This window comes from Mobula hypostoma, chromosome 16 (assembly GCF_963921235.1).
Source record: "Mobula hypostoma chromosome 16, sMobHyp1.1, whole genome shotgun sequence".
In the NCBI taxonomy this organism is placed as follows: domain Eukaryota; kingdom Metazoa; phylum Chordata; class Chondrichthyes; order Myliobatiformes; family Myliobatidae; genus Mobula; species Mobula hypostoma.
The window spans coordinates 23,210,062-23,275,420 of record NC_086112.1 but is presented as its reverse complement, the minus strand read 5'-3'; the positions used below and the strand labels follow the sequence as shown (position 1 = coordinate 23,275,420).

Genomic DNA, 65,359 nt, shown 5'->3' with positions numbered 1-65,359 from the left:
ACGTGTCACTTAACTTGGTGATCTCCGGATATTTTGAATAGTAGTCCACACAAAGCAGATATTCTGCACCATTGTAGTGAAGGAGATCTGTGCCAATCTTCTCCCATGGTCTTCCTGGTAGTGGGTGGGGAAGCAGAGGCTCTCTTGGATTGCTGTTTTTGTTTTCATTACAGACAGCACACTGAATACTCACACAATACATTACACTAAACACAACACATTTGTTAATTTCCCCGTTACAGGGAAGCAGGTTTGTGGGCTCAGTAAGTGGCACTGATTGTGAGTAAGCACATTAATTATGTATTTACAAGTAAACAGTCATACATTCAAACATCTAAGTCAAACAAATACTTACCTAAGCCCTCTAAGTTACAAAACTACGACAGTAAACCTTCAATAACTCAAGCAGGTACTTTGTTAGGTCCCAAGTTACACAACTCCAACAATAAACATTCAACAAACAGGTTCCTATCTAAGCGTGTGTGAGGCAGTGGTGGGGTGCAGCAGTGGAGAAGGCCCAGGCACACACTTTAAATAAGTATTTGCCATGGTGTGTATGTTTAGTGTCCGTTCCGTCCTGCTACTCGGGCGCTCAGTTCAGATAGGTATCTTTAACCGAGTTTAGCTTGAAGGGTTTACCGAATGTTTACTGTCCGTTTTGTCTTGTAAGTAAATAGCTAAACTACTTACTGTTAGTGAGTGTCTTCGGTCTCCACTGACCGACCCTGTGAACCTGATTTCCCACAACAATTGCCACTGTGAGCAGGGTAAGGTGGTTGCACAGAAGATGAGTACCTTTAGAAGGAGTAATAAGAGAGAGAACCCCTTGTGTGAGCAGTGTCAAGTCGCAGGGTGGATGGAACCACAGTGCGGGATCTGGGAGTCTCGGCAACGTACCGGTGGACTATGGGATGCCCGGACAACTTGGACTCCAGCGGGTTGAAAGTGAAACATCACATCATGACCATACTTAATAACGCAGGGTTCCCCAAGGGAAAGTGGAGCCAGCATCTATAGTAAGGCAGCAGCATGAGGTAATCTCACAAAAGGAGAAAGGGGTCAATAGTTAGAGGAATGAGATGGAATTGCTCAGCCAGCAATGTGTTACGAGGGGAGAGGCTAACTGGACAGCACAGACCTGGACCAGGGAGTTAGAGGATAAGAGCACAGAGATGGCGTGTCAGCTCGTGAAGGTGCAGTGGTTAGTCAGGGGCTGCCCGTAGGGCTAAAAGGAAACCCAGCCCCATTAAGGTCCGAGCCCTAAAGTTGCGGGGAGGCAACCCTGACACGAGGATGTGGGATGGGGACATCTGGTTAGATGGTGAGGGTGGAGAAGAGAGGTAAGCAGAGAGCCTCTGGAAACCCACTCGAAGTGAGTGCCCTTCCACCTACACAGCCTCACCAGAACAGGCCAGACTGGTGGCCACGTGCTCCCTGATCCGGCAGGGGGCTGCAGCCCGCAGCTCCTCCAGCCTCCACGGAACAGGGTGAGGAAGAGCAGCAGGCTGGGGGGAGGGCACCTGGGGACAATAACGCAGCGAGTTTCACTGAGCCGACGACCATCAGGGAGTTCTCCCAGCTGGGAAACGTGTTTAGGCAGTAACCAGGCTGCTGCGGATTTGGGTTGTGGAGAGAGCTGAAGGAAATTTACCCAACACAGGTGGCCTGGGGAGAGGGGAGGGTGTCGTCCCACCACACGATCAACAATGCCCCGAGAGTGTAACCTGCTTCCCATGCGGGTGGTGAATTGCTTTAGGGCAGGGCGATAGTGCCAGTGAAGGTTAGGTATCCCTCACTCTTCGAGGGGGAATTTCGGCCCTGAGAAGAGTGGAGCACAGCAGAGGAAGAGACCAGAGCCCTTTGTCGGTGGGCTCCGGTAACAAAGATCTGTCATGACAGTGATATTCCACCGGAGGAGCACAGGTTAACCTCGATCATGGTGGGGTATAAGCTTAAAGGAGCAGCTTACAACCTAAAAGGAGTGGTGTTGCCCTTATTGTGACCAGTGATGGGAGGCACCATAGCTGCTGCCTCGAACTGCTGGGGGGATTAGAGTACGTGGGGGGAGGCCCCTGTAGTTGGGTGTGCAAATTAGATTAGTGACCACAGGGTGGAGAGTCCTGCGTGACCCGTATATCCACTACGTTCACTCCGTGTCCAGGATGAGCACCTGCCCATGATGGCCAGTGTAGTAACAGGGCTATCACAGAGCCAGGAAAATATTGGACAATATCCGTTCCCCACTATGACTGTCCCGGGAACTCCGTGACGGAGGAACTGGCCAGCGAGACGACCACAGCACTCAAGCAATAATAGGTACATTTAATGTCAGAGAAATGTATACAATATACATCCTGAAATTCTTTTTCTTCGCAAACATCCACAAAAACAGACGAGTGCCCCAAAGAATGAATGACAGTTAGTACCCCAAAATCCTCCCCCCAGCTCCCCCCTCCCACGCACAAGCAGCAGTCACCGCCACCGAGCACTGAAACGTACAGCAAAGCATCAACAAATACACAGACTTACAGCACCCCAAAGCCTACTCGTTCACCCAGTAATTCGACATACCACAGGCTCCATCCCACCCTAATAAGGGAAAAAGAGGTGTCCCCGTTTCACAGCAAGAGGGGAGACGTAACAAACAACTCATTAGTTTATGATGTTAAAAGTCTTTTCCCGAGCTCTGCGCCCAGACAGTCAGCACCAGAAAGGCTCAGGTCTCTGGACACACAGCCTACGGAAGCTAACCCGCTGCTCCCGATGTTCCGTGTTCTCCTGCGATGCCTCAGTCAGGGGCACCGGCCTTGAATCAGCCCATCTCCAGAGCCACGAAAATCTGGCAGCCTGAAGATGCACTAGTTTTCCAAGCCATGTCTTTGGAATATCAAAAAGCGGCCGGTCGTGAGGCCCTGAGAGCGGGTCCCATTCCTGCAAAGAACTGAAGTCAGAGTGTAACTCCAGGTCAGGGTCTTCAAAAGAACCTTGAAAAGGAAAAAAAGAGATATCAAAGATAGAAATAGAGCTGTCTCCGAAGATGCAAGCAGAGGAGTGGCCCTTTAGCGCTATGCAGCGGATGCAACGACAGGAGTGTCTGCTGAGATGATGGCTATTTGAATGGTTGCCTTCTGTCACAGGGAAAGGTGGCAATTGTGCTGTTATTGGCCAAGAATGATGCACTTATATTCTTGATGAGTCGGGGAACATCAGTCACCTGTTTGATCACATATGATCGTCAGTGGATAAGATTAAGTAAGTGGGACCAGTTCCATAGCTACTACACTCTGGAGGGAAGCTGGTGGTCTTTTGGGGCATTGGGAGGCTGGTGGACTACTGTAATAACTAGTGGGTTGATAATTGTGTTATGGTTTGTGTGTAGTGTAGTGCGATGTCCGTGGGGGTTATGTTAGCCTGCGGGCTGAGCATCGTGGTGTTGTGGCTTTCAAAGACGGGGACTGACCCATGTAAGGAGCATTGCAGCCTTTTCCACTGGCTTCTGTTTAGCTGATGATGCCATGGTGCCGGCAGGGTTTAAATCTGGCCTGTGTTAACCTTGCGGTATCTTTTCCTCACGGGTCGCTGTGGACCAGAAACAGTAGACAATGGGGGGAGCAACACACATCAAAGTTGCTGGTGAACGCAGCAGGCCAGGCAGCATCTCTAGGAAGAGGTACAGTCGACGTTTCGGACTAACTGAAAGGGAAATAGCAAGAGATTTGAAAGTGGGAGGGGGAGGAGGAGGAGGAGATCTGAAATGATAGGAGAAGACAGGAGGGGGAGGGATGGAGCCAAGAGCTGGACAGGTGATTGGCAAAAGGGATATGAGAGGATCATGGGACAGGAGTCCCAGGGAGAAGGAAAAGGGGGAGGGGGAAGCAAGGGGTATAGTGAGAGGGACAGAGGGAGAAAAAGAGAGAGAAAAAAGTATATAATAATAATAAATAAATAACGGATGGGGTATGAAGGGGAGGTGGGGCATTAATGGAAGTTAGAGAAGTCAATGTTCATGCCATCAGGTTGGAGGCTACCCAGACGGAATATAAGGTGTTGTTCCTCCAACCTGAGTGTGGCTTCATCTTGACAGTAGAGGAGGCCGTGGATAGACATATCAGAATGGGAATGGGACGTGGAATTAAAATGTGTGGCCACTGGGAGATCCTGCTTTCTCTGGCGGACGGAACGTAGGTGTTCAGCGAAACGGTCTCCCAGCCTGCATCGGGTCTCGCCAATATATAGAAGGCCGCATCGGAAGCACCGGACGCAATATATCACCCCAGCCGACTCACAGGTAAAGTGTTGCCTCACCTGGAAGGACTGTCTGGGGCCCTGAATGGTCGTGAGGGAGGAAGTGTAAGGGCATGTGTAGCACTTGTTCCGCTTACAAGGATAAGTGCCAGGAGGGAGATCAGTGGGGAGGGATGGGGGGGATGAATGGACAAGGGAGTCGCGTAGGGAGTGATCCCTGCGGAAAGCACGGTGGGTGGGGGAGAGGGAAAGATGTGCTTGGTGGTGGGATCCTGTTGGAGGTGGCGAAAGTTACGGAGAATTATATGTTGGACCTGGAGGCTGGTGGGGTGGTAGGTGAGGACCAGGGGAACCCTATTCCTAGTGGGGTGGCAGGAGGATGGGGTGAGAGCAGATGTGCGTGAAATGGGAGGAGTGCATCTGAGAGCAGAGTTGATGGTGGAGGAAGGGAATGGGGGAAGGGAGGTTGCTGCAGTGCAGAGGACCCAGGTACAAACTTTAAATAAATACTTGCTACTGCGTGTATGCTTAGTGTTAGTTTTGTCCTGCTATTTTGGGCACTCAGTTTAGATAAGAATCTGTAATCTAGTTTAGGTTGAAGGGTTTACTGAATGTTTAGTGTCTGTTTTGTCTTGTAAATAAATAGCTAACCTATTTACTGTCAGCGTCTTCTGTACCCACTCAGTGAACACACGAACATGATTTCCCACAACATTCCCTTATCTACTCTACTGATCACATCTTCAAAGAACATAGAACATTACAGCACAGTACAGGCCCCTCAGCCCACAATGTTGTGCCAATCTCTTAACCTACTCTAAGGTCAATCTAACCTTAAAAAATATGCCCCCTCATATGATCAATTTCCACAAGTGTCTGGCTATCTACTTGATCTATGCCTTTTATCATGTTGTACACCTCTATCAAGTCGACTCTCATTCCCCTTTACTCCAAAGAGCTCGCTCAACCTACCTTCAGAAGGGATTCATAAGAACTTCAGTAGATGAGACAGAATGTTATCCCTTTCATCAGTCCATGTTAATTCTGCTCAGACTTTTCTAGATGTCCATACATTACACACTACGTTGTTCATTGCAAATCACTGCATTCTGCGTTGGTTAGTCTAAAAGGTCAGTAGTTCCCTGTTTTTTCTCTTCTTTCTTTTTTAATTAGCAGGATCACATTTACGACCCTCTAACCTAAAGTAAGCCATTCTAGAGTGTAAAGAATTTTGAAAAATGACAACCAATACATCCACAGTCTCCACTGGCAATCCTTTCAAGACTCTGGGATTTCAGATTTCCGGAACCTGCAGCATTTTGTGTTTGTGTGGCTGAGAGAACGTGGCCAAGGAAAAGAAATTTTTAAAAGCCATTGTGACAGCTCTTTGCTAGAGTCAAGTTCCTCTTCTGGACTGCAGTCAGGAGGCTTGAAGCCAGCAGTTATCGCCATTCCTCTGAAGCCTGAGAAGTTTTGGACTGTTGATGCAACAGGAAATTGTGCTGATCATTATAATGAGATAAACGCACAAGTAAGCATCAGGTCAAATTGGGTAAAGTACACAGAATGAACTCAGTTGGATGAATTCCAATAGTGGAAGAATCAAGATTATGTGCTGGAATCAGCAAAAAAGAAGTAACAACAGAATTTGACTTTAGGTTGATTGAGCAATTTCCATATGTAAGGAAAATTGATTTTTTGATGTTAACTGGTGCTTTGTATAAGGTTGTCAGACATGAGTCATTGAAAAAATCTTTGTAAGCAGTAAGTTTAATTCCTTTCTAGCATGAGTACTTTAACATAAAAGAAATTCTTCGACATTGACTAAGATGTCTGACCAAGATTTATTTTTTGTATTACCAAAGAATTTGCTGTCTAGTCACATCTAATCAAAGAAACCTGGAAGTCTAGATTTCCTATTGCACTGAAGCAGGTCATTAGCGTCATTGGCCATGATATCTCCCTGCGCAACACGGCTCTTTATGCACACCTGGCAATGTAATGTCTCTCAAGTACCTTGCTCATTCTGCTTTGACTAAATGTTTACACAATCCTCACAAGACACGAATTTCAGACAACTATGGTCCAGTTTTTAAAAAACAAGATTTCCTCAGATCCACCATGTGCTTTCAGCCCAACAATTTGGCCTTATGTTTGTCAGTCCTTCAAACCACATCTTATTGCAAACAGCTTCTCCCTACATTAATGAAACCAGACATTATTGTGTAAGTTTCCATTAGTGACCTCTCTTACTGCGGACAGCATGGTAGTGTAGCAGCTGGCATAACGCTTCATGGCGCCTGCAATCAGTGTTCAAGTCCCACCGGTCTCCCTACGGAGTCTGCATGTTCCTGCCATGACTGCGCGGACTCCCTCCGGGTACTTTGCATTTCTTCCACTTCCAAAGACCTCTGAATTAGTAAGTCGTGAACATGCTATGCTGGCAAGGGAAGCATGAAGACACTTAACGGGCTGTCCCAGCACATATTCGGACTGTGTCGGTCATTGACATAGGCAATACTTTTCACTGTATGCTTCAATGTACGTATGACAAATAAGCCTAATCTGTATCTTTACCTCAACCTGCTTTCATCATCTTCCACCACCATTCAATGCACTCAGGTGAGATTCCACTTTTAAAGATAGCAGAATCAAAGGATATGGGGATAGGGCAGGAACTGAATATTGATTGTGGATGATCAGCCATGATCACCGTGAATGGCAGTGCTGGCTCGAAGGGCCAAATGGCCTACTCCTGCACCTATTGTCTATTGAGACCTTCCCCCAAACTAACTCAACACACTACCTAATGAAAATAACGCTGAGAATTTCAAAGATAGGATGAATTGAACATAACATAAATGCATTCTGATAAGAGAATAAGGCTGCCTCATATGAGATTCTAGATGCCTTTTTTAGCTGAGGTCTGGCTTGTCTCAGAGGTCAACCATCGCAAAGAGCCAGGCCCTGATGGTGCACCTGGTAGGGTACTGAAACTCTGTGCTAACCAACTGGTGGGACTGTTCAAGGATGTCTTCAACCTCTCATTGCTGTGGGCTGGAGGTCCCCACCTGCTTCAAAAGGCCGACAATCGTAACAGTGCCCAAGAAGAGCAGAGTGAGCTGCCTCAATGACTATCACCCCGAGGTACTCACATCTACGGTGATGAAGTGTTTTGAGAGGACATGAACAGAATCAAATCCTGCCTAAACAAGGACCTGCACCCACTGCAATTTGCCAGTCACCACAATAAGTCTACAATGGATACAATCTCACTGGCCCTCGACTCGGCCTTGAATCACCTGGATGAGAGCAAGGCCTATGTCAGGCCGCTGTTTGTTGATTGCAGCTTAGCTTTCAACATCATCATACACTCAGTACTAATCAACAAGCTCCAAAACCTGGGCCTCTGTACCTTCCTCTGCAACTGGATCTTTGACTTCCTCGTCAGGAAACCACAGTTAGTGCAGATCAGAAATAACATCCACTCCTCACCGATAATCAACACTGGCACACCTCAGAGATGTTCTCTCTCTCCACATACATGATTGTGTGCCTAGGCACAGCTCAAACACCATCTATAAATGTGCCGATGGACACAATTGTTGTTGGCAGAATCTCAGATGGTGACAATGAGGTGTACAAGAGTGAGATAGATCAGCTGGTAGAGAGGTGTTGCAACAACACCTTGCACTCAATGTCAATAAGACCAAGGAATTGATTGTGGACTTCAGGAAGGGGAAGTTGAGGGAACACACACCAAACCTCACTGAGGGATCAGCAGTGGAGAGGGTGAGCAGTTTTAAGTTCCTGGGTGTCAATGTGTCTGAAGATCTATCCTGGAACCAACATATTGATGCAACTACTAAGAAGCTCTGAGAGCAGCTATAATTCATTAGGAGCTTGAGGAGACTTCGTATGACACCAAATACATTTTCAAATTGCTACAGATGTACCATGGAGAGCATTCTAACCTCTAACTCACCATCTGGTATAGAGGGGGCCACTGCACAGGATGGAAAAAAGGCTGCAGAAAGTTGCGAACTCAGCCAGCTCCCTCAGAGGCACTAGCCTCCAAGCATCGAAGACACCTTCAAATGGTAGCACCCATCACTGGGGACCCATATCACCCAGGACATGCTCTCTTCTCATTGGCACCATCAAGGAAGAGGTACAGAAGCCTAAAGACACACACTCAATGTTTCAGAAACAGCTTCTTCCCCTCTGCCATTGGATTTCTGAATGGACAATGAACCCATGGACACTGCCTCAATATTGTTCTTTTCCAGGTTTTTTTTGCTCTCCGTTTTCACTCCTTTTTTTTAAATATATTTCTTATCGTACTTTAGTTTTTTTTCAATATTACATATTTCGATGTACAGCTGCCGCAACACAACCACATTTCACAACGTATGGTAAGCTAGTGTTATTAAACCTGATTCTGAATCAGAATCCAACTTTGTAAAAAAAAAATGGGGAAAGGCTTAAGTATAGCTTGTAATGTAAGGCATTACCAATTGTAAACTCACGTTCGCAGGACAGTGAGCACCAGAAAAATGGGTTGGATGATAGTGCATACAGCCACTACTGAAAGTTGCTGCTGTAAACCCCACTTGCCCACAGTCAGCTGGGCAAGATACGGAGGCATTAAATCTCAGTTGGTAGAGAGGAGGCTTGCTCCTCACACAAAACATCGACATCCCGAAGGAGTTTCTGAAATTCAGGGACATTTATAAAGATCAGAATTTTCAAAAAAAACTGATAGAAACACATAAAACACTTAAAGTAAACAATAACGTTAAGCTGGAATGAAATCATTAATAAAAATCATTTGCTTTTTCCCCTGCTTCTGAATCCACAGGGCTTGGAGTCCCTACTGGACAATCAGATCCTATGTCAAGTATCACTTGCCATAGAATATGAGTAAAAATTCCTCAGCAGAACACCAAGGTTCCGTTGTAGGAACATGTAGAGCTTTAGTGACAGAACTTACTGCAGTCACTCAGTAAACCCCAGGTTTGTGACCCCCTTTCTTTCCAGTCCCAAAGAAGGGTCTCGGCCTGAATCATCGCCTGTTTATTCATTTCCTTAGATGCCATGCCGTCTGACCCTGCTGAGTTCCTCCATCATCTTGTGTGTGTTGCTTTGAATTTCCAGCATTGCACGATTTCTCGTGTTTGTGTGTTCAAAACTGCTCAGACAAAAGTGTGAAATTTCTTTGACCAATCGGACCTGCTGACTCCAAATAAGAAGATTTCTCCAGTACCCATGACACAAATACAGGCCGGCCTGTGTATTTCTGATTCTAATTTCAGTGCTGAAGTAAACACTTCCAAATATTAAATAAACATACTTACAAAGATGTCCCTTATTTTCAAAAGTATATTTTTCTATATGCATATGTTTGAAATTTATTTTGTTCTATAATTGATAAAGGTAAAACATTATAAATTTGTTTAGTCCATTTAAATCCCTTGAACTGAGATACTGAAGTAAATTTTGCAAATTGTCATGCAAATAATTTAGAAGCAAAAATTATTTCATAAACTATATTTACATGAGTTTTCTCTTAGTTTATAATCCTAATTCTAACATTATTGTCATATGTTCAACATACTATTGTGAGGTTTGGCCTGATTTAACTGAACAGGTTGGTGGTGGTGGCTCCGTTAGTCTCGTGAGACCATGGATCTGTGCCTGGAAAGTCTTGCTTCAGTCTGTGTTGGTAGAGTAGCGTCTGTTGTGGCTGTAGAGGCCCACACAGGAGTGACAGTCTCGGCTGCAGTGACTGCACTTGAAGGCGCTGTCGTCCAGTGTTGTCTTGGTGCTGTTTTTCCAATGACTGCGCTTTTCTTCAGCAGCAAGCCTCAGCTTCTCTTCTCCTCTTTTTAGACCACTGCGTAGTTCCAGCCTCCAGCGAGAGTGATCGCTTGCGATGTCCTCCCCCCTCGACGTTCATGTTCAGTGACTTCATGTCTCTCTTGCAGACATCTTTGAAATGAAGATGGGGCCGCCCTTGTGCTCTCTTGCCGGAAGCCAGTTCCCCGTACAGCACGTCTTACGGGATCCTCCCATCTGACATGCAGTGTACGTGGCCCAGCCAGCGGAGACGGCGTTGTTGGAGCAGGGTGAAGAGGCTGGGTATCTGGACACAGGCCAGGACCTCATCATGGTGACTCGGTCAGTCCACTTTATGTCCACAGTAGTTCATGCAGGTGGTTTAGCAGGATGTCCTTTGCGCATTTGATGGCCTCTGGTGGAATGCCATCCAATCCTGCTGCCTTCCCAGTGGGCAGGCTGTCGATGGCTTTACTCAGCTCTTCGGCAGTCAGCAATGCATCCAGTTCCTCCATGACAGGCAGGCATTCCACAGCATCTAGCGCGCTGTCCGAGATGCTGTTTTCTCTGGAAAAGAGTTCAGAGTAATGCTCCACCCATCTCTCTATCTGCTTGCCTTTGTCATTGATGGTCTCGCCTGTTATGGTTTTCAATGATGCTGTCTTACTCTGGGTTGGCCCGATGGCTTTCTTGATCCCCTCGTACACTCCACGGATGTTGCCTGTGTCAAATGATGACCGAATGCTTTCGCATAGTTGTAGCCAGTAGTCATTTGCACAGCGTCTGGCTGTTCCCTGGGCCCTGCTTCTTGCTGTCCTTAATGCTTGCAGTGTTGCCTGGGTGAGGTGGCGTTTTTGCTCTAGTAGTGCAACACGCTTTACCTCGATGACAGCAGTGAGCTTACTTGAGCTCACTTCAAACCAGTCCTGTGTTTTGCCCCGTTTCTTCCCGAAGGCCTTGAGTGCAGTGGATAGTGTCCCTGAGGGAGTCCCATCTCTGCTGAGCATCTCCTTCTGGTGGGTCTGCAAGGAGAGCATCCTCCAGTGACTTGATGAACTCCGCTGCTTTGTCTGGGTGTTGTGTCTTACAGGTTAACAAACGGTTTAATGAATCAAGAGCTGGGAATTTTCAAAAGTGACAAACACCAAGTAGAACAATTAAAATGTAGATTTTTATGGCTGAACAGGCTAAAACTAAGCTGAGTCCAGTATAAGTTTGAGTTTAAGGTGGGAGGCTGAAAATTTTATTAAATGGTGCTACAACAACAACCCCTCACTGATCATCGGTAAAACCTAAACTCTGATTGTCGTCTACAGGAGGAAGCTGCCAGAGGTCCATAAACCAGTCGTCATTAGAGGATTGGAGGTGGAGAGGATCAGTAACTTTAAAATCTCTGACGTTATCATCTCAGAAGATCTGTCCTGGGACCAGCGCATAACTGACACCACAAGTAAGTTGACAGAGTAGTTAAGAGAGTGTATAATGAGTTGGCCTACAACTTGTGTTCTCAGTATTATTTATTTATTATTATTACTGTTATTATTTGATTTTTTTTTTGGTAGGTGGCCTGTCAATTACCCGTCAAGCATCATCCTTCTAGAAGGTATAAAATTCAATGTTGTTTGATCCTCGTAGAGATTCTTCCCCCTGGTCTGTCCTGCACATGTGCATGTGGTGAGATAAAATGAGCAAAGGCTCTTCACAATTCCGGGTTTGGTTTCTGAGTGGCTCTGCGGCCACCACGCTGACTTGTCTCTATGACACCTTATTCCACAAGTGCAGTAGTGCAAACTACTCAAAAACACTGGAGTTCTCTACACCTAGAGTTGTGAAGAATGAACTCTGGATGAAGAGGATTCCAAGTACTCACGTGCCCCTAAGAAGGGAAACTCTTCCTTACCTTAATTTTTAAATATTATCCAGCTTTCTCCCACTGAACTAATTTCGGATCCACTTTTGCCTGAATCCTTGTTTTTCTGACCAGCCTCCTATACAACACAGAAGAGCTGCAGCAGGGCAATTGGTTCATGGCATTCCCCTTCCCTTCTGTAACTCGGCAGCTTATTCCCTGTCACACTCCTCTGATTGGTTTTGTTCCCAGCCTGGGGTCCACAGACTGCTCCGTTAATGGTAGGGGTCCATGGCACAGAAAAAGTTTGGCACTTAAGGGAAATTTACAGGTGTCATTGAACATATCAATCACTGTGTGATGTGTTGTGATGTCGGAAGAAACCAGAGCATCTATCAGAAAGCCACAGCCATGAGGAAAACATGTAATCGATAAGTAATCGAGCTTCAAGATGCACACTTGACGTTTTGGGATCAACTCCTTCTGCTCCATTATCAAACTTCTGAATGGTCCATGAACCCATGAACTCTACCCCGCTATTTTTCTCTCTTGTTGCACTATTCTTACTGTAAATTACAGGAATTTTAATGTATTATACAGTACTGCTGCTGCAAAATAACACATTTTGCGACACATCTCGGTGGTAATAAACCTGATTGTGATTCACAAAGTCAGGAAATGACGATTGAGCCCAGATCCTTGGTGTGATGTGCAATGAAACTCCATTGAGGCAAACCCCTTGTGAACATTCATGTAGACTACATCAAACGTAGTACCCTCCGTGACACTAATTAATTTAATTGCTACTGGCCCTGCATGATAACTTTCTGGAGTGTGTCTATATGTCTCCTCAAACCTCCTGATTATCGATATTTACTAGTCTCTCAACTTAAAAAACACAGTTCTTGCCGCTCAAGTCTGCCTGGGTATGTTTCAGCAGGTGCTATTTCTCATTCCTCCCCTTCTGCAGGCTACGCTACAGGCTTGTCTCTTACACGTTTCTCTCATATGTTTGAGAAAAATTATATTACCTCTTTCACTGGAGAGTACAGGTCTTGCCTTGGCATGCTCTTTGACTTTAACACATCATTAATCTGAGGACAGATATACATGCTGAAGAATATCTGCACCTAACAGTGACATCACTTGGTACCTGCATAAACTTGAGAATATGTCTCCTTTCAAAGACTCAAATATTCCACTCTATTACTGATGGCACAATGGTCTCTTCCTCACACAAATTTTCAAAACCAGTTCATTTGCATTTTTGGAAAGAATATCCAGGTGCAAGGAAATGGGACAAGGAGGACAAAATCTTCAGTGAATGAAGCTAAGGGAAGACACCCTTGTGACACTCTCTCTGATTGTGTGTTTCTCCAAAAGTTCATTTTAGTTTTTTAAGATGTAGTCTTTGTCCAGTAGCAGCAATTATACCTGCTTCGATATAACAAATAATTCTCGCTTCCATTCATCACTAATTAATTAGGCTGTGTATAGTGCAGTTAATATTGTACATTATTTGCTCAAAACCCTATCAAGAGATTTTGTTCCAGTTAAAAATTATTGATCTAAATGTTAACTTAGTTTGTTTCCCTACTTTTGCACAACCACACCCCACCCATCACCCCCCACCACCCACCCCACCCCACAGGTGTTGCCTCCTGGGTGTTTCAAACCATTCCTGTTCTCTCTTTCAGATAGAAACAGAGAAACATAGAAAACCTACAGCACAATACGGGCCCTTGGACCCACAATGCTGTGCCGAACATGTCCTCACCCTTTAGAAATTACCTAGGTTTACCCATAACCCTCTATTTTTCTAAGCTCCATGTACCTGTCCAGGAGTCTCTTAAATGACCCTATCATATCTGCCTCCACCACCATCGCCAGCAGCCCATTCCACGCACTCACCACTCTCTGCACAAAAAACATATCCCTGTATTTCTGTAGCTACTTCCAAGCACCTTAAGACTGTGCCCTCTCATGCTAACTATTTCAGCCCTGGATAAAAGCCTCTGACTATCCACACGATCAATGCCTCTCATCATCTTATACACCTCTATAAGGTCACGTCTCATCCTCCATTGCTCCAAGGATAAAAGGCCGAGTTCACTCAACCTATTCTCATAAGGCATGCTCCCCAATCCAGGCAACATCCTTGTAAATGTCCTCTGCACCCTTTCCATGGTTTCCACATCCTTCCTGTAGTGAGGTGACCAGAACTGGGGTCTGAACAGGGTCCTATATGGCTGCAACATTACCTCTCAGCTCTTGAACTCAATCCCACGGTTGATGAAGGCCAATGCATCGTATGCCTTCTTAACCACAGAGTCAACCTGCGCAGCAGCTTTGAATGTCCAATGAACTCGGAACCTAAGATCCCTCTGATCCTCCACACTGCCAAGAGTCTTACCATTAATACTATATTCTGCCATCATATTTGACCTACCAAAATAAACCACCTCACACTTATCTGGGTTGAACTCCATCTGCCACTTCTCAGCCCAGTTTTGCATCCTATCGATGTCCTGCTGTAACCTCTGACGGCCCTCCACACTATCTACAACACCCCCAACCTTTGTGTCATCAGCAAATTTACTAACCCATCCCTCCACTTCCTCATCCAGGTCATCTATAAAAACCATGAAGAGTAGGGGTCTCAAAACAGATCCCTGAGGCACACCACTGGTCACCGACCTTCAAGCAGAATATGACCCGTCTACAACCATCCTTTGCCTTCCGTGAGCAAGCCAGTTCTGGATCTACAAAGCAGGGTCCCCTTGGATCCCATGCCTCCTTACTTTCTCAATAAGCCTTGCATGGGGTACCTTATCAATTGCCTTTCTGAAATCCATATACACTACATCTACTGCTCTACCTCCATCAATGTGTTTAGTCACATCCTCAAAAAATTCAATTAGGCTCGTAAGGCACGACCTGCCTTTGACAAAGCCATGCTGACTATTCCTAATCATATTATGCCTCTCCAAATGTTCATAAATCCTGCCTCTCAGGATCTTCTCCATCATCTTACCAACTACTGAAGAAAGACTCACTGGTCTATAATTTCCTGGGCTAGCTCTACTCCCTTTCTTGAATAAGGGAACAACATCTGCAGCCCTTCAATCCTCCAGAACCTCTCACGTCCCCATTGATGATGCAAAGATCATCGCCAGAGGCTCAGCAATCTCCTCCTTCGCCTCTCATAGTATCCTGCGGTACATCTTGTCCAGTCCTGGTGACTTATCCATCTTGATGCTTTCCAAATACTCTAGCACAACTACTTCCTTAATATCTATAGGCTCAAGCTTTTCAGTCCACTGCAAGTCATCCCTACAATCGCCAAGATCCTTTTCCATAGTGAATATTGAAGCAAAGTATTCATTAAGTACCTCTGCTATCTCCTCCGGTTCCATACACACTTTTCCGCTGTCACACTTGATTGGTCCTGTTCTCTCATGTCTTATCCTCTTGCTATTCATATACATTTAGAATGCCTTGGGGTTTTTCTTAATCCTGTCCGCCAAGGCCTTCTCATAGCCCCTTCTGGCTCTCCTAATTTCATTCTTAAGTTCCTTCCCGCTAGCCTTATAATTTTCTGCATCTCTAACATTACCTAGTTTCTTGAACCTTTCGTAAGCTTTTCTTTTCTTCTTGACTAGATTTACAACAGCCTTTGTACACCACGGTTCCTGAGACATCCTTTCCCTGCCTCATTGGAACGTACCTATACAGAATTCCACGCAAATATCCCCTGAACATTTGCCACATTTCTTCCATACGTTTCCCTGAGAACATCTGTTTCCAATTTAGGCTTCTAAGTTCCTGACTGATAGCCTCATATTTCCCCTTATTCCAATTAAATGCTTTCCTAACTTGTCTGTCCCTGTCCCTCTCCAAAGGTATGGTAAAGGACATAGAATTGTGATTACTATCTCCAAAATGTTTTCCCACTGAGAGATCTGACACTATAATAATAACAGGGTTGTTGTGGTGGGAGATTTTAATTTCCCAAATATTGATTGGCATCTCCCTAGAGTGAGGGGTTTAGATGGGGTAGTGTTTGTTAGTTCTGTTCATGAAGGTTTCTGGACACAATATGTAGATAAGCCTACAAGAGGAGAGGCTGTACTTGATCTGGTATTGGGAAATTAACCTGGTCAGGTGTCAGGTGTCAGGTGTCAGGTGTCAGGTGTCAGGCAGGAATCTGGAAGCATAAATTGGGAACAGATGTTCTCAGGGAAACGTATGGAAGAAATGTGGCAAATGTTCAGGGGATATTTGCGTGGGGTTCTGCATAGGTACGTTCCAATGAGACAGGGAAAGGATGGTAGGGTACAGTAACTGTGGTGTACAAAGGCTGTTGTAAATCTAGTCAAAAAGAAAAGAAGAGCTTATGCAAGGTTCGAAAAACTAGATAACGATAGATATAAGGCTAGCAAAAAGGAGCTTAAGAAAGAAATAAGGAGAGACAGAGGAGGCTTTGAGAAGGCTTTGGCAGACAGGGTTAAGGAAAACCCCAAGGCATTCTACAAGTATGTGGAGAGCAAGAGGATAAGACGTGAGAGAATAGGACCAATTAAGTGTGACAGCAAAAAAAGTGTGTATGGAACCGGAGGAGATAGAAGAGGTACTTAATGAGTACTTTGCTTCAGTATTCACAACGGAAAAGGATCTTGATTGTAGGGATGACTTGCAGTGGACTGAAAAGCTTGAGCATGTAGATATTAAGGAATAGGATGTGTTGGAGCTTTTGGAAAGCATCAAGTTGGGTAAGTCACCGGGACTGGGCAGGATGTACCCCAGGCTACTGTGGGAAGTGAGGGAGGGGATTGCTGAGCATCTGGCAATGATCTTTGCATCATCAATGAGGACGAGAGAGATCTGGGAGGTTTGGAGGGTTGTGGATATTGTTCCCTTATTCAAGAAAGGGAGTAGAGATAGCAAAGGAAGTTATAGACCAGTGAGTCTTACTTCAGTGGTTGGTAAGTTGATGGAGAAGATCCTGAGAGGCAGGATTTATGAATGTCTGGAGAGACATAATATGATTAGGAATAGTCAGCATTGCTTTGTCAAAGGCAGGTTGTGCCTTACAAGCCTGATTGAATTTTTTGAGGATGTGACCAAACACAGTGATGAAGGTACAGCCGTAGATGTAGTGTATATGGATTTCAGCAAGGCATTTGATAAGGTACCCCATGCATTGATAGGATGTGAGACTGGGCTGAGAAGTGGCAGATGGAGTTCAACCCAGATAAGTGTGAGGTGGTTCATTTTGGTAGGTCAAATATGATAGCAGAATATAGCATTAATGGTAAGATTATTGGCATGTGGAGGATCAGAGGAATCTTGGGGTCCCAGTCTATATGACACTCAAAGCTGCTATGCAGGTTGACCCTGTGTTTAAGAAGGCATACGGTGCATTGGCTTCATCAACCATGAGATTGAGTTTAAAAGGCGAGAGGTGATGTTGCAGTTATATAGGACCCTGGTCGGACCCCACTTGGAGTACTGTGCTCGATTTTGGTCACCTCACTACAGGAAGGACGGGGAAACCATAGAATGGGTACAGAGGAGATTTACAAGGATGCTGCCTGGATTGGGGAGCATGCCTTATGAGAATAGGTTGAGTGAACTCTGCCTCTTCTCCTTGGAGTGACGGAGGATGAGAGGTGACCTGATAGAGGTGTACAAGATAATGAGAGGCATTGATCATGTGGATAGTCAGAGACTTTTCCCCAGGGCTGAAATGGCTAGCACAAGAGGGCATAGTTTTAAGGTGCTTGAAAGTAGGTACAGATGTCAGGGGTAAGTTTTTTACACGAAGAGTGGCGAGTGCGTGCAATGGGCTACTGGCAGTGGTGGTGGAGGCAGATGCGATAGGGTCTTTTAAGAGGCTCCTAGATAGGTACATGGAGCTTAGAAAAATAGAAGGCTATGGGTAAGCCTAGGTAGTTCTAAGGTAAGAATATGTTCAACGCAGCTTTGTGGGCCGAAGGGCCTGTATTGTGCTGTAGGTTTTCTATGTTTCTATGTTACCTGACCAGGTTCATTTCCCAATACCAGATCAAGTACAGCCTCTCCTCTTGTAGGCATATCTACATATTGTGTCAAGAAACCTTCCTGAACACACCTAACAAACTCCACCCCATCTAAACCCCTCAGTCTAGGATCATGCCAATTGATATTTGGGAAATTCAAATCTCCCACCACAACAACCCTGTTATTATTAAACGTTTCCAGAACCTGTCTCCCTGTCTGCTCCTGGATGTCCCAGTTACTATTGGGCAGTCTATTAAAAACACCCAGTAGAGTTATTGACCCCATTCTGTTCCTAACTTCCATCCACAGAGACTCCGTAGACAATCCCTCCATGTCTTCCTCCTTTTCTGCATCCATGACACTATCTCTGATCAACCGTGCCACGCCCCCACCTCTTTTGCCTCTTCCCTGTCCTTTCTGACGTCTACCCTGTCCTTTCTGAAACGTCTAAAGCCTGGCACTTGAAGTAACCATTCCTGCCCCTGAGCCATCAAAGTCTCTGTAATGGCCATAACATCATAGCACTGATCCATGCTCTAAGCTCATCTGCTTTGTTCATAATACTCCTTGCATTAGAATCGACACATCTCAAACCATCGGTCTGAGTGCGTCCCTTCTCTATCACCTGCCTATTCTCCCTCGCGCACTGTCTCCAAGCTTTCTCTATTTGTGAGCCAATTGACTCTTCTTCCGTCTCTTCAGTTCAGTTCCCACCCTCCAGCAATTCTAGTTTAAACTCTCCCCAAAAGCCTTTGCAAACCTCCCCGCCAGGATATTGGTCCCCCTTGGATTCAAGTGCAACCCATCCTTTTTGTACAGGTCACACCTGCCCCAAAAGAGGTCCCAATGATCTGGAAATCTGAATCCCTGCCTCCTGCCCCAATCCCTCAGCCACACATTTATCCTCCACCTCAATCTATTCCTATACTCTCTGTCATGTGGCACAGGCAGTAATCCAGGGATTACTACCTTTGTGGTCCTGCTTCTCAACTTCCTTCCTAACTTCCCGTAGTCTGTTTTCAGGACCTCCTCCCTTTTCCTACCTATGTTGTTGGTACCAATACATACCATTACCTCTGGATGTTCACCTTTCCACTTCAGGACATCGCGGACGTGATCAGAAACATCCCATACCCTGGCACCTGGGAGGCAAACCACAATCTGTGTTTCTTTCCTGCGTCCACAGAATCACCTGTCTGACCCTCTAACTATAGAGTCCCCTATCACTGTTGCTATCCTCTTCCTTTCCTTACCCTTCTGAGCCACAGGGCCAGACTCTGTGCCAGAGGCCCGGCCACTGTTGCTTCCCCCAGGTAGGCTGTCCCCCGCAACAGTACTCAAGCAGGAATACTTATTATTAAGGGGGACAGCCACAGGGGCACTTTCTAGTTTCTGACTCCTTCCCTTCCCTCTCCTGACTGTTACCCATTTATCTGACTCCCGAGGCCTTGGTGTTACTACCTGCCTATAGCTCCTTTCTATCACCTCCTCACTTTCCCTGACCAGTCGAAGGTCATCGAGCTGCATCTCCAGTTCCCTAACCTGGTCCCTAAGGAGCTGCAGTTCGACACATCTGGCACAGATGTGGCCATCCAGGAGGCTGGGAGTCTCCAGGACTTCCCACATCTGACACTGAACACAGAACACCGGGCACAGATATTGACCATCTGCACAGTTTTACTTTCCCATGGCATTACCAAGTATGCAGTTTTGACAAACTGTTGTGCCTGTATTTAAGAAGGACTGCAAGGGGACAAGCCAGAGAACTACAGGGTGCAGTGGTGGGATAATTAAAAGGTAGGGAAAAGATTCAAAGATTAGCTTTATTTGTCGTATAATAAAATTTGTTGGGACCACTATTTCTTCACGTTATATGTCAATGACATGGATAATGGAATTGATGGCTTTGTGGCCAAGTTTGTGAATGATACAAAGATAGGTGGAAGGGCAGGTAGTTCTAAGGGAACAGAGAGGCTACAGAAGGACTTGACACATTAGGCCAATAGTCAAAGAGATGGCAGATGGAATACAGTGTTGGGAAGTGTATGATCATGCACATTGGTAGAAGAAATAAAAGTGCAGACTATTTTCTAAATGGAGAGAAAATTCAAAATTTTGGGGTGCAAAGAAACTTGGGAGTCCTCGTGCAAGTCCTCCCTGAAGGTTAATTTGCAGGTTGAGTCAGTGGGGAGGAAGGCAAATGCAATGTTAGCTTTCATTTCAAGAGGACTAGAATATAAAAGCAAGGATGTAATGTTGAGACTTTATAAACACTGGCGAGGCCTCACTTGGAGTATTGTGAGCAGTTTCAGGCCCCTTATCTAAGAAAGGACGTGTTGACATTGGAGAGTGTTCAAAGGAGGTTCACGAAAATGACTCTGGGATTGAAAGACGTCTTCTCACTGGAATTCAGAAGAATGAGGGGTGACCTCATTGAGACCTATCGGATGTTGGAAGGCCTCAGAGTGGATGTGGAGAGGATGCTTCCAATGGTGAGAGAATCTAAAACCAGAGGATTCCGCCTGATAATAGAGGAGTGTCCTTTTAGGACAACAATGAGGAGGTATTTCTTTAGTCACAGAGTGATGAGTCAGTAGAATTTGTTGCTACATGTGTCTGTGGGGGCCAAGTCATTGGGTATATTTAAGGTAGAGGTTGACGAATTGTTGATTGGTCAGGGCATGAAGGGATATGAAAAGAGGTGTGGATGATGCAGAACTAACGTCCCTGCACCATACCTACACACACCCGGAGAGGCCCGGATCATTGTTAGGATGTTGTTTGTGGACTTTCCAGTGCATTTAACACCGTGCAGCCCCATCTCGTGGGACACAGACTGCAGAAAATGAAAGTAAACTCCCACCTCATACTCCTCATCCTCTCCTTCCTCACAGACAGACATCAAACAGTGAGGTATAATGGTTAGCACCAACAGGCAAATATCAACTGGAGCACCACGGGGCTCAGTTATCTCACCAGTCCTGTTCACGCTGTACACAGACGTCTGCAGAAGCTCACAGCCAGGCATGCAGTACATCAAGTACTCAGATGACACATCCATCATCGACACTACCAACTCTGATGACTGTATCAGTGAGGAAATGAATAGATCTGTCAGATGGTGCTGAAACAACTATCTGGACCTGAACCCCAATAAAACCAAGGAAATGGTAGTGGACATTAGAACAGTACACTGTCCCAAACCTGGAAATAAGTGGCCAGTTGATAAAGCGTATTGGAGAATACAAGTACCCTGGCACAACTGTAGGTAACAAAATCACCTTTGAGACCAATGATACTCTCCAAGTGCCAACTATGGTTATTTTTACTTAGGAAGATGTGGAAACTTCAGGTCCAGCCATCAATTCTCCAGACATTTTATAAATGCTTCATTGAATCAGTAGTAACCCACAACATCACGGCATGGTTTGGAGAAGTGAGCTTTATCGATCTCAGCCCACTCAACAGAATTGTCAGAGTAAGCAGCAAAGTCATTGGCCAGGAACAAGAATCACTCCACAGCATCCACAAGAGACGGACAATAAATAAGGCTCAACAAATAGCAGAGGACATCACACATACACTTCACACACACTGCACTCTCATGCCGTCTGGATGCTGCTACAGGTCCCTGCACACCAGCACCAGAAGAGCCTTTTGTCCAGTTTTGTGCCTTCCTCCATTTGCCTCCTCAACACCCAATTTTGAATATATAGTATGCTTAGCAACTTTGACTGTAAAAAGAGTCCGTTTTATTATGTGTACTTGTATTTTAAATTACGTGCATTAATTTTTATAGTTATCCTCTATTGTGAGTATTCTATATTGTTAACTATATGTAGTGCGGTGTTGTGTAGCTTAAGTTCTGTGAGGTTCTCCTTACCACTGCACAAACAAAGTTCCTCACCGAAAATAAAGTGAATTGAATTGAAATGTGGGGTGGGGGCTGTGAGGGAAAATTGATCAGCCATGATAAAATGGTGGAGACTCAATGGGCCAAATGGCCTAATTCTGCTCCTATATCTATGTGATCGGGCTGAGAAGGGGGTGAATAGTTAGTTTGCAGATGACACCAAAATTGGTGGTGTACTGTACAGTGAAGAAGATTAGAAGAAACCATAGAAAAACTACAGCACAGAAACAGGCCTTTTGGCCCTTCTTGGCTGTGCCAAACCATTTTCTGCCTAGTCCCCCTGACCTGCACACGGATCATATCCCTCCATACACCTCCCATCCATGTATCTGTCCAATTTATTCCTAAATGTAAAAAAGAACCCGCATTTACCACCTCGTCTGGCAGCTCATTCCATACTCCCGCCACTCTCTGTGTGAAGAAGCCCCCCCTAATGTTCCCTTTAAACTTTTCCCCCCTCACCCTTAACCCATGTCCTCTGGTTTTTTTCTCCCCTTGCCTCAGTGGAAAAAGCCTGCTTGCATTCACTCTATCTATACCCATCATAATTTTATATACCTCTATCAAATCTCCCCTCATTCTTCTACGCTCCAGGGAATAAAGTCCTAACTATTCAACCTTTCTCTGTAACTGAGTTTCTCAAGTCCCGGCAACGTCCTTGTAAACCTTCTCTGCACTCTTTCAACCTTATTAATATCCTTCCTGTAATTTGGTGACCAAAACTGAACACAATACTCCAGATTCGGCCTCACCAATGCCTTATACAACCTCATCATAACATTCCAGCTCTTATACTCAATACTTTGATTAATAAAGGCCAATGTACTAAAAGCTCTCTTCACAACCCTACCTACCTGTGACGCCACTTGTAGGGAATTTTGTATCTGTATTCCCAGATCCCTCTGTTCTACTGCACTCCTCAGTGCCTTACCATTTACCCTGTATGTTCTACCTTGGTTTGTCCTTCCAACGTGCAATACCTCACACTTGTCTGTATTAAATTCCATCTGCCAATGTCCAAGGTTACAACAAAGTCAACCAGGAAAAGGAAAGGCAGGTGGAATTTAACTGAGAAGGTGCTAAGTGGAGCATTTTGGAAAGCTAAAACAGGCCAGGAGTGTTGTTGAACAGAGAGACCCAAGGATATGGTATATAGCTCCCTGAAAATGGCAACACAAACAGACGAATTGGTTAATACAATGTAAGTCATGCTGCCTTCATCAATTGGGGCACTTGTGGTTGCCAGACTACAGGAAGAGTGTGATTAAACTAGAGTGGGTGCAGAAAAGATTCACAAGGCTGTCGTGGGAACTGCAGGCTTGAGTTTAGAGGAGAGATTGGATAGGCTTGAAGGTTTTCCCCTGGAGCAAAGGGACCTGAGAAGCAAGTTTTACGGAAAGCGATACAAACTACCAGAGAAAGTGGTAGAACTGGGTACAGTTGGATAGATTAAAAGACATTTAGACAGGCTCATAGATGGGAAGGATTTAGAGGCTTATGGGCAAATTGCACCAGGAAGACACCTTGGTCGGCCTAGAATAATCTACTTTATGGCTCTATGTCTGTATAAAAAGAGCAAAGTTAGGGAAGTGCGGTGTGCGGAGATTACATCATTACAGCCCTAGCCTTTAACTGGTTACGTAAGTAATAACTATTCCGTTGGATTAAAGGAATTTCTATGTCCTCCCCCCCCCCCACAAAGAGCCTACGTGGAATTAGGGGTTTTCGGCTGTGCCTATAAAATAATGATCAGATCAAATTTAAAAGTTCGCTGTCACACATACCGTGGATCGAAAATATGCCGTCTTCCGGACTTCTTTTAAAAAGCAGGAGTGTGTCAATGTTCTTTTCAGTTCTCAGTGGTCTTGGAGGCAAATAAAGACGCTTTAATGAGGTACTGCATTGGGACTTTTGTTTCGGTGTTGGAGTTGATCATTTAATAACATATCTTAACCTGCACAAATTCCTGAATAATCCGTCCAACCGCAAAAGCAATTGTTAGGATCTCCCTGCATAAAGGAACATTAATAACGTGTGTGTTTTTTTTTTAACTGCTTTTTGGGTTCGTGTCTGAAATGTGGCTCCGCCACTTTACATAACATAGGCTACACGAAACGCAGTCTGTCTCCGCCAATGAGTCAACACAGCAGAATCCAGACAGCAGCCTCGCAACCTACCCTGCTGGAGCCTCGCGCCGCCTGATTGACAGCGAACGCCACTTCGTACCTCGCCCTTCAAGGCTAGCAACATTCCAAAATAGAATCCAAGTGACGTCAGCGGGCCAATTGAAGGCGGAGATAGGCTGGGCTGGGGAGTTAAGTTAGGTTGAACGGCGGCATGTTTCGTTTTCTGCGGCCTGATTGGGTGTTTTCCCCAGACTGGAGGAGTTCGAGTTGATTATTAATGCAGAGTAAGCAGTCTCGCTTTGCAGCAGTATCACTACCACCACTGAAGCTCTGGATTAAAGCCAGCAAGATTCAGAATTAGCTCATTGTTCAATACAGTCCAACTACGGGCACTGGGGTAGACAGTAAACCAGAATTTTTGGGAGCTTTTCAAAAGCTGAGTGTACTTCATTTTTGGACTTGAGTAATTACTGCACATTTGGGAAAAAAATGCTCCCTATTTGGGAGCTGCATGCAGATCTGTATGTAGACCGAAGCTGGAGTGGGGCAGAGGGCTTTGTCTGTAAGTATTGTACCACAAAGCAATCTGTTCTGCAGTTCAGTCTTTAAAAATTATATTTAAGAAAATCGATTTAGTTTCTGTTTGACCAGCGTAAATGACTAGCGTGATAAGTGCTGTGCAATGCATACAAGTATTCTTTTGTTCTTTTAGTCTTGCAAACACTCTTTGAATCTAATATTACAATTTTTTCCCCCATTTAGCCTTTGCAGACGTGTTTTAAGACGGGTGAATTATACACAGATCTTGTCTGAAAATGAGAGCTAATTTTCTTAGGATATAGATGTTTAAAGTCATGAGGTTAACGATGTGCTTGAAAACAGTGTTCCGTACATTGCAAACAATTCTATATTTTTTAAATTGACTGTTCTTTCCCTTTTTATAGCTTGTTCCACCTTAGGAACTGAGGTGAGCTGCCCGACGTCCCGCCTCTGCCAGAAAAGCATGCAGATAAGGGTAAGGTTTGACCGTTTCTGACAAAAATGTGCAGCAATCATTTGGTAGATCGTGGTTAATAAATCACCAAAAGGAGTAAAATGCTTATTTGCACACTGCTGTAAACCAGTGCTTTCTGCTTGTTCGCCTTCGTGGAAAATACAAGCGGTTAGTCGCGTTCACTAACTACAATTTAATGCATCATTCATGCAGATTTTTGATTTTAATTGTCCGGGCTCCTTCGGCAACTAAGAAAGTAAATTCATATAAAGAGATGAAGCAAAACCTGCAATCAATTTCTCTTTCCAGATGTCCTTCTATTCCTTTAGAAAATATGCATTTTTTTCATTATAGCGAATATATTGCAGTTTTCCAAACGATATTCCAAAATGACCTAATGGGTAAAGTGCTTTCCCATTGGGTCATTTTGTAATAATTCATCCAACGTCTCCATATGATTAGAGAAACAGCATAGATCTTTGACTTGAATATGAATTCCTTATGCAGTATTTGGTTTCAGTGGTGCTAATCACTTGTGTTATATATTCCTTTTTTTTAAGTGGTGAAACATCCCATTGTATTACGCCGAGGCGATGTTTTAAAAAAATTGCCACTGAGTCAGAACGGGAGATTAGGGCGTATAGCCAAAAGCTTGGTCAGAGGTGAATTGTAAGAAGTGTAATGTGTATGAGAGGGACATTTAACAAGGAAAATCTGGAGCTTAATGGTGAACAGTTAAAATTGGCAACATGGAAGGAGCCACAATCGAATCTTGAGAGCTTAATTGCTCAGCATGTATGTCAAGAAAAGAGCTATTTGTCCCCACTAATCTGTGTTAGTGTTTATATTTCACACGGATCCCTTCCATTGTGTCTATTTTATCTCAACTGTGGGGCATAAAGATTCTCTTCTGAAATTTTCTTGACTTGCTATATTAGCCTTTAATTTTCTTTCTTATTACTTTATCCAATAAGTGTTATCATTGCAATAAAGTTCTTTAACCATCTGTGATTAATCAATATTAAATTATTTTTAAACTTTTGGCTCACCAACTTAGGGTAAATGAGGTCTTATGACTGACTAAATATGAAATTAAAATATTTGCTGTAGCTCACTGATTTTTTTCTGTGTCCTTGCACAAACTCTGAATTCATCATGCCTATTTTTGTTCATATTTACTTCACTATTGTCAAAAACTAAAGGTGTGTCTCTACGAAATCAAGTCATTCAAGTTTACAACTTGCAAATCCAGTTGCAAATAGGGTCACTGTTAAGAATGAACAGTGACAACCACAACAGCAACTTGTATTCATCTATCAGTTGAAGGTAATGAAGATGTTGGCTAACGATTTTGCTTGGGGATGCAGGGAGAAAGATGTGGATGATTTTTGAATTTTGTAAGGGTTTTGGACATAAAGATTATTTGTGCTAAAAGCATTAGTGTGTTGGAAATTTAATGACAGTTTTCTGACTGCTATATTGCAATTGGGTCAGCTTTCCTGTGGGGGAAACTCTTTGGGATAGGTGGGCTGACTGGCCATTAAGAGCCACTTTGCCAAGTGTGTGGGACTTCTAACTCGATACACATGTATTCTTGAAACTTGGCAGGGGCAATTAAAATGAGACTACAAAAAGGGATGAAGAATTATAAATATTCCAACCTCACAGCTGTCTTTCTGAGTCACATTGAAAACTTTTAATGGGTGCTAATTTGTGGGGGGGGGGGGAAGCTTCAAAGAAGATGACAGAATTTGAATTTTGTAGAGCTTGCAAAGTGTAGTGGTGCCCACATGCACTGTACATTATAGCTGTCTATGACCACACCACTGTGGTGCTGCCACTGCTATGATGAGTACACAATGCTGAAACCTCAGGGACAGCGGTAGCATGCTCCTCATGGACTTGAATCTACCAGACTGGTGAAGGCCAAGCTGGCCACAAAGGCCCTATATCTAAACAACTGTGTCACAGGAACTCAGTCAGGCACCATTAGATCAGGTGGCTGTAGATATCTGAAACAGTATCTGCTCTTTGCAGGACCTGACTTTCACATGTGGCCACCACTGGCTATCATGGTAACTGCAACCCTCAACCTCTGTCTTAGAACCTTCTAAGACTTTGCTGGAGAAAATACGTAGTGTCTTGCAGTTGGCTGCTCAAAAATGTTAGACGATAGTTATGATGCTTTGTTTGACAAGTGGCAAAGTTTTCTACCTGAGTGAACCTGAACTCATTTTTGTGGCTCTCACTGCCTCCTAGATGTAGCTGTCTTTGGTTGCCTGCATGTGTCGGGCAAAGTGCCCCTGAATCATTCACAGATGCTTATGGAAATCAGGGCATCTCATTCTATCAATGTACCCCAGTCTGCAATCACAGGAAAATGGATGATTTCCAAGCAATCTTTGTTCTCTAGCATCCATCCTTCCATACCTCTAAATAGGTTTGCTATCTAGCAGTGCAGAGGGCAGAGGTATCCCCTTTTCATTTGAATTTTAAAATAAAGTTGATTATACCTGTGAGGAGCCCAAATGATTGAGTTCTGAAGTGATTCAGTAAAAGCCATATGTACTTAGCAGCTCTGGAGCCACCTTTCAATATGTACTGAAATGGTCTCCAGAGAAGTGGTCATCTTAGCCTGGCTCAGGGTCAAATGGAATGGGACCCATTCTCGGGATTCCATGACTGGCCATTATTCGACATGCCAAGAGTTTGGTCTGAGTGTCTCGATCGTGTTCGGAAGCCTAAGAGGTGGGCGGATCGAGGGTCGGTGTCACGGCAGGAGACTCGTGTGTCGTCGGGGAGGCTGGAAAACCTTATGCTGTGGGCCCGAAGACCTGAGGTCTTTACGATCTTTCGACACAGAGCTCAAAAAACGTGACGAAAGGGACTTTTAACATTGTAACCCAGCGGGTTGTGGTTATGTCTCCCGCTCGCTGTGAAAATGGGGGACACCTCCCTCTCCCTTGCCAGGGGAGAGAGAACCTGTGGTTTGTCAAATGTCAGATGAAATGCAAAGCCTTTGGGGTAAATTTGGTCTGCGTCTTTGCTATCACTTGGCTCATGCTTGTGCTCGGTAGCGGGTGCGCTTTTTGTTTTGCTGGTGGGGGGACTTTGGGGTTCTTGCGTTTAGCTGTCATTTATTCTTTGGGGCACTTCTCTGTTTTTGTGAATGTTCGCGAAGAAAAACCATTTCAGGATGTATATTGTATACATTTCACTGATATTAAATTTAACCTTTGAACCAGACGGTAGAACTTGTTGATGCTGTGATGTCCAGATTGCCACCACTATCACCTACTCAAACAGTTCCACAGAAACTGCTGTGCCTAATTTGCATACCTTTCACTGCCTCTTCATTCAATTAAAAAAAACTCTACAATCTCTGCCAAATCAAAATGTTTGCATGTATTTTGTGCAAACCCAAAGAAGTAAAACTAACTTATTGCATAAACCATCTCTGCAAATACTACAGTATGATTACAGATTTTTACTGTACTCCATTCAGGAATGCAAACAGTAGTTTTGCCAGCGAATGATGCTGCGGGGATTGATAGATAGCTTGTAGTAGATTCTTTCTCTGATTGTTGCGGAACTCCTGGTCTAGAAACCACAATCACCAGATTTTAATTGCATTAACAGCACTATGTATCATCCTAATGTTACTTGGAAAAAAGTTGGAAACATCTACTGTTGAGATTACATCTTCAGTTATGAGACTTGTAGAATTCCATTGAGGCTTTCTCCATGTAACATCATAGTGTAAATGGTGCTACACTCTTGTCCATTATAATTCTTATAGCCAGAAGCATTTAGCTTAGTAGCTGCAACCTCAGAAGCTAACTCTTTACAGGACTAATGCGGTAATGCCTTTTCTGTTATAGGACAATATTGTAATGCTGGGAATATTACTACTTAGCCCAGTGAAGAATAGGCCCCAGGGAAGTTTTATTGTGTGTAAGTGAACTATGAAGAATCTCCAACATTTCATGACAAGTTTATTTGGGATGCTTCTCTAAAGTATGAAGTGCAACCCATAAAATCTGCACTCTGGGGGAAAAAATCCCCAGGCCTATTCCTTTGGGCTGAAGGAAAATAGATGAAGTTTTCTCTGCTCAAATATGGAACTTTGGCAACCTTCTTAATTTAGCAGTGAGCAGGAGATCATGTGTTGGGGTAGAGATTAGTAGTGGCAGCTAGGAATGAGGCTGAGTGACAGTGATGTGAACCTGCCCAAGCATAGTAGTCTAGGTACATTAGTAAATCTGTATTTGAGGTTGCAAGAGGTACTGGATCCTTGTGAAGACAAATGTTGAGGAGAACAGTTCTGTGAGTGGCCAATGTCTATTTGGAACCGCCTTCTCCCTGTGTTAGTTGTTAACTGTCTGAATGACCATCTTTGGATCCTTACAGCTAGCCAGTGTGTTTTTTAATCCATTCTAATGTAGGATGTAAGAAGCTGTTGTGTTGAATGAATAGGAAACATTCATGGACTGCAAACATGAAGAAGAGCTGCTATTTTATAAAGATGGGAATGATGTGAGTGATTGTTGTTGACAATATTGAGGAATTCCCTAGAGGTGGAGATCTGTTCTCGCAAAGGAAGTTGGAATATAGAGTAATGTGGAAAGATTAAGTTGTTTTGGGGAGTGGGATTTGCAAAGATACAGTCTCAGAACATAATTAAATCTCTTCTGATTGGTATTGGTCTATTATTGCCACATGTACCAAGATGCAGTGAAACACTTGTCATGTATACAGTTCTTGCAGATTAAATCATTGCACAGTGCTTTGAGCTCAAATAAGGTAAAATAATAACAATGCAGAATAAAGTGTAAAAAGCTACCAAAAATGTGTAGTGTAGGTTGTGACGAGAATACACATAGATAAGATGTTAGCTGTCCTGTGTGATCAGCAGTTGGTCTAAGGAACACAATGAAACAGCATCTGGAGATGTGTAATGAAGGGACGGGAGAGAGAGAGCTGTCTGGAGCGGCTCCCCCTTTGAACCCTGAACTGTTTGAAGTGATGGACAGGCGATACCCCAGCAGGGGGATAAAAAGGGACCGGTTCGCTAAGGTAGGCACACACGACACCCGAGGTAACGAGACCCTGGAAGCGGTGCGCCTCTCACGAGTCGGTGGGAAGTATCGGACAACGCACAGGGTGGAAAGGTACGATCAGCGGGAACCCGGTGTGTGTCCGCCCTTGCTTGGGTGCCGGGTTCACTGCAGAGGATCGACCGCATCTGGAGGAGGGGTCACAGTTGGTGACCTCAGGTGACATCACCAAGGACCCGCCCAAAAGCTGCTTGTGAGCAATTATCGCCGGTCTGTGAGTGGAAGCCGTTTCTGAATGATCAGTCATTCCCATTCGTGTTCTTTCTCTCTCTCCCCCTCCCCCTCCCCCTCCCCCTCTCTCTTCCCCCCCCACGTTGTCCATCGCCATGGCAACGATGACTGCGAACTGAACTAAATTGGACTGAACTGTCATTTACCCCTAGACAACGATAGAGCTTGATTGATGCTGTTATCTTAATTCTGTGCACGTGTGTTTATCATTGCTGAACTGTTGCATTTATTATCCTTTCGATTACTGTGTTGCTTGTTTCTTTAATAAAACTTTCTTAGTTCTAGTAATCCAGACTCCAACTGAGTGATCCATTTCTGCTGGTTTGGCAACCCAGTTACGGGGTACGTAACAAGGTAAATGACAAAGTGCAAGATCTCAACAAGGTAGATTGTGAGGCCAAGAATCTATCTGATTATACAAGAAGTCCGCTGGAGAGTCTGATAAGTGGGATAGAATTGTCCTTGAGCCTGGTATATGCACTTTTAGGGGTTTGTACCTTCTGCCTGATGGGAAAGGGGAGAGGAGAGAATATCCATGGTGGGAGGGGTCTTTGTTTATGCAGCTGCCTTAATGAGGCAGTGAAAGTGTAGATAGAATCCATAAAGGGAAGATTGGTTCCTGTAATGTTTTGAGCTGTATCCATAATTTTCTGTGGCTCCTTGTGTTCATGTACAGAGCTGTTGCCATACCAAGCTGTTGTGCATCCAGACTGTATGAAAAATTATTGATTTAAAAAAATAGGTAAGATACAATGGGGACATGCCAGATCTCTTTAGCCTCCTGAGAAAGTAGAGGTATTGGTAAGCTTTCTCAGCTTTCTTAGCCATGACATCAACATGATTAGACCAAGGCAGGATATTAGTGATGTTCACACCTAGGAACCTGAAGCTCTCAACCCTCTCAATATCAACACCATTTGTGTAGACTGTAATGAGGTTCACAGTGACACTGTATCCCAGAATAACTCTGCAACATAGGTTGCTGATGGACAATGTTACAGAGGACATGCGTTGACTGTTACAGAGGCGTTAGAGTCAATTGAACACCAAGGTTGCAAGAAGTCAAGTTCAATCTGGTGATATTTGTATCCACCACTGTGGGAAACTGGTGGGTCAGCAAGATTTTAGAGGTTGAAACTTAAAATGGTTATTTTAGACTTAATTGGTTAAGAAAATTTATTCGGCAGTTGTAAAAGTAACCCAGATTTGGTAGGTGGCACTGCATCCAAGTATTTTGAAGAGGGAGGTGGTGTTGGGGATGTGCTTGCAATTTTTTTTCAGAAGCAGAGAGGTTGTACTTTTGTGGAGACTGCAGATACTGATATCTAGAGCAACATACAGAGTGTAGGAGAAACTCAAGTCGAGCAGCATCTATGGAGGGAATGCACAGCCAAAGTTTCAGGTCACTGCCATTCATCTGAACTGAAAGATAGAGGGGAGATATCCAGAATTTTTAAAAAAAAGTGGAGGGGAAGAGGTGGAGCAGGAGTTGCAGGCCACAGTTTGATCTAGGTCAGATAGGGTGTTGGGCAGGTGGGGAGTGGAAATGGTTTCAAAAGCTGGGAGGTGATGGATAGAATCGAGAAAGGGTTGAAGATGATGGAATCTGATGGGAGAGTAAGGTGGAGCTTGGAATCAGAGGAGGGAGGTGGGAGGGTCAGATGGGAGCCAGTGGGAGGATGGGTAGGTGGAAAGGGTGTAGAAGGGGAAAGAGGCAGGGTGGACCAGGATGAGAGAGGACAGGATCAACATCCGTGCCAGTAGAGGGAGCAGCAGATAGGACTCATGGCTAAAATAATGTTAAGTCTCATAGGCGGGGAATTGGGAGAGTAAAAGCAAAGTTTTCGAATGTGGTAACTCTGGAATGTAATTTGGCACAGTGGGAATGGTAAGGATAAACCAACAGGCTGCTGAACAGATGTTAAGTAAAAAAAAAGCCTGTTCAGCAGCACCTCAAACATGTGAATGGGAATAAGATGGAATGGGGAAATTGATACAAAGATGCATTTGGCTGTGGAACAAAGAAACTGGCGCTTGGCTTTCATCTCCAAGTTGATTCTGGAGTGATGAGTAATTTTGGGAGAACTGAGGCCTGATCATATTTAAATCAATCCTGTCTAATCATGGATCATAAATTAGCTATGCAGCTGATATACTTATAGCCTGAACTTTATCGTAAGTAATTTTAGATGGTATATAGAGCCTTTTTCCCCCTCAATGCGTAACATCTTTGGAAAAGGGCACATTGTGTAAATTATTTAGGAAAATTTAGATTCATTTTAGAGTAGGTTAAAATGTCAGCACAACATCATGAGCTAAAGGACCTGTACTGTGCTGTTTTTGCAAAGTAAACAATGATAACAGATTAAAACCTCCTTTTAGGTGTTTGTTTACTGTTGTGCTTAAAATTATGCAGTGTTTTCCAGTTAATTGGGACATATCAGGACCAGCACATTTTGGCCTAATTATGCAGCTGCCCCAATTAGCTGGAGTTTCATGGAAATAGTTAAAAGGTATATATAAAAAAAGTTAAACTGCCATTCAACTGAGTAACAGTTTATGTATTTAAATGAAATACAGAGCAAGTTAGAATGCCACCAATACCCCTACAATACTATAAAACTGTGTTATTTCCTAATAATTGAGTGGAGGAACTCACTGCTGTTTCTTTCGATTGTAAATGAACAAAACAAGCACAGACATTTATTGCAGATGATTGATTGCCTTCATACAATGTTTTAGACGATTGCATCCTCCAAATCTTCATTTTCATTGTAACATTCAAGATGATTGTCAATACCTTCATAATTCCTAATTTGTTGAGTAGTGAAGACTGGTTCATTCTCATTTCTGGCATCATCAAGCCTGAGTGCTTGAAACCGCAGCGAGCAAAACAGTTCCGACTTGTCTTGCTGCCTATTTCTCACCAACTATCAGTGAGGAAAAATCACTGCTTTTTGAACAGAACCATACACAACAGACGCTATTTTAAAAAAAAAGACTGATGTCTCTTAAACAGTGTATTGTCTAAGGGTCATGCAAGTCCACGTGACAGATGCATGTTAGAAACTGCTCAGCAACAGTTTCCTGTTCTAATTAAGTGGCATAGTGTCCCAAATAAATGGGAGTCCCGGTTAACCAATAGCCTAATTAACCAGAATCCACGGTATTTGTTGCATTGTATAGCAGCAGTTGGTAAAATGTAAGTTTAAGAGTTTGAAATGGATGTTGTTTCTCTATTATGATTTGAATGTACTTAAATCCCGCATGCCAAGCTGTGTGGGTCCTAATGCTCTTCCCTTGGACAACATCGGTGGCATGGAGAGGGGAGACTTGCAGCATGGGCAACTGCTGGTCTTCCATACAACCTTGCCCAGGCCAGCGTCCTGGAAACCTTCCAAGGCGCAAATTCATGGTCTCATGAGACTAACGGATGCCTATAAATCCTGCATTGTAGACTATCCTTTACCACTCTTCTCATTTGTATGAAGTTAAAATATTAACCAGCCATCAACAAGCAAATTATTTTTCCATGCTTCTACGTTATGTAAAACACGCCTACATATCTGCAAATACATTTCATGCTAGTTTAGAAGGACATGTGGTTTTCTTCTCTGAACAAGATTAAACCAATTGGATATTTATGGCAAATAAAAATTAGAATTGCTTTAGTCCATGATTATACATTAAAAGACCAGTAATATAGCTGCTGTAATACAATTAGTTGACTTCTCTTTGTATTCATGAGTCATGCAAGTTCTTTTGGAAAATCCGGAGGATAGAATAAATTAGGCTGGTGCACCTCCTTCCTGCCTCCACGAGAGAAATACAAGTCAGCAGGATTTTATTCTGGTGGCATAGATGGATGTAATTGGCAAACAAGACCGAGGTTTGCCAAACTCTATTTTACCATTGTTTTTATACTTCCAAGTGTGCAATGAAGTTGCAATAAAAATGGTTTTGATGTTTTGTAAAATTAATTTGTATTCTGTTCAGGATTAATGATTTTTCATAATTATAGAAACATAGAAAAACCTACAGCACAATACAGGCCCTTTGGCCCACAAAGTTGTGCCAAACATGTCCCTACCTTAGAATTTCTGTACCTACTCCCCAGCACCTTAAATCTGTGTCTTCTTGTGGCAACCATTACAGCCCTAGGGAAAAAGCCTCTGACTATCCACACGATCAATCATCTCAACATCTTATACACCTCTATCAGGTCACCTCTCATCCTCCATCGCTCCAAGAAAAAAAGGACGAGTTCACTCAACCTGTTTTCATAAGGCATGCTCCCCAATCCAGGCAACACCCTTGTAAATCTCCTCTGCACCCTTCCTATGGTTTCCACATCCTTCCTGTAGTGAGGCGACCAGAACTGAGCACAGTACTCCAAGTGGGGTCTGACCAGGGTCCTATATAGCTGTAACATTACCTCTCGGCTCCTAAATTCAATTAGACGATTGATGAAGGCCAATGCACCGTATGCCTTCTTAACCACAGAGTCAACCTGTGCAGCTGCCTTGAGCGTCCTATGGACACGGACCCCAAGATCCCTCTGATCCTCCACACTGCCAAGAGTCTTACCATTAATACTATATTCTGCCATCATATTTGACCTACCAAAATGAACCACTTCACACTTGCCTGGGTTGAACTCCATCTGCCGCTTCTCAGCCCAGTTTTGCATCCTATCGATGTCCCGCTGTAACCTCTGACAGCCATCCACACTGTCCACAACACCTCCAACCTTTGTGTCATTAGCAAACTTACTAACTCATCCCTCCACTTCCTCATCCAGGTCATTTATAAAAATCATGAAGAGTAAGGGTCTCAGAACAGATCCCTGAGGCACACCACTGGTCACCGACCTTCATGCAGAATATGACCCGTCTACAACCACTCTTTGCCTTCTGTGGGCAAGCCAGTTCTGGATCCACAAAGCAATGTCCCCTTGGATCCCATCCCTCCTTACTTTCTCAATAAGCCTTGCATGGGGTATCTTATCAAATGCCTTGCTGAAATCCATATACACTACATCTACTGCTCTACCTTCATCAATATTTAGTCACATCCTCAAATAAATAAATAAATAAAAATAATAATAATTCAATCAGGCTTATAAGACACAACCTGCCCTTGACAAAGCCATGCTGACTATTCCTAATCATATTATGTCTCTCCAGACATTCATAAATCCTGCCTCTCAGGATCTTCTCCATCAACTTACCAACCACTGAAGTAAGACTCACTGGCCTATAACTTCCTGGGCTATCTCTATACCCTTCCTTGAATAAGGGGACAACATCCACAACCCTCCAATCCTCTAGAACCTCTCCCGTTCCCATTAATGATGCAAAGATCATCACCAGAGCCTCAGCATTCTCCTCCCTCGCCTCCCACAGTAGCCTGGGGTACATCTCATCCGGTCCCGGTGTATCCAACTTGAACTTTCAAGTTGAAAACTTAAGTATAATGGTTCCAACATTCCTCATGCAAAAATGAAAATGGTAATGAAGATCCCTTGATGCTGTATAGCTTTCTATCATTGATGAACCATTTTTGATGTGTAGAAATGTAGAAACGAGTTGCCTGTCTAGTAGATTATGGAGTGTTTTTTTAATGATGTAAGTGGAGCTAAGACACTGGGCTAATTTCCTTCTCCTCATAAGACTACAGAATCCTTTGTATCTAACTTTTTTTTTCCCTTGCATTCTATTAGGGATTCTAAGGAATTTCTAATAGAAAATATGCCATTGACCTTGAGGGAAATTAAAACAGAAAAGGCTGTGTGACATCTGGAACAATTGAAAGCACGAATGCTTGTTTTTGAGACCTCACCTTGAATATTCAACAGAGCTCAAGGTCTTCATCTTAGTTGCATCTACAGAAGCCAGCGTAAGCATGCTGTAGCAAATGGAGTTGGTTGATGCATTAAGTATTTTTTAACATGCTGAAATATTTTGGGTTCAAAGACATGAAATTTTGGAAAATTACTCAAGATGAAAGGAACTTGTTCATTTTAAACCTGTAGTTTAAATATTGTTTTCCAGTCCTCAAAAGCAATCCAACAGAATCTCATCTACATTAATTAGTTCACCATCAAGATGCATAACAACATTTCCTATCCCAATAGCATTTATTACCAGAAAGCAAAGGACGAAGCAGTTCAAACTGTCAAGTGTATTCCACTATTTAGCAAAATAGTGAATGATCCACATTGACTACATCCATCAGCTTTGGTTCTATATTGCCCAGTATTCTTGGCTAGCTAAAATTTCTCTCTCAATTTAAAATGATTAACTGCTTTTTGACGGAAACTGTTCCAGATTTTTATATTCCTTTGCTAGAAAAATATGTATTTCTTAAGTTCACTTTGAAAGAGCTAGGCTTTGATCAATTGTTAGGTCTTTGTATGATAAAGGCTTGTACTAAATGTTCCAATGAAAAATCCAGATTGTGATCATTTGTTCTTCTGTGTGCTTGCTGTACAGTTTAATTCAGTATTTCAATTTATTAAATGTGAGCTAATTTAACCAAGCTTTCTATTACATTGGCAAGCACAACTTGGGGCATTCACCATAACTGTGAAGGTCAAATTGCTTCCTTTCACCTATTTGTATTATACATGGTATCAGGCCCTTTGGCCTATCTCATCCATTCTGCCTGTGTTGTCCAGTAGTTGGACAGTCCTCTCGCTTTGATGTCAACTAGCGTTTGTTAATTCTATGGGGAAAAATAAGGCTTAAGCTGCTTTGCAGCTCTGTGCCATTTGGCATTGCTGATCATATCTTAGGACAAAACTAATAGGGGTAAGTTTTTTTTTGTGATCCTAAAAGATGCTTCCATTTGGGTATCTATCGTGGAAAATTATGGACATTCTCCTTTTGTTCTGGAAATTTGGGTGAACGGGTGAACAGTCCCCAAGATTGGGTCTTGAGATTACTTTGGTGGGGCCATTGTGGTGAGACAGCCAGCAAAAGATCCACCTGACCACTGTGAGTATGGATGAAAGATGGGAACCAGATATAAGAGGGCACTGAAAAGAGTGGGATGCTTTGTCTGCAGGGGTGCAAGTGAATGCTAGTGATTAGGGAAGAGATGTCATTTTCGAAATGTGACTTGTATTTGGGCAATATTTCAATAAGTTGTTGGTAACCTGCAGATTAACTGTATAGTTTTCCTTGGGTTAGATTGCTGTTCGAAAGCAAATCGGCCTATCAGTAGGAACCTCCCATATTAAAATATGATGCAAGTGGCCTAATATCAGTTCAGGGAAATTGGTCATTGCAAGAACATCTGTTTCAACAGAGATGTGAATTAACTGTCTGCCAAAGCTGGGATTCAGAAGGCCAGTTAACTTCTGAAAAATGGATGCTGAGCATCCAAATTTATAATCTGTCCTGTTTTCCTCAGATAAATGCCTAATATAAATGCCACAAAACTGAATACTTGGTCAGATTTTCCACAGTGTTCTCTTGAAGGACACATGCCTTTTTATGATCTGATCTGCACTGAAAATGTGACTAACTTTAATGTTACTTCACACACTAAACTATAATCGATGTAAATTTTAAAACCACCTCATATGAAAGGCGCCAGAACAAATGGTACTTAAAATAATATCATTGTGTAGACTTGGAGTACAATAAATGTGAGAATATTCCACTAATTCTTTTCTGAATGTGAGAAGCTCATTTCTAATCTAACTCAACATTTAGGTAAACCGAACAGAGCATTTACATTTTTGGCTCTAAACCAGATTGAAGACCTGCATATAAATGTTCCCTTCCACCTACAGCCTGAAACCATTTCCCAGGATGCTTCGTTATATTGGATGGAATCGCGTCTGTTCTTGTACTTGTCCTTGTTTGACCTCTGAAACTGATACCGTCATTTGAAAGGAGTGTTTTGCAAGGAAAAAATATTTTGCCTCTAAAAGAAATGAGGATAGGCCAAGTGTAATACATCATGGTTTCTTGCACAATATTTTATATAACATATGAACTGAAAATAATATTTTTATAGGTTTAGATTATCTGAGGAAAATGTGAAGGTATTGGGTTTTTTAATATTTGAGAAGCTTGTTTTTACTGCCTATCAAGGTTTTGGCAGTTTTTTTTTAAAGCAATGCAGTTGACACTCATTGAAATATTTAATTCTGTAAATCTGCCTAAATGCCAAGCTGCCAAATATATTTTGGATAAACTAAAATGGTGCAGAAGCTTAGCTACATCTGAAAAGTAGCACTTTGTTGGCCTGCTGTGCACAATCCCCATGAAGGTTAATTTGAGGGGTGCTCACAATTCAGTAGCCCAGAAGGCAAAATGTGCCTGTGAAACATCCGGTAATACAATTTTAAGATCTGTCTTGCACCTGGCTCTGTAACCTCCTCAAGGCTTACAACTGTCAAAACTCTATATTAGTCTGTATGTGGTCTCACAAATACTCTGTATCTGAAGCATAACCACCTACTTTTGAATTACTTTCCACCTTATGAGACTGGACCCACAGTACAACTTGTGATAGTTTGCCTTTGATTATATGCTGGAACCACACATCAGTGCCATCACAAAGAAAGCACAACAACACCTCTACTGTCTTAGAAGTTTGCATTGATGCAATATGTCATATAAAACTCTGACAAAGTTGTATAGTTGCCAAGTGGAGAATATCCTGACTGGTTGCATCATGGCTTATTATGGAAGCACCAATGCCCATGAACCAAAAAGCTTACAATAACTGGTGGACACAGCCCACTCCATCAACGGCAAAACCTTCTCCATCACTGAGCACAACTACAAGGAGTGCTGCCACAAGAAAGCAGCATTCATTGTCTAGTACCCCCACCATCCAGGCCAGTCTCTCTTCTCACTGCTGCCATTGGGAAGTTAGTTCAGGAGGCTTGGATCCCACGTCACTAGGTTCAGGAATGGTTATTACACTTCAACCATTAGGCTCCTGAACCAGCGTGAATAACTTCACTCACATCGACACTGAACTGATTCCATAACCTACGGACTCACTTTCAAGGACTCCACAATTTGTGTTCTCAGTATTATTTTCCTTTTTTTTAATCTGCACATTGTCCGTTTCAGTCTTTGTGTGTAGTTTTTCATTGATTCTATTGCATTTCTTTGTTAAACTGTGAATACCTGCAAGAAACAATCTCAAGATAGTGTATGGTGACATTTACGTACTTTGATAAATTTACTTTGAAATAGTGCCACCTACATTCTTACCTCCACCTTCCTGACCTAACTGCACACAAAATAAGCTTGTGCATGTAAATTGCTTAGACCAACCTGATTCTCTTTAGCCTCCTTCTAAAACCCTCCACTGCTGGGCTCCTTGTCTGATCGTCATCCTAGGGCAGGGTTCCCAAACTTTTTTTTTAATGCGTGGACCTCTACCATTAACCAAGTGGTCTGTGGGTCTCGGGGTGGGAACCCCTCACTGTTCTAGGCTGAAATTTAATTTCCCCCCGGTAAGCACTGATAAAGTTGAAGCTGAAGTTTCATCGTTAACTCTACATTTCTAGTTATTCCATTTTCTCACGGACCTGTCAACCATCCCAGGCTGAATTGCATTATGCACAAACCTGGCACAGTATAAACCCCAGGTTAGGAGTCTGACTCTGCAACCTTAAATGTTGACACTGTTCCCCATAATGAATGAGAGATTTGGAGAAGATGGTTCAAAGAATCAAAAGTTTCAATGAATCATTTTATTATCGAAGTATGTATGCTGAATAAAACTGAGATGTCTTCTCCAGGATAGCCAAAAGTACAGAAAAACCATAAAGTCGTTGAAAGAAAGACATCGGTCTCCCTCTGCACGAACAGGAAAATAAAACAAAAGCTCACAAACCTTAAGCACCCCAACCGTTCCCTCACACAAAACTAACAGATCAACCCATGTGGAGAAACAACAAGAACATCAAACCCCAAAGCCCCAGCCCGCCAGTTGCTAACAAGAAAGAGTGGGCGAGAGCATGAAGAAAGAACACAGAACTGAAAGAGGCCAATATGAACTACAATCCGATCCATAAATCTCAGAATTTCAATAGCATCTCTGAGAGAATCGGGGCCCAGCAGCCCCATCCGAGGGAAGTGACTCAAAGCAGCGGCCCCTCCAGGGAAAAATCCCTGGAAACGTGACCTCAAGCTACCTGTTTATATGCCAACGTGACTGTGTAGAGAACTATTACTACTGCAGATCCTCTCTGACTTCAATTCTTTGTGCATTTGTATCTCAATTTCAGATTAGGCAACAATGCACGACACTAGTGATATTATTTCAACCAAAGTTTTACTGCTGTAGTACTCACTAGCAACTGCAGTCCTCACCTTTACTACACTGTCTCTATGCTTCGTCAAGCAAAATACTGCCCTTCGTATTTTTACTTCTTCAGGCTTGGAGATAAGTGGTGGAATGGCTGCAGCAATTTTCTGGAATGAACTTCTAATATAACAATAATAGTTTATTTTTCTCAAGAATGACTTGTATTGATAGAGTTTTGCTTGTTTAAATTTTCTGTGCAAATGCTGATAAACCAGCTTGATATGTAATTTAAACAGGAAGTTATCCATATTGTGTTTAAATTTATTCTCAGGGATGTGAATGTTCCTGGTTGGTCCAAAGTTTTCTGTCAATCCTTAGCTGACCCTGAACTAAGAAACTTGATACGTAAGCATTTCAAAAGCCAGTTACAAGTAAGCCCATGGATATGTATTTAGGCCCGATGGGAGAAGACAGCAGAGTTCCTTCCCTGATGCACGCTAATGAACAGGTGGATTTTTACACCGATCTAAGAGTTTAATGGTCACCACGCACTTTATTCAGACTTGAATTTGTAATCTCTAACTGCTGTGGTGAGATTCAAATTTGCATCTTTGTTCAAGTCTATCAGGAACACTCTTTGCAGGTGCGGCTTATTTTCCATATGCTAAGTTTGTACCACTCCAGTGAGCTAAACAGTCGCTGTTTGCACTTGTATCAAAACACTTGCTGAATGCCTTTCCTGCTAAATGAGATAATGGGGCATTTCCTAATGGAATTTTTCTTGGCATTTCTATATTTTGGATCCATTAAGATTGTTTCATGAGTTAATTTTGACTACACATGAAAAGACAATGCATACAAAGTACTATATTTCCAAATTAATGAGGAGATGTACTTTATGACTTTTATTATTTCTTCAAGCATAACAATGTTTTAAGGTATTGGGTGCCACTTGGTGAAAACTATTATTGTTTAGATTAGTATCTTCTCCACTTGTGAATTTGTTTTTTTTTGCCAGTTTTGTCGAAAAGACCTAAATAGAAAATCAGAACTACTGGTAGATGCACAAGATGAGGTTGGAGATGCTGCGATAATGGTGTCTCAGACGCCGTATAAAATGAAGTGTGCGATGTTTAATGGAATTATTTACTTGAAAGAAAGGATTCTTATCTCTTCCAAATGTGAATTGTTTTAATTTGCCTATATTGACGTTTTCAGTATTCCTGGATTATTTTTAAAAATATTGTTGCTTCATGTTATCCTCTCTCTAAAAATGAATGTTTAAATCTGATAAAATCTGAACATGAGATGTTTATTACTTCTCAGTGTTCCAAAATTTGTATATTGTGCTAAAATGTGTATATTATTAAATTTTATCATTATGTGTATTAACTGTTCTTTCCAGTTGTGGAACATGTCAGTTTTTTTGCTTTTTGCTATTATTTTGCTCCTTCAATAATACACTTGCCCTTTTCTCAGGACTGGCAATGTTTTGACCTGGTGTCACCCATCACATCTGGAGACTGCTGAAGAGCAGCCACGAGGATGGAAGTGTTCTCTTGGTAAGAAATCTAAGGGTGAACAATTGTAGTTGTCGTTTTTTTGGATGTGCCATTTAATTAGCTGTGTTTTGTTCGGATATTGCCAAACAAGGCAGTCCCCAGTGTAAAAGAGCTATGACCTAGAGATCTGAGTAATTACAGGCTGCAGATAAATGCAATTTTAAAAAAAATCTGAGACAAGAGACAATTAATGCTGGAATCTGAAGCAAAAAGACAAATTACTGGAGGAATTCTACGGGGCAGGCAGCATTTGTGGAGGGAAATGGATAGTGACATTTTGGGTCTGTTTCCTTCCATAGGTTTTTTTTGCTAAAATAATTGATTTCAATTTCATTTGGCAAAACTTATAAGTTTAGTTGACACATCAGTTAACTGAATTAAGTTAGTTGTGCTTAAATTCATTTGCACAAATGAACATTGTAGTAAGATGCTTTCTTGTATACTTCCATGTATTCTTGTGGTAGATCAGAAATTCAGCAGTTCTCTTCATTTACAAGACTAATTTTGGGTGATTGTGTAAAAACATCAGTTGCCAATGGTATCTTTTTTCATTTATTAGTTTTGTTAATCAAAAGAGGAATTCAATATACCATATATCTCTCAAAGACTAACAAGTCATTTTGAGAGTTTTCTGATAACATCATTCATGAAGGTGTTGGCGCGTGGCCAAGTGGTTAAGGCATCGGTCTAGTGATCCGAAGGTCGCTAGTTCGAGCCTCAGCTGAGGCAGTGTGTTGTGTCCTTGAGCAAGGCACTTAACCACACATTGCTCTGTGATGACACCGGTGCCAAGCTGTATCAGCCCTAGTGCCCTTCCCTTGGACAACATTGGTGGCGTGGAGAGAGGAGACTTGCAGCATGGGCAACTGCTGGTCTTCCATACAACCTTGCCCAGGCCTGTGCCCTGGAAACCTTCCAAGGCACAAATCCATGGTCTCACGAGACTAACATGCCTAACTCATGAAGGTATTTGGACATAAACTGAAGTGGATCAGTAATTGACACAATTTCATTGTCCCAATAAAATAAAATAAATAAACCTATTCCATTTTCTGCTGTGCACTGAGTTGGTGATATACCCTGGAAGTTCATTGCCAGGGGCTTGCCCAGCACTTGCAGCAGCACAAAGGAAAATGTTACTGCTAAACCAGACCAGAATGTCTCAGGATGGGAGATCAAAAACAACCATTTTTTAAAAATCTGTATAATTTATTTTAACTTTATATGACCACAACTTGTTTCGGGGAAGAGAATTTTATTATGTGCGTCTTTAATTGACTTCCCAAAAACATTTTGTTTCCACAAATCATTGAAATCTGTACACGTGTGCAGATTTTTATTCTGTGTGTTATCCATTGAAATCTGACTATTACAATGGGTGCTATTGAGGACAAGGTTTCCTCAGCTACAATTCCCTAAACAAGCTCATGTTTATCTTTCTGGTATTGAAACCTAGTACTATACCAGTGTAAAAAGTTGTACTTTCCATTTGAGGAATCAAATATGAAATGGAAGCATATGGGATTTAAAATCCTTTTTTTTTTCAATTTTTTTAATTGATTTAAAAGAATAAGGATAATTACAAACCAGAGGGGGATCCTTTTAAACTGAACATGTTTTTGCAGCTGGAAGAGACTGCACAATTCCTTTTAGATGTTAGCTCAGATTGGATTGTTATATATTAGCTACAACCCCAAAACTTTGTTTTATTATTTATTTAGCGATGCACCACTATATACTGCTAAACACAGCATTTCACTAACCACTCCACTGTGACGCCCGTGATTATTGAAGTAGGCACATTTTCACTACAATTTGTACTTTTCCTGCAGAGATTATCATTAGATGGTCAGTTATTATAAGAGAATAGAATAATTCTGTTAATTCAGAAAAGCGTCAAACATTTGGAAATCATTCAATGAAATTGTTTCCCAATTAACACTCATTCCCTTCAAGATGACCCCAGGTTATATCGATGATGTTGTGTCCCACAACATCCTAGGATGTATCTCAGCATCTTAAGCTGTGGCACAGCTAGTGACATCCAGGAATAGTCTGGGTAACAACCAAGAACGGGTTGGTGATCACTGGAGAGACGGTTGACAGCTCAGAAAGACGGCAACCCAACCTGCATTTTCTGAGAAGACAGGCTTACCGATGTATACCCCCTGGGGAGCCGGAGAAGGGTGAGGAGGAGAGCACCCCACTGGGACGGACCCAAGAATGTCGACCTGTGTGAACGGATAATCGATTAAGAGTGTGAGATGCATTTGTAGCAGGGTCAGTAAGAACATGCGTGGTCTAAAAATGCATCAGACCAAAATGAAGCACCTGGAGCAGGAGAGGGCAACACAATGTAGAGGATTCATTCCTGGTGAGACGCAGGAGGATACCAGCCCAGAGTCACCCCTTAGTGCCCAGCACCTCCAAGTGCCAAAAACTCCCAGAGTAGCAGAACACCAGCAGGTTAAATGGCCTCCAGCAAGCCATCGGGGGAGGGGGGAGGGGCTGACTGCAGTTTGAGGAAGACATAATGCATATCACTGAGGCAATAGCCAAGGGAAATGTTGACAGATGATTCTAGATCATGTCAACTATCATTGCACTACTGAGAGATTTGGCTTAGTGGAGAAGAAAGCCATGAAAGCCCCCTACATGATGAACTGTAGGGCAGCCTAAATACACAATCTGTGTCAAGTGCTCTAGTCCCTGCCTAAGCAGTATTGGGGAGGGGGGTCACAAGTGAAGAAGAGAAACTGCCACTAATTGAGCTCCGTAACATTCCTAGAAGTATGCTTATGATACTGAGTAAGGCAGAAGGGCATAGAAGACTTGGGGGAGGGGGGAGGGGTGGTGGGAGACAAAAAATAAGCTGCCTTTATCGCGAGCCCCCATGGATTCACCACATAGCTGCTAGGATAGAATCATAGTGGGTACCGTGCGTGCTCCAAACAAGAGATGGATCTCTACCTTCAGAACTCCCTCAGTGACTCGGAGGGAGTGAGAGCTAAGAGACCACAGTACCCCTAGTAAATTCTCCCCCCTCCTGCAGTTGAGTTCAATGGCAAGGAGATCCTGGAAGTAGTGAGAGCAGCCAGAGCTAGGTCTGCCCCTGGTCCCGGTGGAGTACCCTACAAGGGGTACAGGCACTGCCCTAAGCTCCTCCAGCTGCTTTGGTTAAGGTAATCTGGCGTAGGGGAAAGGTAATGGGCCAGCGGAGTGTGCAGAGGGAATCTGGATCCCCAAAAAAGAAATCCACATACTATTATTATACCCCGAGGGGTCTGAAACGACCCTGGTGCCGTGGCACACAGGGCAACCAATGGCGAAAGAGCTGCAGCTTGCTTCAAACAGGCCAATCGATGACCAGCATGATAGAAGTGGCTTTCGACCGACAAGTAAGCTAACCCTCACGTGGCACCTACAGAGGTGGGGTGTAGAGACTTTACTGGCTGCTTGCTTGGCAGAACCTCCTCTCCCCTTGGCATGACAGGGGCTACAAAGAAAAGAGGCATCAGGACCGTCACAGAGGCTGCTGAGCGAGCCTCAAAATGGCTATCGATCAAGAGGTGTGACCCATGGATCAGTGCTGCTGGGACACAATCCAGGGCCTGATCAATGCCGGTTGGGGTCGCCTGGGCAACAGTGTCTGATGTTGAAAGACCCGAAACACCCAGTGACTCCAGGTTACATCACTGATGACATGCCCCAACACATCCTAAGATGTATCTCAGTATCACCGCCTTTACTCAACAGTGTAAATAGTGAAACCCATTTTGGCTGGTTTAAAGTCACTCCTGAAAGCTCTTCAGTAAAGAATTAACCAAACAATGGTGTTTTTGTACATTTCCCTAATCCTTTTTTTTTGGGGGGGGGAAGAAAAGGACAATAAATCCATTAAGATAGCTTGAAACTAAAGAAAATTGGAGCAGTTTTTGAATTTCCCATAAACTCAGTAAGTTACTCTTTTGAGTTTTCCTTTCTCTAGTCCCCTCCCCCAGCGCAGCATCATACATGAAGTTATTTTTCATTGGCTGAGGGAGGTGGATACACTCTGCTACGATGGGATAGACGCTGTTACTGTTTTCCAAAGGCCGGGCAGTGCACAGCTTCCTACACTGAATTCAGCATAGCGAGCAGGGACGGTTAGCATCCAGTACATTGTCCTAAACGTTTGAAAGGGAAGAATTTGTTCTGATTTTAATGATTAAAATAAAAAAATACTTATTGCTGTGACAGAAGGCCACACCAGGAGAGCTTCAGTGTCTTGTAACTACTGTGTGCAAGATGCATGCAAGTACCTCCATTATCTTGAACCATTATTTCACTGACTCACTCCCTTACTTCGCAACTCCAGTACGAAATGGATATTTGTTCCTAGTATTGAATGCTGAGGAGCCTGTACATAAAAACCGTCCACACTGGAAATGAAGCCAGGGTCCGATTTCAGGATGGTTGAGAGCTGAAATGTGGCTCGATTTAAGAGTATGGTGAGGATGGGGAAGGTTGGAAAGCCAAGGTCTGAAGCCTCTGACTTTGACCACTGTCTACCAATTTATATGAAAGATCAACTTTAATCACCATATATATTTGCATAGATTAAGAATGAAGCTTTCCTTTGTTGGAAAATGGAAGCAAAATTGTCAGGAAATTTTGAGAATCCTGCCTCCATTTACAGCTTGGAAGCATTACAAATTTCTCAGATTAATGAATATATGAGATCAACTTAAAATATATTTTTGTGACTGTACTTTACTGATACCTTATGTGCCTCGTGCTGTGTATGACTGTATTGCACCTTGGCCCCAGAGTAATGCCATTTTATTTGGCTATATTCATGTACGGTTGAATGACAATTGAACTTTAATTCTCTATTTTCTGACATTCAGACCATCCAGTACACAGCCAACTATAATTGGTGTGGTCTGTCCTTAAATCTTTGAAGTGATTTAACGTGACATCTATCATTCTACACATCCAGAAGTCTTTCAGTCCAAGAGAGCTCAGTGATTCAAAGTACAGCTCCTGCTGTTATTTTAACAAAAAGGATTGTAAAGTTTCAGAAGGAAGCTGGCTCGGCTCCACAGGATTTTGCTAATGGGAACTATTGCAAAAAATTATGGTGCTGTGCCAGGATACAAGCTGGGAGATTGATTGGGATACAATTGTAATTTTTTTCTTGGCACAGCTGCTTTTTTTTAACCTATTGTAGGTAAAGATTTGCAACAGGCCAAGTTATTTCATCACAAAAGATCACCGAGCTAAACCACAGAGAATGTAGCATACATTGTTAACTTTAGCATGGATTACTTTTCTAAACTTGAAGATTTCTTTTCAACTTGTTATTAAAAGATAGTCAATATTCTGGAATAGCAGGTACTAGGAAAGCATTGACAAGAAGTTTGGGAAGTGTTGTCAAATAGTGCCTCAGCATTAGTGTTTTAGCGTGAGTCACTGAGTCTTCCTGAGGGATGTTGTTTCACCAAAAGAAATCTAACATGCTCTCACACAAGACATTTTTATAATCATTGGGAAAGTTTCCCCGTAATCAACATTCTGGAGTATTTTGACTGGATCAACACGGAAACAGACAGAGCCCAACCATTATACACAGCCAGGACGAACCAGTCAGCTGTCTAGCACACCGTTCCTTACCTGTACAGTATTTCATTTCAGGCAGCATGTTAGCATAGCAGTTAGTGTAACAATATTCCTTCTCCAACCCTTGACCTTCCCCATCTACCTAGCTTCACCTATCACATTCTAGATAGCCTCTTTCCTTCTCCCCTCCCCCCCACCCAATTTTTAAATTCTGGCCTCTTCCCCTACCTTCTCAGTCCTGAAAATGGATCTTGGTCCAAAATGCTGACTACTGTATCTGTTCATTTCCATAGATGCTGCTTGACCTGCTGAGTTCCTTTAGCAGTTTTGTGTGTTGTTTTGGATTTCCAGCATCTACAGACTGACTTGTGTTAAAACACCAGCAACCCAGGTTTAATTCTGCCCCTGTCTATAAGGAGTTTGTACGTTCTCTCCGTGATCATGTGGGTTTCCTTTGCGTGCTCCAGTTTCCTCCCACATTTCAGAGACGTATGGGTCAGTAGGTTAATGAATTGCATGGATAAAATTAGGCAAGGTGAGCTCATTGGGCCAGAAGTGCCTGTGGCTGTGCTGTATCTCTAAATAAAACAAACAAAAAAATCACTACCTGTGTTGTTCATCACCACTTTACCTTCCAGCTTGTTGCCTAGGGACAAGGGCAGCATGCATATTGGAAATCCAGTTTCTTGACAAGTCACACACCTTCCTGATTGGAAGATCGAACACCATTCCTTTCTGATGACTGGCTGGGTCGGGATGGAAACCAGTATCTAACAGGGCAGTGGCAGGACCTTCAACTTGTTCACTACCAAGATGGAATATCCTTAAGACTGGCTTGTTAAAGACAATTAGAAATGGACAGTAAATGCAAGGGCTGCCATTTACAAATCTCTTCCTGCCATTAAGTGCTGAGATATGAACAAAGGAGAACAGAGGATTCCTAGCGCTCACAAAACGCTGGAGGAACTCCTCAAGTCAGGCAGCATCTATGGAGAGGAATAAAAGGTCAATGTTTCGAGCCAAGACCCTTCATCAGGGTCTGATGATAGATGTTGCCTGACCTGCTGAATTCCTCCAGCATTTTGTGTGTGTTACTCTGGATTTCCACCATCTGCAGAATCTCTTATGTTTATATAGAGGATTCCTAAAACACTTCAGAGGGAATAAGCAAAATTATGACAGATAAATTAGCTCAACCAATGAAAGGCGAACTCTCAAGTTTTTTTTAAAAAAGAGACATGCAATTAATAAAGTAGTTATGTGATGTGAGACATTTGAGGATAAAAATAATAGCACTAACTAATTCCTAAATGGAGGAACACTTGGTGCTCAGAAATAACAAGAATTTGTTTGGTACCATTGACAGGTTACTGGATGAACAATAAAACTTAAAGGGGTACGACATTCTGTATGAGGAAACAAAAAGAAATATGAATCACTGATTTACACTACAGAGATTGAGATGAAGGCTGAGAGGCTGATAGAATGTTAGAAATGAAGGAAGTCAACAGCCACAAGGTTGATGTAGAAAAGTGGCACGGAGGTTAAAACAAAAGTCAGCAATGATTTCATTGAATAATGGAGCAGGTACAAGGGTTTCAACGGCTCATTTTATCTCTTATTTCTTGGTTACTTTGGCTTATGAAAGCAGATTTTTTTATTAGTTCTAAATTAAAGATCTTAAGAAATAATGAAGTCACTGGCACTGACAAATTAGACTGTAGCACCAGAACAGGCCCTTCGGCCGATTTAGTCTGTGCCAAACTGTTGTTCTGCCTAGTCCCATTGACCTGCACTTGGAACTTAGCCATCCATTCCCCCTCCCACCCATGTACTTGTCCAGACTTAATTTAAATATTGCAATTGAACCCACATCTATCACTTCCACTATCAGCTCATTCCATATTCACGTCACCCTCTGCATGGAGAAAGGTCCCCCGAAGTTTCCCTGAATTATTTCACCTTTAACCTATGACCTCTAATTCTCACCTCACCCAACCTCTCTAGAAAAAGTCTGTGGATGCTGGAAATCCAGAGTAACCCACATAAAATACTGGAGGAACCTGGGTCAAACAGCATCTATGGAAAGGAATAAAAGATTCTATCAGTCTGAGACGCCTTATTAGGGTCTGCTTGCATCTACCCTATTTGTTTCCTCTCATGATTTGTAATTCCTGTTATCAAATCTCTCATTCTCCTACGCACCAGGGGAATAAAAGTCCTAGCCTATTCTATCTTTCCTTATTGGATAATTTGTGCATTTTCTATGTTGTGGTGACTCTGAAAGTAAAATTTAATCTTCAAGAAATACTGTGTTTTTGAGTCCTGTTTTTAATATCTTAGTATAAAAATCTTTTAAGAAGTTATGCTGTTCATTATGTAGTATTATATTTTCATTACAGGAGATACTTCCTACCATCCACCAGGAAAAGAAATGGTTTCAAGATGGGGAACAATAAAACTGAAGTCTTGCTTGTGACTCCTCCAATGGATGCAGATTTATATTTTGCTGAAAGAAGATGGAGTCCCTCTTTTCTTTCAATCATTTTCCTTCCATGTGCTTTGACTTGGTGTATGGGTCTTGATGAGGTGGCACAGCTTATAAGTTTGGTTTTGTTTATTTTTTTAACTTTTAGATTAAACATATTGAGGGGACTCTGAACCTGACTGATATATCATGGATAATATTACAACAAACAGCAGTTTTACCAAACTGGAACACTAATATGTACAAACTGTGAACAACAAAGCAACCAATACAGGTGGGCCTTCAGGCCTTGTCGTACCATGCAACATATTGTCTTCCATTATTACATTGGAAGTGCATAACCAAAGAATTTCAACTTCTACATGTCACTTTCTCATCATTAATAAATAGCATACAAAGGCTGAGAGTCCCTTACATTTTATTTCTATGTATTAAGCTTGTTAGTTCATAACATGTCTGAAATCTTCAATTGCCTATGTAACCTCATATTTTAGCTCTGTAAATTTTATGTATAGAAATACTGTAATAGTACGTAATGCATTGTTTCCTTGTGGTAACTGATAGAGGTGCTGCCACGGGATATGAGACACTGATGAATGGTGCTATTTTGGATTTTAAACATGCTCCTTGGCAAGGTAGCTCTGATGGATTTTGTTTTTTTTTTATTTTTATTTTCTGTTCTGAGAGCATATTGATGCTTTTCTGATTGCTTTCATTTTTGGACTCGAGTGACTTGCTTCTGAATGTTTGGTGGCTTTCATTTTGGATTTATTAGGATAGGAGCAGTACCTGTTGAATGGAGAGTTGAATTTCAGCATACTTGACGCATGACAGTGCCTGAGAGAAAAAGGGGACAATTACAGCATTGCAATCTTACCTTTTTTAAATTGCTTTCTCCCTTTAAGCACTTCTTTAATAGCTCTAAGAAATCTTAAATCTTTTTTTAAAATACTCAACTGTGAGTTGAGATAGGCACTTTGATGTTTTGAACAATGCCATTAATAGAGGAAGTCTACTAAACATGATAAAATAAGTTGTAGTATCACAGTAACATCAAAATTGGGTAATTGAAAATAGTAAAGTGATTGAGTCAAAAACTAGCGCACATCCATGAAATATAATATTTTCTCTGACTACTTGCTGTTGGAAGGTCTTTTGACATCAAATGGGTGGTGGAAAAGATTGCCAAAGTAGGAGACAGAGAACCTAATCACTTTATTTTTGGAAGGTCGTTTCCCTGTTGGAACAATTTAATAAATTGGAGACAATATTTTTCACAGTTATCACTAAGCACCAAGTCAACCTTGTCTAAGTGTAAACAAGGCCGCATTAATCTCTGATACTCTTACACTTCTGCGGGTAAACAATTATAGTTTCAAAGGACATGTAAAAATTAATTTATAGAAATCTTTTGACCTTGTAATATTTGTAAACTCAAAGGATTAAGCAGTCAGTTTAATTTAACATGAATCTAATTAATTGAGTATCTTACCGTGGAACAAATGATACAGTGTTCTTCTGATTTTATTTTCGGTTAAAGAAGCTAGACTTAATTTTTGATCAAGAACAAAAAAAAGCAAAATATTTATTATGAACAGGGGAAAAAGTAGAATGAAAAGGATGTTTGCTATTTTGTGTTTGCTCCCTTTTAAACTAAACCATATAGTACCACCAAATATGAGATGCTGCTGTGTTAGATATGGTCTGAAAGCCCACCTTAAGAAATATTTTGATGCCTCTTTAGCTGTTCCTTCCATTCAAGCCTTCCTGCTTGTTCTAGACTATTCCAGTTTCTGACTGTTAAATGCTGATGCATGTAATCATTATTTACTGTGTTTAAACATTATTTGATTAGAGGTTGTGTAACTAGCAAAGTAAGTCTTTACTAGCATTTTGCATATGTATAAAGGTTAGGCTTTATGATAAAAGTACATGTTTTGCTGAAAATGTGCTCTTCAAATGTTTTACTGTAATATCACATATACCCAGTGTATCACTATTTTGTGCTTACTTTAGTAGAATTCAATAAATATTCATCACAATTGTGTTTATTTTAGTGAAAAGTGTAATTATTTCTTTATATTTACAAATAATGTGCCTTGTGGACCAAGTAAGATCAACTGACTTGCACTAATTAGTTCCACAATCCTTGGGGCTTATATGTGCTGTGCATCCAGATGTCTGTGCAGGTGTTGTAGTGGTATCCACACCTAGACTTTGGAACAAGAGGTTCTGGGTTCAAATCCGGCTGGTTCCTTGCACACTTTCCATCCGTGCTGGGTGTAGCGTCGAGCTAGCAACTTGACCTCGTAAAACAGGCAAGCACCAAAGAAATGGCGAGGTTGCCACCTGCTGCGCCAAAGAAGACGCGGGGAGGAAATATACAACTAGATATACAGCTAAACACCTAAGGCTCTTTCTGGTTAGTACTGCTAACTAACCAGTATGTCCGATAGGGGTGCTATCTTTGATTTTTAGAGACAGAATTAGGATAGAAATGAACTACTTAGCCCAATTTGTTCATGCCAATTAAGGTGCCTACCTGACACTTATCTACATTGAGCCCATATTCTAAACCCTTCTTTTCCATGGACTGGCTAAATGTCATTTAAACATGTTAATTATAGCATCTCCACCATTTCTTCTAGCAGCATCACAACTACTCTCTGCCTGTGGGGGGAGAAACAAACATGCCTCTCAGCTGCCCCTTAAATTTCCTCCCTCCCCACCCCAACCTTCTCATTGTCCCTGGTCAAAGTTGAGAGAGGTAAATAGAAATCGATGAAGGATGATGTCTTGAAATGGAAGGTGCCAACAAATGGAACCTATTGTGGTTCTGGAAGGCTAGGAGAGTGGAAGCACATTTGCTGTACTGGTTAAACCAAGATGATGAGTTCCTTGCCTTAGGATATAGGAAACCATCATCACCACTTGCACTGTATGAGTAGCAGGTAAAATGAAGAGATTGGGATAAAATCTGAATGGGAAGCTGGATGGAAGGAAACCGTACCAAGATGCCTCAGTGATAATGAAGTTGTAGGAAAACAAATAACCAGTCTGTACTTCGCAAACACAAATATAAGAAAAACAAAATCCTGAATGCACCTAGTAGGTCAAACAATGTCTGTCAAGGGAGAAGCAGAGGTGAGATTTCAGGCTTCCAACTTCTGCAGTTTCATACTAATGGTGATAATGATGAGGCTGCCTAGTTTCAGTGTTTGTCAAATGAAGGTCAAATATTGCACAGGGCACCAGGCTAAACCTTCTACTCTCATTTTTAGAGTCTCGGGCCTTTTCATGTCCATTTGGTAGAGCAAAGGGGGTCTTAACATCTCAGCTAAATGTCTGCATCTGCAGCAATGCAGAATTCCATTAAAGCAGCAGGTTTGATTGTTTTGGCTCAATTAATAAGACTAGAACCTTTTAACTTTCTAGCTCTGACAACACTATCCACTAGGCAATGGCTGACTAATACTTGCAATGGATCGTTGGAAGAAAATGGTACATTGTGAAGATTGAAAGCAAACTTTGAAGCACAGATGCAGTTAATAAACTACTGGGAAAGATAGAGCTCTACACGCACACACAAAGGTAGGTGTAGCTAGGATGCTTCCCAACAGCTTTCATTTGGAAACAAGTGAAGGAGGATTGCATATCTGTGGTGAAACCAACATTTTAGAACAGAGATTATAGTGTGGTACAGAATGTTCAGCCCATAATGTTGTTTAACCTACTCTGAGTTACTACTCTAACCCTTCCCTCCTGCATAGTCCTCCATTTTCTATCAACCATGTGTCTGTCTAAGAGTTTCTTAAATGCCCCTAATATATCTGATTCTACCACCACTCTTGGCAGTACGGTCCACTCACCACCCACTCTCTGTGTATGGAACTTACCTGTGACATCCCCCCCATACTTTCCTCCACCCATTTTAAAATTATGCCCCTGTCAATAGCCATTTCTACCCTGGGGAAGAGTCTCTGGCTACCCACTGGATTTATGTCTCATCATTTTGTACACCTCTATCAAGTCACTTCTCAATCTCCCTCGCTCCAAAGAGAAAAGATCTAGCTTGCTTAAGCTATTTTCATAAGACATGTTTTCTAATCCAGGCAGAATCCTGGTAAATCTTCTCTGCACCCTCTCGAAAGCGTCTACATCATTCCTACGATGAGACGACTGGAACTGAACACAATATTCCAAGTGTGGTCTAACCAGACTTTTATAGAATTGCAACATTACCTCACAGCTCTTGATTTTAAAGCAGAAAATGTTAAAAGTGATTGAAGTATTTGAAGAGTTATGAATAAAAATGTTTATTTTACAAGTACTGGAGAATGAAAGTGTTAAGAATTGGATCCATTGGGCCAGAACAGGCTGAGAGTGAATGTCCCTGGGCAATTCTGTTTGTAAATCTTGAGAATGACAAAGAAATTGGATGATGTCTACAAAGTTGAGACTATGGACGAAAGATTCAGAGGAGATGAGGTCAGTTATAGTTTGGTAAAATAAATTTAATGTTCAATGGTGGTATCTTAGAAACTGATGTCAGAGAGCTGATTTCAGGTTCTACACACAGTCCCAGGCAAAACACGCAAACTCCTTCGATGAGTTTACTCACGCGGCAGGAATTAAGCGTGGATCTTTCAGCTGGCACTGTAAAGCAATGTGCTAATCACTATGTTACTGTGCTGACCAGTACCATATGGCTGAGCTCTCTATCTCCTTCCAGTACTCCAACCTGTAGGTCCACAATAGTGATATTATCTGCAAACTTGTAAATGGAGTTGAAGCAGAATCTGGTCATGCAGTCATGAGTATACAGGGAGTAGAGCAGGGTGCTGAGTAGACAACCTTGCGGAGCAGCAGTTTTGAGAATAATTACTGCCTATCCTTAGTGATTGACATCTGTCAGTTAGGAAGTCAAAGGGGCAGTTGAAGAGGAAGGTGTTGATTTCCCGGTTCTAGGAGTCTGGTGATGAGATTGCTTGGAATTTTAGTTTTGTAGGTGGAGCTGCAGCCAGCAAACAATAGTTGAACATAGGTGTCTTTATTCTCCAGCTGCTCCAGAGATAGGGTAGACGTGGAAAATGCATCCACTGTAGATCTGTTTCAGCAGTAGGTGAACTGTGGTGTTGTCTGAGAAGCTGGAGGTAATGTGTGCTATGACCAGCCTCTCAAAGAATGTCATGATGTTGGATGTCAGGGCCATTAAAGCATGTTGCTTTGCTTTTCTTAGGTATTGGTATGAGAGCTGTCTTCTTAAAGCAGGTGGAAACATTCAGATTTATGTAGGAAGAAGTTAAAAATGCTTGCAAAGACCCCTGCCAGTTGATGTACACAGGATCTAAGGACACTGCCAGGGACACCATCCAGGACAGATGCTTTCTATGAGTTCACTCTCTGGAAGACTGAGTTTGCACCTGCAATGGTGACCGTGGGTCTAGTGCACTGAAGACTATCGGGGTGGATGGCAACGTGCCAATCAGTTCTGTTCAAATGTCTTAATAGGTTATAGAGATCAAAGGGATATGTGCAAGTGGAACTAGAATTCTGAGGATGGGAAGAATCACCAAGCTGGGGACCAACTCAGGGCAAAAGAAATAGATATGAAAGGCATCATGCTGATTTCAAAATCTATCAAGATAATATCATGTAGGTTGAAACTGACATCATTCTTTAATTCTTAGAATCAAACAGAATTATGGAATATGCCATATTCTCCCCTTTCCCAGCTGCAGCTTCATTCTGATCTACATACCTTTTTGTAAAATATATATTTCCTTAGTTGCCAGTTACATAACTAATACTAATGATAATATTCAGATGAGTTACCCAAGCCTATAAACTCCAAACCACTTTGAAGTTACACTAAAACACAAGCAATAGATGACAGCGAGTCTCGTACTTGCATTAATTGTCAATCTATCACTATCTAATGAAAGCCAATATTTAATAATTGCGATGAAATTCATATTGAATGTGACAGATTTTAACAGGGAAATGATTATCAAAATGGATCCTCTATAGTTCAGTTGTTTTGGATAACATGAGAATTCCTTGCAGGAAGTCCATTGACTCTAGGCTAATTCTTGTTGAAACAAATTTTATTCCCTCTTTTTGTTACATGGAATGTGAAATAGGAGCAAACAGAAACTCAAAAGAAGAAAAAAACTCAATGTTGCAAATATGAAGTAAGTTAAAAATAATTTATTAATCTGCCTTGAGAATTCAGAAATAGGATTGACTATTCCACATTGTAAGAAGGTTCATCATTTGATCAGACTGGGCAGTGAACAGCAATCACTGAAGACTCATTGTCTATAGATCACTAATGACAAACCTGTCATTTACTTCCAACCTCAATGAAGCCAAAGTCAAAGTAAATTTATTATCTAAGTATGTTTATGTCACCATATACTCATTTTCTTGCCAGCATTTACAGGAAAATAAGCAAATATATTTTTTGCTAATAATTTCAGTCTTTACTGCATGGTGGCACAAGCTGTAGTTACTTTGTCTTGCGTGTGGAGCATACAGCAAAGATCCTCCAAATGTTTTCAAATCCTATAAAAATATAAAATATCAACTGCCAGCTCTTAGGTTATCAGTCTAGAATTATTTCTGTGCTGCTTTTACTGGGGTCATCATTTTAGGGAATAGGGGATAGCCTTTGCCACACAGAAATCATCTACTCATGTTCATACCACAGCAACAGAACATACACTTGTATCTTTGTACACCATGCTCAGCTACAAAGGAGCCTTAGCTTGTGAATGAATAACTACTGAGTTTTACTGTAAGAATTAAAATGCTTGTCAACTCCATTGTATAATCCATGCATGTTAATCTGATGATATTAATGATACAAATCTTAATTCAAGCCTATCTGAGGTTACAAGACAGAAGATTGACACTATTGATTTGAAAATTATAAGGATGAATTATATACATAAACTAATACGAGATAAATCCTTTGAAGCAATAAAGGTTTAGTAACTGAGTATATTGCCAACAGCTATAATATTCATATATTAAATCACAAATTTTCTTATCTGGATTGACATTCCATTCAGTGGTTTCAGCTAGAAAATGTATTTTGTTGTCTTAAGGCAAATTGTGCAGAAGAAGAAGTTTGGTCAAATTCCATGATCCATTATTCAACCATTAAGACCAATCAAGTTAATCAACAAACATCATTGTCCGTCAGCTATGAATATGTGCAAGCATTTATGGCATTTTTGGAACTTTGAGATGTTAAATTACTGCATAAATCTTCTTAATAATCCACAGTTCATTTATTTTGTTTTTTTAAAGATATACAGCATGTTAACAGGCCCTTCTAGCCTAAAGCCAATTACAATTACACCCATGTGACCAATTAATCTACTAACCCGTACATCTTTGGAATGCAGGAAGAAACCTGAGCACCCGCAGGAAACATACACAGCCGCAGGGATAATGTACAAACTCTTTACAGACAGCAATGGAATTGATTATAGTCCATTTGTGTTCTATTTTGCTGAGAAAGTCACTGAGTCTCCATACAGACTCAACTCAACACACTCTAAATGTACAGTATACGTGAATGCATTTACATTGCAAGTTACGTATTGGATTCAGTGCCCACACTATGATTTCCTCTAAGTTGAAGAATCCCAACACAGGTTGGATGACCATTTTGTAGAGCATTTCCACAAAAGCTACCCTGAGCTTTCAATTGCCTATCACTTTAATTCTCCACCCTACTCCTGCTTTGACCTTTGTTCAGCCTCTTAAATTTTGTGGTGCCCAATGTAAACCTGAGGGACTGTAACAGCCCTTAGGATTCGATGTTAAAGTTAATTTCAGATGATCAACTGCTTTCTTCTCCCATCTTTCCACAGATAAAGCTGCATCTTTCATCCATGATTTGTCTCTTTTGTCTTCCATTTCTAAACACTAGCTGGACAATCAGCCATGATTGAATTGTGCAGCGGATCAAGCTCAGAGGATAAATGGTCTATCCCTATTCTCTAAGTTTCTATGTTTCTCTATCCCTCAATATCAAGCTGGATTATCAACCTGGATTTTTGAGCTCAACTAGTTGAACTTGTATACCATTTTCCAACTCAGAGTCATACAAAAATACTTCACAGAAACAGGCTCTTTGACCCATCTCGTCTGTGCGCAGGGTGAGAATATCTCAAAATGAGTAACACCTGGCATTGTGAGAATTTGTGCATGTAAAATGTTGCACATGGATGACTAATACACACCGAGAGATCAACTTGCCTGCCACTGTAAAAATCAGTATTGCGTTCAGAGGCTGCGATGTGCCCGGTCAGGTACAAATCCTCACGCTTGCAATGAACTTCACTGTCACAATACAGAAGGCCACAAAGCAATGCATCAGAGTGGGAGTGAGATGTGATATTAAAGTGGCAGACAACAGAAAGCTCAGGGCCGCCACATTCAAATAGATTCAGTTGAGACTAGGAAAAACGAGCAGAATCTAAAGTCCATACGAAGGTCTCCTCTCAAAATCTCGGTTGTCCCTCCACTGCCTGACTTTTTGAGTTTAGCCAGCAGCTTGCTTTTTGCTCCAGATTCCAAAGTCTGTATTATTTTGTGTTAGCTTCTGAAATGTCCAGGAGAAGCTGTTCGGGGATGTGATGGAAAAAGATACAGGAAAAGTAGAACATAGCATCACCCATTTTTTCCTACACAAATCCTGATGCTGAAGTGAAATTTCATTTGCATTGTTATTATAATAGATCACATTTTCTTTGAATTCCATTTTCTAGGTGGGAATTGGTGGATCCAATTGGTTTAACAGAGGAAGAGCTGAAAGAGATACCATACACCAAAGTAGAGTAGGTTCATTCAGCTATTATACCCTGATGTACTTGCTTTTCTTTTTCTGTGCTTTATTTTATGTTATGGATCGTTACAAACAGGCATAATTATGTTGTCCAAACAATTTTGATCAGAAGATGATTTTACAATGTGTTTAATATTGGATTCATAACATTTTGTTTCATTGAAGTCATTATGTTTACTAAACCTCAAGGTCTTTTCTGATTAGTAATTGAGATTTGATCTTTCTGATATCATCTTCTTAAAACGCACCTGAAATTAGATATTAAATGAATTATAAAGAAAAATCAAAAAGCATGGTGCTTTGGAAAATTAAGATGCAAAATGAAGTGTACTGGTTGCTATAGAGGTGAGCAAAACTAAATAAATCATTCAATTATTGAAAGCAAACGCTTGCTTCGTTTACTTGCAATTGGTGATATTCAAATGAACATAAATTACGTGTTCCCAAGATGTCCTAATTATGGGAATTCTGTCCTCATTTTAGTGGCTGTGTTTGTCCAGATGGAGTTAATTAAAGCTCATTTTCAGGCCACATGCTTCATAGAAATTTTGAACTGTTTTTTGCACTGGTCTATGTAGGAAGATATAATCAAAAACATCAAATGTGTTTATAGTCCATCCGTTGGAAGTAGCTGGGATACTGCAATAATAATCTCAAATTGGTCTTGAATTTGGTAGGTAATTGGTGCTTTATTCAATGTCTGATGTATTCTTTCCAGAATCTTGAATTACACATTCAGCAATCCTCAGCTATGTTCCAGGATCAGATGTTGACTGTACTGTTAATCCAATCTTTCCAACGAACATGGGTGTAATATCTTTGTTGATCAATAGATCATGCCGTGGAACTTTTGCAATTGAGTGACTAGCTAAGAATAGACTTGCACTTGCAAATTTGTCCCAAAGGGGATGCACTGGAGAGCCGACAAACTCCTCTGGAACTACCTGCGTGAAGCACTACGAGAAGGAAACAAAAAATTAGGAAGAGAAGTGTAACACTTTAACTTAGTCTGACAAATATGCAAGGTTAAATGTCACCCAATGCAATCATAATTTACCAGAAAGAAACCCTAAGACATTTTTTTCCATTTGTGTTGGTTTTCTATTTCTCAAATAATTTCAAAATTTTCTGTCTCCAGGACTCAAGGTAACCCGATATGAATCAGGCATTCACACTCACCTCGAAGTTTTCGACAGTATCGTCGCTCTCAGTGTTCCGATGGTGAACGATCTGTTCTGTCAGAAGTAAAGTATGTATGTTTGAATCCATAATTGTATCTCTCAGCTCAAATAAGTTTATTGAGATGTGTGAAAGATCATATGAAGCATTTTCATTTGGACCTTTCAGAGCTACCCTCCACCAAACAACATACTTGCAGTCAACAACACTGTATTGTGGAGAAGCAACATTCTTATTCTATCTGAAGCTCCATGGGAGTAGTCAGATACTTTTGAATACAGAATATTAGTGAGATATTGAGGCTCCAGTCAAGAAAAAGAAAGAAGCATATATTGGGTTTACGAGGTCTATGATAAATGAATCCCTTGATGACTATAAAAAGTTAAGAATACACTTGTGAGGGAAATCAGGAGGGCAAAGAGAGTGTATCAAGTGGCTCTAGCAGGCAAAATTAAGAAAAGTCCCTATCTTTAGATATATTAAGAGTAAAACGGTGCCTAGAGAGAGAGTAAGTACCCTTGGATCAACAGGGTACCCATGTTTTGAGCCATAGGAGATAGGGGAATGTTATTAAATTCTCTTAAGTGTTTACTGAGGAGAAAATAATGTTTGCTCAGGAGATAAGGTAAAGCAAGTGGAGATATTTTGAAGAACGTTCATATTATCTGAGTGGAGGTATTTGCAGCCTTACTGTGTATTGAGATGGAGTTGCTTTTCAGACCATGATGCAACTAGTAAGGATACTTTCAACAGTGCATCTGTAGTTTGTCACTGCATACTCTGATAATCTCCTTAACCTCCTGCTTGTTTTCCTTATGATTGTATTCATATGCTGGGATCTTGTGGTTGAGTAAGTCTTTGGGGAGGCCACACTTGGAGTACTATCCACAGTTTTGGTCACCCTGTTAGATCATAAGACATAGATGCAGAATGAGACCATTTGGCATACTGAGTAGAGTCTGTTTTAGGAAAGATGTGGTTAAACTGGAAAGAGTGCAAAGAAGATTTACAAGAATGTTGCCAGGGCTGGAAGGCCTGACTTACAAGGAGAGATTGGCCAGCCTAAGTCTTTATTCCTTTGAAATTATGAGAGGCTATAATATTGAATCAGGTTCGCAGATCTAGTGAGACAGAAAGCAGTCTCTGCGAATAGGTATATTCATTATTTATTTACAAACAGTAAAAATGTGACCAAACATTCATGTTCCCTAAGTTACAGAGACTACAAAGCTGAATATTCAACAACTTTACTTGGCTAAAAGTGCGCACAGAGTATAACTTCCCAATGGTCATGTCCACCACTTGGCTAAAACAAAGGGAGAGAGACAGAACCACCCACACGTGCTCTCTCTATACCCAGGATATTTGAAACTGGACACCAGGCAGTTAACCAATGGGAAAAGCAGCTGCAGTTTCTAAACTAACCAATCACAACAGAAGCAGAATAAGGTATGTCCCTCACAGGACAGAGGCATAGATAAGATGGACGATAAGTCTTTTCCCCAGCGTAGGAACATCCAAAATTAGGGGGCATAGGTTTAGGGTGAGAGGGCAAAATTTAAAAGGGTACCTAACAGCAACTTTTTCCACACAGAGGATGATGAGTATCTGAAATGAGCTGCCAGATGAAGTGGTTGGGGCGGGTACAAAGGCATCATTTTAGACTGGAAAGAGTGCGAGGAAGACTGGAAAGAGTGCGAGGAAGACTGGAAAGAGGGCGAGGAAGACTGGAAAGAGTGCGAGGAAGACTGGAAAGAGTGCAAGAGTGTTAACAAGACTCAAGATCCTGAATTGCAGGGAAATATTGGGCAGGCTAGGACTTTATTTCTGGGAGCATAGGAGACTGGGGAGTTGACCTTAGAGGTGTGTAAAATTCGGGTGGTATCTAAATGGAGCGAACTGCCAGAAGATGTGGTTGAGGCAGTGACAATAATAAAATGTAAAAGACATTTGTACAGATAACATGGACAGGAAGCATGGAATCCAAGGGGACATTGCTTTGTGGATCCAGAACTGGCTTGCCCACAGAAGGCAAAGAGTGGTTGTAGACGGGTCATATTCTGCATGGAGGCTGGTGACCAGTGATGTGCCTTAGGGATCTGTTCTGGGACCCCTACTCTTCGTGATTTTTATAAATGACCTGGATGAGGAAGTGGAGGGATGGGTTAGTAAATTTGCTAATGACACAAAGGTTGGGGGTGTTGTGGATAGCCTGGAGGGCTGTCAAAGGTTACAACGGGCATCGATAGGATGGAAAACTGGGCTGAGAAGTGGCAGATGGAGTTCAACCCAGATAAGTGTGAGGTTGTTCATTTTAGTAGGTCAAATACGATGGCAGAATATAGTATTAATGGTAAGACTCTTGGCAGTGTGGAGGATCAGAGGGATCTTTGGGTCCGAGTCCAGAGGACACTCAAAGCTGCCACACAGGTTGACTCTGTGGTTAAGAAGGCATACAGTGCATTGGCCTTCATCAATCATAGGATTGAGTTTAAGAGCCGAGAGGTAATGTTGCAGCTATATAGGACCCTGGTCAGACCCCACTTGGAGTACTGGGCTGAATTCTGGTCACCTCACTATAGGAAGGATGTGGAAAACATAGAAAGGGTGCAGAGGAGACATACAAAGATGTTGCTTGGATTGGGCAGCATGCCTTATGAGAATAGGTTGACTGAACTCGGCCTTTTCTCCTTGGATTGACAGAGGATGAGAGGTGACCTGATAGAGGTGTACAAGATAATGAGAGGCATTGATCATGTGGATAGTCAGAGGCTTTTCCCCAAGGTTGAAATGCTTAGCACAAGAGGGCATAGTTTTAAGGTGCTTGGAAGCAGGTACAGAGGAGATGTCAGGGGTAAGTTTTTTACGCAGAGAGTGGTGAGTGCGTGGAGTGGGCTGCTGGCGATGGTGGTGGAGGCAGAAACAACAGGGTCTTTTAAGAGTTTCCTGGGTGGCTACGTGGAGCTCAGAAGAATAGAGGGCTATGTGTAAAGCCTAAGTAGTTCTAAGGTAGGGACATGTTAGGCACAGCTTTGTGGGCCGAAGGGCCTGTATTGTGCTGCATGTTTTCTATGTTCCTATGTTTCTATTCCACAAAACAATTGTTCAATGTGCATTTGATTTCTCCAATGTTAAGAAGATCTGATTACAAACATTGAATGCAGTACACTAGACCAGTAAAAGTACAAATAAACAGCAGCTTAACCTGAATGTGTGGGTGCCTGGATGGTAGGAGGGGAAGAAGAGAAAAGATAATTGTTGCATCGCCTGTAGTTGCAAAGGAAAGCGCTGTAAGAAGTGGGTGGTTGGTTGGTGGGGACAGAAGAGAGGACGAGGGCATCATGAAGGGATTATTCATTGCAAAATAAAGGGAATGAGAAGGGAAGATGGAATCCCTTTGAAGGTGGTGAAAATTGTGGAGAATTGTTGAGTGCAGAGGCTAGTGGAGGATAAAGATCAGCTTTATTTGTCACATATATTTCAAAACCTCCAGTGAAATACATTGTTTGCGTCAACAACCTACACAGTCCGAATATGCACAGGGGTAGCCTGCAAGTGTCACCATGTTGCTGGCGCCAGAGTAGTATGCCCGTAATTTGATAACCCTTACCAATCCATACATTTTTTGGAACGTAGGAGGGAGGCAGAGCACCCGGAGGAAACCCACGTGGTCACAGGGAAGATGTATAAACACCTTACAGATAGTGGTGCGAAGTGAACCCTGATCACTGATGCTGTAAGGTGAAATGCTAACCAGTATACAACCATGGTGATCAGGGGGACTCTGTCTTAGTTCTGTCCTGGAGGTTCCATCATGGGCATTCCCATCCCCAATATCGAGGACACCTTCAAGAGGTGGTGATTGAAGATGGCAAAATCCATCATGAAGGACCCTCACTGACTGGGAAGTGCCCTCTTTTCATTACTACCATACAGAAACCTGACGATCCACACTCAACTTTTACGAACAGCTTCTTCCCTTCCACCATTAGGTTTCTGAACGTACCATAAACACTAGTTCATTATTCCCCCTTTGCACCATTCATTTATTTTGTAACGCAAGAGTAAATTTTATGTTTTGCACTGTACTGTTGTCACAAAACACCAAATCTCATGACGGATAATAAATCTCATTCTGATTCTGAGAAGAAAGTGTTTAGAGTAGAGGTGCAGAAATGCATTCAAGGGCTTTGTTAACAATGGTGGAGAAAAATCAATGATTAGAAAGAAAGATGATGTTTCAGAGGCAGCTTTACAAAAGATTGTCTGAGAAGATATGACTGAGAAGGAGGAAGTGTGCAATTTACAGGGGCACGGACAGAGAGTGGTTGAGATAGCTGTGAGGTCAGTAGGCTTGTAGTGGATGTTAGTAGCTAGCCTGTCTTCTGAAATGGGGACAAAAAGATCCATAAAAGGAAGGAAAGAATCAGAGATCTATTGTGTGCAAGTCAGGGTAGGTGGAAATTAGCAGCAAAGGTTGTGTCCTGCATGAGTGCAAGAGGCAGCACAAAAGTATCGATATAAAGGTCAAGGGAGTGGTCCCTTGGAGGACTGGACAGAGGCAATTCCACAAATCGCATAATAATGGCGGGGGTAGTTTGGGCCCAAGCAAACATCCATAGCTACACTTTTAATCTGGAGGAAGTGAGTGGAGTTGAAGCAAAACTGTTCGATGTGAGAAAAAGTTCACCTAGGCCAAAGATTCCCAACCTGGGGTCCACAGACCTTTGGTTAATGGTATTGGTCTGTGGTATAAAAAAGGTTGGGAACCCCTGATCTAGGTGAATGCATGTGTTGCTGGAGAGGAGGCTGCTAGGCTTCTGCTCAGGGAAGAAATTGATGCCCTCAGACCTTCCCAATGTTGAATGGTGGTATAAAGAGATGGTACATCCATGGTGAAGATGAGTCTGTCAGGATCAGAGACTTGGAATTGGTCGAAATGTGGTGGGAATTGGCGATGTCACAGATGCAAGTAGGGAGGGACTGAACCAGAGGAGAATAGGTAGAGTTCAGTTGGAAGAAAATGT

At 42.1% G+C, this 65,359-nt stretch overlaps 1 long non-coding RNA gene across 1 annotated transcript; it reads left to right on the top strand.

Moving 5' to 3' along the window:
• Positions 1-24,295: 24,295 nt before the first annotated feature.
• On the top strand, positions 24,296-52,331 carry LOC134357533 (uncharacterized). Its single transcript, XR_010020641.1, has 4 exons — positions 24,296-24,575; positions 24,958-25,028; positions 42,119-42,201; positions 50,205-52,331. It is a non-coding gene; the product is annotated as an uncharacterized LOC134357533 (long non-coding RNA).
• Positions 52,332-65,359: the final 13,028 nt, after the last annotated feature.